This window comes from Erinaceus europaeus, chromosome 10 (genome assembly GCF_950295315.1).
Source record: "Erinaceus europaeus chromosome 10, mEriEur2.1, whole genome shotgun sequence".
NCBI classification, from domain to species: Eukaryota; Metazoa; Chordata; class Mammalia; order Eulipotyphla; family Erinaceidae; genus Erinaceus; species Erinaceus europaeus.
The window spans coordinates 45,694,155-45,766,243 of NC_080171.1; positions in this window are offsets into that span (position 1 = coordinate 45,694,155).

The following is a 72,089-nucleotide window of genomic DNA, read 5'->3' on the forward strand; positions in this document are numbered from 1 at the left end:
ATAAGGAAATTAAAAAAAAATTACTAGTCTATTTCTTCCCTGAAAACTTCATTATCCTTAAACATTAGTATTTCCTTTTTTTTGTTAATGTAGTCTTAGATGCCTTAATTTAATCATTTAATGTTTACATTAAGTTTAAATAATGAATTTTCTAGAATTATTCAAAGTAGTCTAAATTTGTGTTTGAATTGATCTAATTCAAATGAAACTAATATTAATTCTAATCCATTTAACATAATTTCCTTGTGCTTGGTTTCTAACTATGTTATATTTTATTGCAGCCATAGTCATAGTGGATACAATAAAGATTTTTAAAAATTCTTTTAAACATTAAATCTATTTCTTTTATAATTACTATGGAGTGGTCACTGCATTATAGAATACTAAGATCACTACTTTTTTTTCTCAAAATCTTGTAGAAATTTTAATTTACTTTTTTTGTAATTATCATTACTAAAACAAAATTGAGGAAAAAGTTATTATATTTATTTCCTATCATGTGATGTGATTTTATGAATTTAGATTTCATACAATAATATAAAACCTAATTAAAATTATTTTCCTAAAAAACGTAGAACAAAATTTCTCATTCACAAAAGGCAAAGACTTTTTTAATTACTTATTTATTTTTCATTATTGGGGGGACTAATGGTTTACAGTCCACAGTAAAATACAGTAGTCTGTACATGTATAACATTTCTCAGTTTTCCAAGTAATAATCAACCCCTTTGTGGTCCTGCTCTGCCATCATGAGACTGGTTTATTTTTGTATAGCTTAAACAACATTAACTAAACACCATGATTAACTGTCTACTTCCCTAGTCATTTAGTGTGAGCCTTTAAAAAGTACCAGTTTTGAAACTACCCAATCAGTTACCTTTCCATGGTTCTGGAAGCCATTCAGTCACAAATAGTCTCAGTCTAATGACCACATTAGCATGTCTGAGAAGTAGGAAATCCCTAAACACTTAATGATAAAGCAACATCAAGCTTCTCCAAGTCTTAGTTAAGGCTGGTTCCCTGGTGGTTGTGCACCTGGTTAAGTTCATACATTGCAGTGCACAAGGACCTGGGTTCAAGCCCCTGGGTTGAGGATATTTCACAGACTCCTATCATAGAGAGATGACAAATTATACCCAACGTGTCAACAACTGTATTGTAAACCATTAATGCCCCCCATTAAATGAAAAAAAAAAGTACCATCAACATCAAATTTGAACATTTTTAATAATAATATTGATGATTAGTCAACTACCACTATAGTAGAGATATAGGGATATCACTGGGTTCAAGGTTTGTTTTTTTGGCTTGTTTCCTTAGGAAATTGCTAATAATGATGACAAATGATGACATTCTACTTTCTTTATTATATTTATTTATTTATTTCCTTTTGTATCTCTTGTTTTTTTTTATTGTTGTAGTTATTTTTGTTGTTACTGATGTCATTGTTGGATAGGAAAGAGAGAAATGGAGAGAGGAGGGAAGACAGAGATGGGGAGAGAAAGATAAGACACCTGCAGACCTGCTTGTAGGGAGGTTGTGGGGATGTGGTGGAGCCTGGTAGCACTTGACCTGAGAGGTGCATCTGTCCTGTTAGTCTCTCTCTCTCTACGGAGGGGGACAGATGAGTGATTAAGAAAGATATAGCTATATATTTATATCTCATATCTATATCTATCTGTCTATATTATAAAGCTGTTAATAATGATGAAGTCAGGGCCAGGTGGTAGAGCACCTAGTTAAGTGCACATACTGCAATGCATATGGACTCAGGTTTAAGTCCCTGGTCTTCACCTGCAGGGAGAAAGCTCCATGAGTGGTGAAGTAGAGCTGCAGATGTCTCTCTCTCTCTCTCCCTCTCTACCTCCCACTCCCCTCTCAATATCTCTCTACTTCTATCAACAATACATAACTAAATAAATATTTTTTTAAATGATAAAGTCTTCTCCTTTGACATCCATTATCTTGGATGCCTTGCATGGGACTCAAAGGTATCAGTGCCATGATATGAGTCAGAAAGAGAATGATGAATACCAGGTTATCTCATTCACAGGTAAAATAAAAACAGTAAGGGAAAAACATAAGGTGAAACGTGGACTAGGAGTGATATATTTCACCAAAGCAAAGGCCTTTGAAGAAGGATAGAAAGAGATGGGATGGAAAGGCTCTGGGGTTCTGCTACATGATGATGATAATGACCTAGATTGAGGAAGAGATTATCTTGCAGACACCTATTGTGAGAGATGAGATGTTGTAACTGTGTGTAAACAAGTGTGTTATAAATCTTCAACTCCCCAAATTAAAGTGAGGGGGGAATTCTTTAAGCTAACTACTTCCAAAGGGCAAAATTATTTCTCTTCTTTCCAATGTCTTCCTGCACATTCAAGTATCAAGGGAATGAATTAGTAAAGGAAGCTAGAATTATCTAGTTCCTAGTGCTATCATAATTTTCCTCTATTTCAATGAAAAACATATTGAAACATTTAATGGGAATATTAAAATAATCAGGTATATAAATACATCATAAATACATAAATACATCAGTCCTTATATTGCCACAAATCAAAAGAACATTATGAGGAAAAAAAATGTGAAAGATAAGGAAAATCATAGCTCTTATAAAGGATAAAAATAAAATATAAAAGAGCAACAGCAACAAATAAACAGCTCAGGAAGTAAAATTCATCCCCACAGTCCTCTGACAGCATCAAAATTACGTACTTGGCATATCAAGGTGGGGGTTCAGTATGGTCATGCAGGGTGAGAATAGAACACATATAAAGTCGCATCTATTCAGTGTTCATTTTTTATCTCTTATGCTTCATGTCAAAGCTCATTTGACCTCAACAGAAAAACTAAAACCCAAAGAGAAACATTTGTTCCACAAGGAACACTAGGTAAAATTCAGTCTAACAAGAAAGAAGCATATTCCTTTTGCCCTCTAAAGGGTATCTTCAACAAATAAAACATTCAAAGCTAAGCTTGACCCTTATTATGGAATATATTCGGGGAACTACTTTACTTTGCATATCCCAGTTCAATCTCACATTATCCCAACACACATAACATGTTTGGACACAATCATAAAACATTCACACCCGAAATATAATCTCTATAAAACTAGTAAATTATTTGAGGGTCTCAGACCCGTTTGAGAATCTCTGGAAGCTACGAAATTTTATATAAAAAATTCTTACCATACAGGGATTTCTAAATTCTTATGTTTTAATTTTTGTAGTAAAAAATGTCTAAAAGATACAGGTAAAAATATGTTGAGTGCCTCCGTGTTCTAATTACAATGTTCTGACTTTATTTACTTTTTTTTATTTAATAAAGGATTAATTAACAAAACCATAGGGTAGGAGGGGTACAATTCCATACAATTCCCACCACCCAATCTCCATTTCCCACCCTCTCCCCTGATAGCTTTCCCATTCTCTATCCCTCTGGGAGCATGGACCCAGGGTCATTGCGGGTTGCAGAAGGTAGAAGGTCTGGCTTCTGTAATTGCTTCCCCGCTGAACATGGGCATTGACTGGTCAGTCCATACTCCCAGTCTGCCTCTCTCTTTCCATAGTAAGGTGGGTCTCTGGGGAAGCGGAGCTTCAGGAAACATTGGTGGGGTCTTCAGTCTAGGGAAGCCTGGCCAGCATCCTGATGACATCTGGAACCTGGTGACTGAAAAGAGAGTTAACATACGAAGCCAAATAAATTGTTGAGCAATCATGGACCCAAAGCTTGGAATAGTGGAGAGGAAGTGTTAGGGGGGTACTCACTGCAAACTCTAGTGCACTTCTGCTTTCAGGCATATATTTTGCAGTAGATTACGGATACGTGTGAACATATGCTCTTTCTCACAGAAACTGGTGTATATCTAGGTTTTGGGACTTTGTTAGAAAGTGAACCACCTGAGATGAAATTAGAATATATTATGAAAGGAAAGGTCTCACCCGAGTAATGAAGCTGAAGGGTTGTCATTCCACATGTGAAGTCTCTGGACACAGTCTGAAGTGAAGCATGTTGAGGTGGCAATAGTTGTGTTGGTTAGGTTGTGATTGGCAGATGCAATATTATTTGATATGGATTGGGAGAGGCATACGGGAAAGTGGGCCCTATCTAAGGGTTCCAGGACTGGGGGAAGTAGAGGCTCTATAGTGGAGATGTGAGGTTCCTGCTGTCTTAGGGTTCAAAAAGACAATCGATAGTTAATGTTATTATCACATTATTTGGTAATTGGGTTAACTTTGAAAAGTCCTTTTGTTAGGGTTTGCTGTACAGTACCCAGTATCTTGTATATAGCTGTGCTATTGGTTGCTTCTGATCTACTTGGTCTAGGCTTTTGAGAGAGTCTGCATATCAATTACACAGCCTATATATTGAAAAGATTCAGTTTGTGTTTTGAAAAACTCTGAGAAATACAATTAATTTTCCCCCTCTCATATTAATTAGTGATTTATAAGACTACATTTTACTAGGAGGGTACATAAACACCATTCCCACCACCAAAAGACTGTGACCCATCCCTCCCACTCACTCCCACCCCCCACTGTCCCAGGAAACTGCATATGTACTCCTCACCACAGGGTTTTAACTTTGGTACCCTACTTACAATTTGGTCAGGTCCTGCTTTTAGTTTGCCTGTCAGATCTTCTTACTCGACTTCTGTTGATGAGCAGGATCATCCCATACTCATCTTTATCTTTCTGACTTAGCTCACTTAACATAATTGCTTCTAGCTCTGTCCAAGATGGGTCAGAGAAGGTGGGTTCATTGTTCTTGATAGCTGCATAGTATTCCATTGTGTATATATACCACAGCTTTCTCAGCCACTCATCTGTTTTTGGGCACCTGGGTTACTTCCAAGTTTTAGCTATTATGAATTGTGATGCTATGAATATAGATGTACACACATATTTTGGTTGGGCATTATGGAGTCCCTGGGTTATAACCCCAGGAGAGGAATTACTGGATCATATGGAAGTTCCATATCTAGCCTTCTGAGAGTTTTCCAGACTGCTCTCCACAGAGGCTGCACCAATTTACATTCCTACCAGCAGTGTAAAAGGGTTCCTCTGTTCCCACAACCTCTCCAGCATTTGTTGCTGCTGTCCTTTTTGACGTATGACATTCTTACAGGTGTGAGGTGGTATCTTAGTGTTGTCTTAATTTGCATTTCTCTGACTATCAGTGACCTAGAGCAGTTTTTCATATGTTTGTTAGCCTTTTGGATCTCCTCTGGAGTGAATGTCTTGTTCATATCCTCTGCCCATTTTTGGATGGGGTCATTTGCTTTTTTGGTGCTAAGTTTGCTGAGCTATTTATACATTTTGGTTATTAGTTTCTTATCTGATGTATGGCATGTGAAGATTTTCTCCCATTCTGTGAGGGGTCTCTCTGTTGGTTTAATAGTTTCTTTGGATGTACAGAAGCTTTTCAATTTGATGTAGTCCCATTAGTTTGTTTCTGCTTTAGTCTTCCTTGCAATTGGGTTTGATTCATCAAAGATGTCCTTGAGGTGTAGGTGGGAAACTGTTTTACCAATGTTTTCCTCTAAGTATTTGATTGTTTCTGGTCTGAAATCCAGGTATTTGATCCATTTGGAGTTGATTTTTTTTTCTGGTGAGATAAAGTGGTTCAATTTCATTCTTCTGCATGTTACAACCCAGTTTTCCCAGCACCATTTATTGAAGAGAGCCTCCTTTTTCCATTTAATCCTTTGGGCCCCCTTATCAAAGATTAGATGTCCATAGGTGTGGGGATTTATTTCTGGGCTTTCAATTCTGTTCCACTGGTCTGTGCGCCTATTTTTTTCCAGTACCATCCTGTTTTGATGATATAATTCCCAAAATAATTCCCAAATGTGTATCCGTGAATTCAAAAAAGCACACTGTTTGGTGGTTTGGGGGCTGGGGCCTGTGGATTTGGAAGCTGTAGGATTAAGGAAGAAAGGATGACAAGAATGAGAAAAAGAAGAAAGAAAAAAGAAAATAAAGAGAGAAAAAAAATAAGAAAAAGATAAGAAAAAGAACAGTCATAAAAGGTCGGTGAAAGGAAAGATTTTATTTATTTATTTATTTTTAATTATTTAATTAGATATGTGGTGTTTGGTGGGGGGGTTGGCTACTTAGAAAGAAAAAAAAGGCCAGAGGTTTCAGAAGGGTATAGACTTAGAATGAATGATACTCCCTGGTGGACAGGAATTTGGTAAAGACAGAAGCTCAGCAAGGGAACCTGCTAGGAGCTGGTCCCCAGGGACTGGTTATGGGGGGGGGGGAGGGGGAGGAGGTGTGCTTTATAATTAAACAGAAAAAAAATTTTCCCCCTTTTTTTTCTACTCTATTTCTTAACCCCAAATTAAGTTATAGTCATCTCCTTGGTGTCACCGCTAGGACCTCTTATTGACTGGCCTACTAAAGGCAGAAAATCCTACCGTTTCCAAAAGGTGTGATCAGAGCTCAAGCACTAGCAGCTTCTCAGTCCGCCATCTTCCAGGAACTCCGACTTTATTTACTTTTAACAGTAATTAATATTAATTAATAGCAATTTAACACTGGTTTATAAAATTGTATTACTACAGGGTCATAATTTCACACCCACACATGTGTGTACAAATCTCTGCATTCATTGCCAAAGCATCTATACTCTTCCCCCTTACCTCTTATGACCACCATAGTTTTCATAATATCTATGAAACAGGTGCGTTATTTCTTGGGCAACTTTGATTTAGTTATTTATATCCCACATATGTATGAATGATTCCATCGTTAGTTGTCTTTCCCCCTCTTTACTACTTGCATTCAGCAAAATGATTTCCAGTTCCATTCATTTGGTCCTGAGTTATATGTTATTTATTCATTTACAGTATGCTCTTTTTGCATTGCAGAATAGTATTTCATGGAATCCCTATCTCATAACTTTATTAAGACTTCTTTTAATAGGTGTTTAGGTGGACTCCATATTTATCTATTGTGAGTAGTGTAGCTATGGAAAATGGGGAGTGTGCATAAATTCATTTCAAGTAGTGCTGTCATACTTTTTACATATATCCCATGGAATAGCATAGCTGAATCATAAGGTATTTCCATTTGTCTAAGAGAGTCTAAGAACTCTCTTTACAGTTTTTCAAAGGTACAGTTTGCATTCCCATTAACCATATATTAGAGTTCTTTCCCCCACTGCCTTAATACTGGTTATCATTTTTTAATGTAGATCATTCCCACTAGTGTGAAGTGGTATTTCAATACATTTTTAATTTCATTTATCTAGCATTAAGCAAAATGAAATATATATTTTATTGTTTTATTTGAGGTGGCATCACTTTACAAACCACAGAGTAGTCCACAGGACACAAACAAAAACTGATACCCAGAATTCATTTTCTGTCACTGTTTACTATACTTACTAACTTCTTAAACTATAAAATTAGATAAATAGAATTTTTTTTCACATGGAAGATATTCTCCCTTTAATTTTTTAATATTTATTCTCTGCAGTAATGTTTTTTTTACTATACTTTATGTACCTAATCTATTTTTATCTGAACTAGATATTAGAAATTATAAAAGAAAAATTGAAATATCATTAAAATGTGTTTGAGGGAGTCCTGAGATTTCCAAAGAGACATGATGGGCCTAGACCTCGAATAAATCCCTCTCCCCAATGTTACCAGTCGTCTCTATCAGGAACAGCACAGTAGACCACTTTCTGGGCCCCCATAGGACCTTGCCCTCAATGTGGATCAACAACAGTAGAGAATATTCCATCCTCTGAAGGGAGGATGGACAGTATACTCTATGCTGCACCACATGAAGATGGTCCTGAAATCCGGACAGTTTGGGACTTTCCTACTCATGACCACAGAATGTGAGCTCAGATTTCAGGGATGCAGAGTTCACATAGTCTCTTAAGCTGAAAATGAACCCCAGATCACATCAAATCTATGGGGTTTACAGTCACCCAACAATATTTATATACCTTTCCTATATTTGGGAGCTACTCTCTTCCCTGATCCAGCTTTCTGGTTCTTTTTTCAGTCATGACATCATCTCCTCAGAAAATAATTTGGATCCACCTGAATATCAGATCTTAGGCTCAGGGGAAAAAAAACTAGTTATAGTCACAGGTCCTTTGGAATAGAACTAAAATAGGCCTACTAGATATCTACAAAATGGAAACACCCCAACTCTTCATCTACACTATTCCAACCTTTAGGTTCATGATTAGTCAAAAACTTGTTTGGCTTTATATGTTAACTCTCTTTTCAGCCACCAGGTTCCAGATGCTACCATGATGCTGAGCAGACTTCCTTGGACAGACAACCCCACCAATGTGTTCTGGAGACCTGCTTCCCCAGAGCCCCGCTAGTAAAAGAGAAAGACAGGCTAGAATGATGGATCGACCTGTCAATGGCCATGTTCAGTGGGGAAGCATCTTCTGTACCCCATAATGATCCTGGGTCCATACTCCCAGAGGCATAAAAAGGTGGGGGCCAAAAACATCTAAAATTGCCAAAACCATCTTGAGGAAAAGAAACAGAAATGAAGGCATGACACTCCCAGATATCAAACTATATTATAAAGCCATCATCATAAAAACAGCATGGTACTGGAACAAAAATAGGCAAACAGACCAGTGGAACAGAATTGAATGCCCAGAACTAAATTCCCACACCTATGGACATCTAATCTTTGATAAGGGGGCCCAAAGTATTAAATGAAAGAAGGATGCCTTCTTCAATAAGTGGTGCTGAGAAAACTGGGTTGAAACATGCAGAAGAATGAAATTGAACCACTTTATCTCACCAGAAACAAAAATAAACTCCAAATGCATTAAGGACATGGATGTCAGACCAGAAACAATCAAATACTTAGCAGAAAACATTGGTGGAACACTTTCCCACCTAAACCTTAAGGACATCTTTGATGAAACAAATCCAACTGCAAGGAAGACTAAAGCAAAAACAAACCAATGGGACTTCATCAAATTGAAAAGCTTCTGTACAAGCAAAGAAACTAACAAACAAAGAGATCCCTCACAGAATGGGAGAAGATCTTCACATACCATACATCAGACAAGAGACTAATCACCAAAATATAAAGAGAGCTCAGCAAACTTAGCACCAAAAAAGCAAATGACCCCATCCAAAAATGGGCAGAGGATATGAATAAAACATTCACTTCAGAGGAGATCCAAAAGGCTAACAAACATATGAAAAATTGCTCCAGGTCGCTGCTTGTCAGAGAAATGCAAATAAAGACAACATTGAGATACTACCTCACTCCTGTGAGAATGGCATACATCATAAAGGACAAATGCTAGAGAGGCTGTGGGGACAGAGGAACCCTTTTGCACTGCTGGTGGGAATGTACATTGGTCCAGCCTCTCTGGAGAGCAGTCTGGAGAACTCTCACAAGGCTAGACATGGACCTTCCATATGACCCAGCAATTCCTCTCCTGGGGATCTACCCCAAGGACTCCATAACACCCATACAAAAAGACAAGTGTACACCTATGTTCGAACAGGGATCTTTAAGCAGGTCCTTGCGCTTCACGCCATGTGCACTTAAGTTGCTGCGCTACTGTGACTCCCAGACACATTTCTATTAAAATATAATTAGTAATAACAGAATTGCCATTTTAATCCTTTATAGGATTTAAACATTTACTTTGGAAACCTTATATTGTAGACCTAAGTTTTATTTCATTATTTATTTATTTACTTTTAAATCAAGATTCTTGCTAGGTGCCTACATGATGGTTCTACTTTTCCTGACATCCATTTTCCACTCTTCATTTCTTTTTAAATTGAGGATGAGAGACACAGAGAAGTAAAGAGGGGGAAGGGGATGGGAAAAGGAGAGATACCTGCAGTAGAGTAGCTCCACCCATGAAGCTTTCTCCTGCAGTTAGAGACTGGGAATTTGAATTTGGGTCCTTATGCATGGTAATGCGTGTGTTCTACCAAGTGAGCTACCACATCCCTAAAATAAATTTAATCTTTAAGAATGATTTACTAATTTAATCCTTGTGATTTAAATTTTATCCCATTTTTGTAATAAAGTAGAATTGCTATGGACTAGAGTTAATATAATAATATTTTATAGCATATAAGTAACTGATTACTAACTGTTCTTTATTCACTTAGGTCAATGTTGAATCAAATAAATGTACAAAATATAATTTTTAAAAAGTTGAATATCTTCTTAGCTGTTAATAAATGGTGCAAGCCTTGATAGTTGACCTAGAATTCTCAAAGGGTAAACAAGAATTAATATTTAAATGAATCTTATATCCCCTCCATAGCTCAGGTCTCAATAAATAATATTTACCAAGTTGGTGAGATAGCACAATGATAATGCAAAATAATCAGAAACCAATTATCCCTAGGGGAAAAAAATTGGTAGGTCATTCCATGATATTTGCTTCAGATACACCTCTAAAGAATCAAGTGTAACAACAAAGAAAAAAAATACGACTGCATCAAATTAAACAGGTTGTACGGGGGATTCCTGGAAGATGGCGGACTGAGAAGGTGCTAGTGGCTTCAGCTCTGACCACATCTTCTGGAAATGGTAGGAATTTCTGCTTTTGGTAGGCCAATCAATAAGGGGTCCTAGCGGTTACACCAAGGAGGTGACTATAACTTAATTTGGGGTTAAGAAATAGAGTAGAAAAAAAGGGAAAATATTTTTTTACCTTTTAATTAGTAAGCACACTTCCTCCCCCTTGACCCCCCATAACCAGTCTCAGGGGACCAGCTCCTAGCAGGCTCCCCTGCTGAGCTTCTGTCTTTACCAAATTCCTATCCCACTAGGGAGTATCATTCATTCTAAGTCTATACCCTTCTGAAACCTCTGGCCTTTTTTCTTTCTAAGTAGCCACCCCCCCCACCTCACCCCGCATAGCTAATTAAATAATTAAAAATAAATAAATAATAATAATAAACTCTTTCCTTTCACCGCTCTTTTAAGACTGTTCTTTTTCTTATCTTTTTCATTTTTCTCCCTCTCTTTCTTTTTTTTTTTCTTTTTTTCATTCTTGTTATCCTTTCTTCCTTAATCCTACAGCTTCCAAATCTTCAGGCCCCAGCCCCCACCAAACAGTGTGCTTTTTTGAATTCACTGATACACATTTGGGAATTATTTTGGGGAAGAATACTGACTCAGTGTGGACTCTCACTGCGAGTGTCTCTGCTCAACATCCCTTCCTCCTTTAGCCACCCCTAGAATATACAGTGGATAGTAGATTTGCATAACTGTCTATTTCAGCTATCTTTGTCTAGCCCTGAGGTTTTTTTTTTTCTCTCATTCTTAACAATCACATGCCTGTGATCACAAGGTTTGAGGTAATCAGGGACAGGGTTTTTTTTTTTTTTTACCCTGCTCTATTTTATTATTAATATTACATAAAGGTATATATCTCCACCCCCTTTAGGTTGATCAGAATTAACTCTTAGGGTATCTTTCATTGCTAGGGTAGTGGGCATCTTACCTATTCTGGGAGGAACTTGTCTCCTTACTCCTACAGCCTCTACAGACTCTACCCTCCCTCCTCCTCCTAGCTAACTAAAAAAATTAAATTAAATTAAATTAAAAATAAAGTAATAAAAAAAACCTTTCCTTTCACTGCTCTTTAATTACAGCTCTTTTTATTATCTTTTCCATTATCTCTCACTTGTCTCTTTTTTCTTTTTTTTTCTTTTTCTTTTCTTTTTTTTATCTTGTCATACACTTCTTCCTTCCTTCTTCTTTGCCTTTCTGAATTTGTGAATTATTTTGGGGAAGAAATCTGACTCAGAGTGGACTCTCTATGTGTGTATCTGTGCTCTACTTCCCTTTCCCCTCTTGATACCCCTAGAATATACAGTGGATAGTAGATTTGCATAACTGACTATTCTTGCTATCCCTTGTTTCTTTTCTCTTTCTTCTTCAATGGGATTTGGTTACTATTTTTTCACGGACTGGAGAAACTGTTTGGCTAACTGGTAGTGATTAAACTGCTTCAATACTAGCTTCAGTTGCTACTGTAATTCCTGAGGTTGGTGAGTGCAATTGTCATAAAGGTATTTAGTACAGTGCTGTTTGTACTCAAGACACAACAGCTGAGGAACAACAGAGCATAAAAAAGAAACACATAAATCAAAAAAATGGGTAGATCAAAAACAAATAAAACTGCTACTCCAATGAATGAAGACAAGAGCCCAGAAGAAACTACAAATCAGCCAGTAGCAACCAAGATAAGAAAAGTATGCAAGCAATAATAAACTTATAATCACAGAAATGAAAACAACACTGGAGGAAAGGAATGGCAGTATTAGGGAAACAACAGTTGAAACCCCCAAGGAAAATACTGATTATCTTGAGGCAATTAGAGAACTGAGGCTGAAATAGCTGTAATGAAGAAAGAAGCTGAAGCAAGAGAAAGCAGACTAACAGAAGCAGAAAACTGAATTAGTCAGACAGAGGATGAGTTAGAGAAAATGAAGAAAGAGGTGAAAGAGCTAAAAAAGAGATTGAAAGACACTGAAAACAACAACAGAGACATATGGGATGATCTCAAAAAAAGTAACATTCGCATAATTGGCCTGCCAGAGGAAGAAAGAGAGGAAGAGGAAGCAAACATTCTAGAGGAAATAATACAAGAAAACTTCCCAGACCTGAATAAAAGAAAGGACATCAAGATTCAAGAGGCCCAGAGAGTACCAAACAGAATCAACCCAGACCTGAAGACACCAAGACACATCATAGTCACAATGAGAAGCAGTAAGGATAAAGAAAGGATCCTAAAGGCTGCAAGAGAGAAACAAAAAGTCACATACAGGGGAACACCCATAAGATTATCTGCAGACTTCTCCACTCAAAATCTAAAATGTAGAAGAGAATGTCAAGATATCTATCAAGCCCTGAATGAAAAAGGCTTTCAACCAAGGACAATATATCCTGCTAGACTTTCATTCAATCTAGATGGAGGGATCAAAACCTTCTTAGACAAACAACAGTTAAAGGAGGCAACCATCACCAAACCGGCCCTGAAAGAGGTTCTAAAAGACCTCTTATAGACAAGAACATCACTATAATACTGGCAATATATCAGAGCAAACAAAAAAAATTTTTTTGAACAATGGCACTACAATACATTAAATCCATAATATCAATAAATGTCAATGGCTTAAACTCACCCATCAAAAGGCACAGTATGGGGGAATGGATCAGAAAACATAACCCAATCATATGCTGCTTGCAAGAATCCCATCTGTCACAACAAGATAAACACAGACTTAAAGTGAGAGGATGGAAAACTATCATACAGGCTAATGGACCTCAAAAAAGGGCAGGAACAGCCATTCTCATCTCAGACATGATAGATTTTAAATTAAATAAAGTAATAAAGATAGGCAAGGATTACGTGATGATTAGAGGATCAATCAGCCAAGAAGACTTAACAATCATTAACATCTATTCACCCAATGGGGGACCATCTAAATAAGTCAAGCACTTACTGAAAGAATTTCAAAAATGTATCAGTAGTAATACAATAATAGTGGGATACTTCAATACCCCACTCTCACACTTAGACAGATCAACAAAGCAGAGAACCAACATAGATAGAAGAGAATTGAATGAAGAGATTGACAGACTAGACCTCTTGGACATTTTCAGAGTCCTTCACTCCCCCAAAACGGGAATACACCTTCTTTTCAAATCTACATAACACATACTCAAGGATAGACCACATGTTAGGCCACAAAGACAACATCAATAAATTCAAGAACATTGAAATCATCCCAAGTATCTACTCAGACCACAGTGGAGTAAAACTAAATTTAACAACAAACAGACAATTATTAAAACTCACAGAATTTGGAAACTAAACAACATACTCCTTAAGAACCACTGGGTCAGAGATTCAGTCAAGCAGGAAATTCAAATGTTCCTGGAAACAAATGAAAATGAAGACACAACCTATCAAAATATTTGGGACACCGCAAAAGCTGTACTGAGAGGGAAACTTATAGCCATACAATCACATATAAAACACCATGAAGAAGCTCAAATGAACAAACTTACTGCACACCTCAAGGACTTAGAGGAAGAGGAACAAAGGAACCCTAAGCATCCAGAAGGACAGAAATCACTAAAGTTAGAGCAGAAATAAACAACATAGAAAATAAAAGAACCATACAAAAGATCAATGAAGCCAAATGTTGGTTCTTTGAAAGATTAAACAAAATTGACAACCCCCTAGCCAGACTCACCAAACAAAAAAGAGAGAAGACTCAAATTAATAGAATTGTAAACAATGGAGGAGATATCACAACTGACACCTCAGAAATCCATAGAATCCTAAGAAACTTCTATAAAGAACTATATGCCACCAAGATAGAGAATCTGGAAGAAATGGAACAATTGCTAGAAGCATATGCCCTTCCCAAACTGAACCAAGAAGAACTACAAAATCTAAATGCACCAATCACAGACAAAGAAATTGAAACCGTTATTAAGAATCTCCCCAACAACAAAAGTCCTGGACCAGATGGCTTTACAAATGAATTATACAAAACTTTCAGAAAACAGTTAGTACCCATACTTCTTAAGCTTTTCCATAAGATTGAAGAAACAGGAATATTCCCTTCCACCTTCTATGAAGCCAACATCACCCTGATACCAAAAGCTGATAGGGACAGAACAAAAAAGGAAAACTACAGACCAATATCTCTGATGAACATAGATGCCAAAATATTAAACAAGATCTTGGTCAACTGGATACAGCAACATATCAAAAAGATTGTTCATCATGACCAAGTGGGATTCATCCCAGGAATGCAATGCTGGTTTAACATCCGTAAGTCAATCAATGTCATTCACCACATCAATAAAAGCAAAGCCAAAAAATCACATGATTATCTCAATAGATACAGAGAAAGCCTTTGACAAAATCCAACACCCATTCATGCTCAAAACTCTACAAAAAATGGGAATAGATGGGAAATTCTTCAAGATAGTGGAGTCTATATATAGCAAACCTACAGCCAACATCATACTCAATGGACAGAAGCTGAAAGCATTCCCCCTCAGATCGGGGACTAGACAGGGCTGTCCACTGTCACTGTTACTCTTCAACATAGTATTGGAAGTTCTTGCCATAGCAATCAGGCAAGAGAAAGGAATCAAAGTAATACAGATTGGAAGGAAGAAGTCAAGCTCTCACTATTTGCAGATGATATGATAGTATACATAGAAAAACATAAAGAATCCAGCAGAAAACTACTGGAAGTTATTAGGCAATATAGAAAGGTATCAGGCTACAAAATCAATGTACAAAAATCAGTGGCATTTCTTTATGAAAACAATAAATCTGAAGAAGAAGACATCCAGAAATCACTACCAACCACTGTTACAGCAAAATCAATAAAATACCTCAGAAAAAAGATCACCAAAGAAGTTAAAGACTTATATACTGAAAACTATGAGTTGTTACTCAAGAAATAGAAACTGATACCAAGAAATGGAAAGATATCCCATGCTCATGGATTGGAAGAATAAATATCATGAAAATGAATATGCTCCCCAGAGCCATATACAAATTTAATGCAATACTCATCAAAGTTTCACCAAGCTTCTTTAATAGAACAAACACTACAATCATTTATCTGGACCATGAAAACACCTAGAATTGCCAAAACAATCTTAAGGAAAAGAAACAGAAATGGAGGCATCACACTCCTAGACCTTAAACTATATTATAAAGCCATCATCATCAAAACAGGATGGTACTGGAAAAAAATAGGCACACAGACCAGTGGAACAGAATTGAAAGCCCAGAAATAAATCCCCACACCTATGGACATCTAATTTTTATAAGAGGGCCCAAAGGATTAAATGGAAAAAGGAGGCTCTCTTCAATAAATGTTGCTGGGAAAACTGGGTTGTAACATGCAGAAGAATGAAATTGAACCACTTTATCTCACCAGAAACAAAAATCAACTCCAAATGGATCAAAGACCTAAATATGTTCATAGCAGCACAAATCATAATAGCTATAACCTGGCAGCAACCCAGGTGCCCAACAACAGATGAGTAGCTGAGAAAGCTGTGGTATATATACATAATGGAATACTATGCAGCTATCAAGAACAATGAATCCACCTTCTCTCACCCATCTTGGGCAGAGCTAGAATGAATTATGTTAAGTGAGCTAAGTCAGAAAGATAAAGATGAGTATGGGATGATCCTGCTCATCAACAGAAGTTGAGTAAGTAGATCTGAAAGGGAAACTAAAAGCAGGACCTGACCAAATTGTAAGTAGGGCATCCAAGTAAAAACCCTTTGGTGAGGGGTAGACATGAAGCTTCCTGGGACAGTGGGGGGTGGGAGTTGTTGGTTGGGATGTGACACAGTCTTTTGGTGGTGGGAATGGTGTTTATGTACACTCCTAGTAAAATGTAGTCATATAAATCACTTGTTAATTAATACGAGAGGGGGAAAATTAATTGTATGTCTCGAAGTTTTTCAAAACACAAACTGAATCTTTTCAATATATAGGCTGTGTAATTGATATGCAGACTCTCTCAAAAGCCTAGACCAAGTAGATCAGAAGCAACCAATAGCACAGCTATATACAAGATACTGGGTATTGTACAACAAACCCTAACAAAAGGACTTTTCAAAGTTAACCCAATTACCAAATAATGTGATGATAACATTAAGTATTGATTGTCTTTTTGAACCCTAAGACAGCAGGAACCTCACATCTCCACTATAGAGCCTCTACTTCCCCCAGTCCTGGAACCCTTGGATAGGGCCCACTTTTCCATATGCCTCTCCCAATCCATATCAAATAATATTGCATCTGCCGATGACAGCCTAACCAATGCAACGATTGCCACCTCAACATGCTTCACTTCAGACTGTGTCCAGAGACTTCACATGTGGAATGACAACCCTTCAGCTTCATTGCTTGGGTAAGACCTTTCCTTTCATAGTATACTCTAATTCCATCTCAGGTGGTTCACTTTCTAACAAAGTCCCAAAACCTAGATATACACCACTTTCTGTGAGAGAGAGCATATCTGTAAACTACTGCAAAATATATACCAGAAAGCAGAAGTACACTAGAGTTTGTAATGAGTACCCCCCTAACACTTCCTCTCCACTATTCCAACCTTTGGGTCCATGATTGCTCAACAATTTGTTTGGCTTCGTATGTTAACTCTCTTTTCAGTCACCAGGTTCCAGATGCCATCAGGTTGCCAGCCAAGCCTCCCTGGACTAAAGACCCCACCAATGTGTCCTGGAGCTCCGCTTCTCCAGAGACCCACCCTACTAGGGAAAGAGAGAGGCAGACTGGGAGTATGGATCGACCAGTCAACGCCCTTGTTCAGCGGGGAAGCAATTATAGAAGCCAGACTTTCTACCTTCTGAAACCCACAAGGACCCTGGGTCCATGCTCCCAGAGGTATAGAGAATGGGAAAGCTATTAGGGGATGGGGTGGGATATGGAGATTGGGTGGTGGGAATTGTGTGGAATTTTACCCCTCCTACCCTATGGTTTTGTTAATTAATCCTTTCTTAAATAAAAAAGGAAAAAACAAAACAAAAAAAAAATCAGGTTGTGCACAGAAAAAGAAACCATCACCAAAAAAGAAAGATACCCTAGAGAATGGCACAATGTCCTTAAATGCTATACATCAAAGGACTAATTATCAAAATATATAAAAAATTCACAAAACTCAGCTGAAAAAGCACAAAGAAGCCAATTAAAAATAGATAATATAGACAGAATCCTTACCAAAGAAGATACTAAAATGACCAGCAGAAATATAAAAAAAAATATGCTCGAAATCACTTATCAGAGAAATGCAAATAAAGATAATAATGAGATTCTGCCTTATACCTGTGAAAATGTAATACATCAAAAAGGACATAAACAAGTGCTAGTGCAGATGGGGAAAAGGAAGAAATTTTCTATACTGCTGATGAGAATATAAATTAGTGAAAATTAACGTGTGAAAAAATATCTATAGAAACCCCAGAACATCAGAAATGAATCTACACTGTGACTGGCCCTCTTTCTTTCCTAAGCATCTGTGCAAAGTAAACAAAAACACCCATCGAAAGAGATCTATGTACTTCTATGTTTAGATCAGGACAGTTCCTAATAACCTAAACCTAAACCTTATGTTTTCCGGGAGTTGGTAGCAGAGCAGGTTAAGCACAGGTGGTGCAAAGCACAAGGACTGATGTAATGAACCTGGTTCGAGCCCCTGGCTCTCCACCTGTAGTTGAGTCGCTTCATAAGCAGTGAAGCAGGTCTGTAGGTGTCTCTCTTTCTCTCCTCCTCTCTCCATTTCTCTGTCCTATCCAACAACAATGACATTAATAACAACAATAAAATAACAAGGGCTACAAAAGGGAATAAAAAATAAAAATAAAATAAAATCTTAGGTTTCCAATAACACATTAGTGGTTAAGAAAGTTGTGATATATACACACGGTGAAATATCGTGAAATACCACTGAACTGTAAGAAATGATTAAACAATAGCAGTGCTTTGATTAAAATTAAAACAAAACAATAGTACTTATTTAAAATTGTAATGTTTTGTATGTAACTAGGCTTGATTTTCAAGTTTTCCTTTTTTGAAAACCAATTTATTATGAAAGACTATAATTGACAACAGTTGCTTTCACAAAGGTACTATAGAAGTTTGCACATCCAACTGACATTTACCTCTACCATAGTGCACTGAGTCCTCAGGTCCTTTTCAGTCACCACTGGTCGCCTTTCTTTAGAATCCTTGGATTTGCTGCTTTTCTAAATGTAAAAATAAAATAAAAATAAATAAATAAGTAAATAAATAAATAGTAGCAAAGCATCTACTACATGTTGGGTCTTCAATTATACTTGGTAAATGATAAAATAAATTGCTTTACTTCCAGAGAAAACTTTCTTTTCACAACTCCTAAATCTTTCCATAGCTAAGCTTCAGAACATTTTTCTTAGTTTATTTCTACAATAAACCTCAGTGAGTTTCTACATAATAGCATTTCTCCTACTTATTTGCTGCTGAAATATTCTTCAATATGTTGTCTTATGTTTGCAGCACTGTTGTGGTCCGGGAGGTAGGGCAGTGATAAAGCTTTGGACTCTCAAGCATGAGGTCCGGAGTTGGATCCCTGGCAGCACATGTGCCAGAGTGATGTCTGATTCTTTCTCTCTCTCCTGTCTTTCTCATAAATAAACAAAAATATTTTTAAAAATGATTGCAGTACTGTATTTGAAAGTATTTTAGTGTATCACTAATTTAATATTAAAGTAGCATAAAACAATGTGTCTCATTATAGTTTAAGATAAACTATGTCTTCATTGGTAGAAGTGACTTTTCCCACAGAATGAAATATTTATCAATGCTTGCCATCAACATTTCTTAATTTTTTAAAGACACATTTCAATGAAAGAGACCAGAGCATTGCTGGTCATAAGCTGGCCTTACAGAGATTGAATCTGAAATCTCTGAGATTCAGGCATGAAAGCTTAGTGCATTGCCATTGCTATATATTCTCATCATTCAACAGCTGTTTTTAATAATCATACTGTTGTGGCCTATCAGGAAATATGCCATTCTTAATGCAAAAGTGAGTTATTCATTCCAATAACCCTCTACATGTGATTTGAAATTTTGTAACAAGGCTTTTAATGTGTTATTTAGGTAACCTTCATCTGATTTTTTTAAATACCTATTAATGATTGGATAGAGACAGATAAATTGAGAAGGGAGGAGTAGATAAGGAGAGAGACAGAGAGACACCTACAAACCTGCTTCACTACATATGAAGTTTTCCCTCTGAAGGTAGGGACCAGTGGCTTAAACCCTTGCACACTGTAATGTGAGCACTTAACCAGGTGTGCCACTACCTGGCCACACCTGCATCTGACTTGTTAAACAGATTTGATCAGTTGTTAAAACAGCTATGATATGGATTCATAAAGATGACTACATTGCACTGAAGATTCAAGATCCTTGGGTGAAAGATCTAAAACATACACATTTGGGTACTAATATAAGAGAAGTAGAAGAAAATTTAGCTTTTAGATTTAACTTTTAGATTATAGCTTTTACGTGGTTTGTTTTAAAAATTGTTTTAACAGTTTATAGTCATGAAATAAAATGTCCTTATCTAAACCTATTCAGCCTTTATTTATTTAGTTTAAGCTAATATCTTAGAAGTACATTTTATGTTTCCAAAACATTAAATATCAATAACATACAAATTAACAAGTCAACTCAACTTCAAATGTAAATTTGTCTTCTGAAGTATATCAATGAAGATTCCAACTAAGCTCCTAAGAAAAGGAAAATTGTTAAACTGCTAGGGAATCTGCATTTCAATGGGTGCTTTCTATATTTATTGCATTAAAGAGGAGTAAAATGCTATGTTTTGTTTTTTGTTTGTTTTTTTAATATTTTTGAAAATGTTTTACTTATTAATTTGAAATATAGGGTGAGAAAGAGAAAGAACCAGACAACACATTGGTACATGTGCTGCCGGGAATTGACCTCAAGACCTCATGCTTAAGAGTCTAATGCTTTATCCATTGCGCCACCTCCCGGACCACAAATGCTATGTTTTTGCATTTTAAATTTACCAAACAGGATTTTTCCCCTCTTAATTAGAACGTACTTTAAGTAAATATAAGTTAAACATTGTATATTAAATTAATTTTTTTTCTTTACTTTCTTAGTGTAAGAAAATAGTTGGTACCTTTAGACATGCAACAAATATAAAATCCTAAAAAGCAGTTTAAATTGAAGTAAATGTATTTGATTTACATTTTACATTTAAGATTATGTTGAAATACAATATGATTTAAGAAATACAAAACTAGGTCAGTTAAGGTTTTCTGAGAGCATGGTTCTCCATGCATGCATTAGGAGAGAAAAGCATAAAAATACATTGATAGAAATTTTTCCCTCATCTGGTATCTTTCAGAGCATCAAAAAATCAGTGGTGACCAATGGTAGGAAAATGCTTTTCCAGGGCACTCAAAGATACAGTGACTTGAAGAAAATCAATAAGGTAGAAAGATGAGAGAGCCAGATGCCTTCCAGCTACAGCATAAAACTTCTTAATCTTCCCTAAAAGTCTCTTGTGGTCACCTAGTAGAACTAGAAAACCCAGAAGCCTTCCCTAGGATGCCACAGGAAAAGATGCATGCCTCTGCAAGCTAATTCTGACACAAACCTCTTGACTGGGAATACACTATAGTAAAAAGAACTGTGGAATCATAGAAATATTTATTGGAGTCCTACATTTCTAATTATTGTGGATTTACTCAGCAATTTAATTTTGAAACTCGGTTTTCTACCTAGAAAAAAAGGATGGCAATCTATACAACTACTGTGAAAAGTATAGAAGATAATATTGAATAACATTCAATGGATTATACTTTAAATATTTTTAAAAATAATCTCTAAAGCATATTGATTTTAATAGTATTTATTGATCTTTTTTAAAAAATAAATTTTACAGAAGGGCAATAGATAGTTCCTCTGGGTTTCAACCTTGAAACCACAAATGGTGGAGCAGTGGTGATACCTCTTGCTTTCTTTCTATATTGCTCTGTCTCCTTATCTTTTCCCATTTAAAGGTTTAAAAATGGAAGTTTTACCCAGGACCAGTGGAATTGCACATGCATAGACTCTAGCACTGCAAAACCAAATCTTTGCTAAGACCAGGGAGATAGAACCATTAGTAATGCAACAAATTTTCATTTCTGAGGTCCCAAAGATCCCAGGCTCAACCATAAGTGAGAATTTAGTTGAAAATTAAGCAAACAATTCCATATGGGAACTGGGAAAAATAGTCCACCCAGATAGTGTATCTACTTTACTAGGCCTGTGATCCAGCTTTGAACCTTGTCCTCATGACACTAGAAGAAGTTTAAGTACAATATTTGGTATCTTGCTCTCTCTTTCTCTCTATCACTCTCTCCTTGTCTTTCCCAAATTCTAAGTCTAGATCATTAAGGCTTGGTGAAGACAAATGACTAATAAAAATATTTTAAAAGACTTTGAAATACCTACATAGCATTATATACATTTAAGAGACATTGCAAATCTTTGGACTGGGTAAAATAATTTAAAACTTCAGAAAAAAAACTGCTGATTTAAGATTAAAAAACATGTTTAGTTATTTATATTTATGTGGGAGATAGGGAAAGAGAGGCTATAACATCATAGTTCTGGCATATGGAAATGCTAGTAATTGAACCTGGGGCCTCTTTGTCTCAGGCATGTAATTCTGTGCTCTAATCCACTGCATTTATTTATTCTTTTTTAAAAAATTTTGATAGGAACTGAGAGAAATAGGGAGATGCAAAAGATAAAGAGACAGAGAGAAAGAGAGAGAGAGAGAGAGAGAGAGAGAGACTTGCAGCACTGCTCCACCACACTTGAAGCTCCCTATTTTTCCCTCAGGTAGGGACTAGACTACTTAAGCATGGCGATGTGTGTGTTCTACTGAGTGTGCTACCACTTGGTCCTGCCACTGTGTTATATCTTTTTATTCTGATTTCAGTGTTTTAGGACAGTGATGACAATATAAATTCACTTTTTTTAATTAGTCAATTTCTTATTTATTTATTCCCCTTTTGTTGCCCTTGTTGTTTTACTGTTGTAGTTACTATCATTATTGATGCCGTTGTTGTTATTGATGCCGTTGTTGTTGCATAAGACAGAGAGAAATGGAGAGAGGAGGGGAAGACAGTGGGGGAAAAACAGGCACTTGCAGACCTGCTTCACTGCCTGCAAAGTGACTTCCCTGCAGGTGGGGAGCCGGGGGCTTGAACCCAGGTCCTTACGCCGGTCCTTACCTGCGCTGCCAGCGTTAAACCTGCTGTGCCACTGCTGGAATCCCTAATTAGTCAATTTTTTACAAATTATATAGCAAATGAACTAAGAAGAAATAATAATTCCTGTGGAGGATCACATAATAAGTATTTGACGGGAGATAGCATAATGGTTACACAAAAAGACTCTCATGCCTGATGCTCCAATGTTTCAGGTTCAGTACCTCGTACCACCATAAGCCAGAGCTGAGCAGTGCTCTGGTTAAAAAACAAGCAGAGAGTCAGTGGTAGCACAGTGGTTAGGCGTACATGGTGTGAAGCCAAGGACCTGGTATAAGGATCCCGGTTCAAGCCCTAGGCTCCCCACCTGCAGGGGCGTCCCTTCAGGTGTCTATCTTTCTCTCCCTCTTTCTATCTTCCCTTCCTCTCTCCATTTCTCTCTGTCCTATCCAACAACGATGACCTCAATAACAACAATAATAACTACAACAACAACAAAAACAAGGGCAACAAAAAGGGAAAATAAATAAATATTATAAAACAAACAAGGAAACAAACTAAAAATAAATAAATAAAAATTAAATAATCCCTGTTTTATTGGGGCCAGGTGATGGCACATCTGATTGAGCGCACGTTACAGTTTTTTTTCCTACCTGTAAGGGGAAAGCTTCAAAAGTGGTGAAGCAGGTCTACAGATGTCTCTCTGCTCTATCTTCCCCTTCCCTCTCAATATCTGGCTGTCTCTATCAAATAAATAGAGGTAATTAAAAAATAAGTACTTAACTTCTAATGTATGAACATATTATTCTAAGTTCTTATACAGGAGCAATGAAATCATTGTCATTTTTCACTGTATTTTATCAATTCATATCACTGTCCAACTGCTATTGTCCTAAGCACTTTTAAAGCCACATCTATAAACAAATCATGAATTTAAAATGTACAACTCCTTTCTGTAGAATTTTTATGCATAGTCCAGTTAGACATTTGATCTCTCTAAAAATATATATCCCCTTCATGGATGTCGATCACAACTTACACAATGGTGAATCAAATAGTGAGATTTTAAAAAAAAATGAAGGAATATAATTTTAACACATGTTACAAGTATTATATAACAATAATTAAATATTACATTAAGTGATGTAAGGCAGATTCAAAGGAACAAGTACTGCATGGTTTGCCTTACATGAGATATACAGAATAGTCACATTTATAAAAACAAAAAATTGAATGGTGATTCCCAGGGTCTGGGAGTATTTATTGCTTAACAGCACAGAATTTCAATTTGAGGTAATAAAAAGCATTCTGGAAATGAGTAATGGTGACAATTGTATAAATACTGGAATGCACTTATCAATGAATAATAAAACAGTTAAAGTGGCCCATTTTTTAATTGTAGGAGTTAATGGTTTATAGGTCACAGTAAATATAGTTGCTGGTACATGTATAAAATTTCTGTTTTCTGCAAAACACTATAACCCCTTGCAGTGTCTTCCACCACCATCATATACCAGGATCTGAAAGCACTCTTCCCCCCTCCCAGAATCATTTTCTTTGGTGCAATACATCATCAAGCCCAATCTAAGTTCTGTTTTGTGTTTCCCCATTCTGTTCTTATTTCTCAACTTCTGTCTATGAGTAAGTTCATCCCATATCCATCCTTCCCTTTCTGGCTTATCTCAATTAACATATAATTCCTTCAAGCCTCATCCAAGATGAGACGAAGAAGGTGAATTTACTATTTTTAATAGCTGAGTAGTATTCCATTGTGTGTATATACCATATTTTGGCAGCCACTCTTCTGTTGTTGGACAGATCTGAGTTGCTTCCAGGTTTTGGCTTTTACAAATTGTGCTTCTTTGAACATAGGTATACACAGATCTTTTTGGTTGAGTGTGTTTGGTTCCTAAGGATATATCCCCAGGAAAGGTATTGCCATGTCATAGGTTAGGTTCATTTCTAGCCTTCTGAGAGTTCTCCAGGCTGTTCTCCACAGAGGTTGTTATAATTTACTTCCCATTAGCAGTGCAGGAGGGTTCCTTTGGCCCCACCTCTCCAGTATTTGTTGTTGCTACCTTTTCTGATGTCTGACATTCTCACAGTGTGAGTGAAGTGGTATCTCATTGTTATCTTTATTTGCAGTTCTGACTCTGACAATCAATGACTTGGAGCATGTTTTCATATGTCTGTTGGCCTTTTGGATCTCTTTTTTGGTGAATACTATGTTTATATCTTCCCATTTTAAAATGGGGTCATTTGTTGTTGTTCTGTTTTTGTTGCTGCTGAGTTGGGTGTGTACTTTATATATTTTAGTTAGCATCTTGTCTGATATATGGCATATAAATATATTCCATTCTGTAAGGAGTCTGCTTGAGTGGAGGTGTCTTATGCAGTGCAGAAACCTTTCGACTTCATGTAGTCCCATTCTCATATTTTTGTTTTAGTCTTCCTTGCAATTAGATTTGTGTCACTGAAGATACCTATAAAATTTAGATGGAGGAGAGTTCTTCCAATATTTTCCTCTAAGTATTTGAAAGTTTCTGTTCTAATATTCAAATCCTATATTCATTTGGAGCTTACTTTTGTGTGTGGCGAAATGTAGTGGTTCAGTTTCACTTGTCTGCATGTTTCAACCCAATTTTCCCAGCATCATTTGTTGAAAAGATTCTCTTCATAAAATAGTTTGGGCCTCCTTATCAAAAATTAGATGGTCATAGATGTAGGGGCTTATTTCTGGCCTCTCACTGTTTCAGTAACAGTCTTGATTACAATAGCCCTATAATATAGCTTGCAATCTGGGAGTGTGATGTCTTTAGTTCTGTTCTTTTTTCCACAAGATTGTTTTGAAGATTCTAGTTTTCTGGTCCAGATGAACTTCTGTAGCATTTCTTCTATTCTCTTAAAAAAATAAAAGGTTGGGCCTTGATCTGAATTGCATTAAATTTGTTATGGCTCTGGGTAGAATGTTGTTTTTGATGATAACAATTTTTCCAATCCATAAACATGGGATATCTTTCCACTTTTTTGTGTCTTTTCCTGTCTCCTTGAATAGTAACTCATAATTCCTATGTTTAGGGTGTTATGACCATCAACAATGACTCAAATTTTTCAGTATACAAGTTTTTCATTTATTTTTTTAGAGGTTTAGTCCCCTTTTTGCTGCTATAATGAATGGAACTGGATTTTGGATTTCTTCTTTTCTGATTTAGTGTTTGCATAAAGGAATGCCACTGACTTTTGTATGTTAATTTTGTAACCTGACATCTTACTATATTATAGTGATTTTCAATCCCTATTTATTATTCTTGGCCACCATATAAAAATGCCTTTTTTTAAAAATTTGAAGCAGCAGCATCGTAGTTGCATAATCTACTATAACCACACTCTGGCAATGAAGTCAGCATGAATTGTAATAATTATCAACACAAATTTAGAATTCATAAAACCACAATACAACCATTACTATTGATAGAACAAAGAACCACATGATATATTTCTGATAGTACCTGAATTTTTACACAAGTCTATTATTAGTTTAACATTAAAATGATACATTCTGGGGCTGGAGAGACAGCATAATGGTTCTGCACAAAATGTTTCAGGCCTGAGGCACCAAAGGTCTTAAATTCAATCCCCAGCACCACCATAAGCCATCGCTGAGCAAAGTTCTGGTAAAATACATACATACATACATTCTAGTAGGTTTAGAATGCTCACTACAAGGTATATGGGTTTTGATATCTTCTTGAATTAAAAACCTGTCCATTGTCTACTTTGCCAAGCCCATATTTATATCTACTAGTGTTATAAATTAATCTCAAGGACATGTATGCTTTTTTCTTCAGACTCAAATTATTCAATATATACTTAGCTTTAAGAAATTTATCCAGTCCACCAGTCTAACTATATATATATCCTCCAGGGTTATTGCTGGGCTTGGAGTAGTCCACTGCTCCTGGAGACCATTTTTTCCCTTTTTGTTTCCCTTGTTGTTTTATCATTGTTGTGGTTATTATTATTATTATTGTTATTAATGTCATTGTTGTTAGATAGGACAGAGAGAAATGGAGAGAGGAGGGGAAGACAGAGAGGGGTAAGAAAGATAGACACCTGTAGACCTGTTTCACCGCAGGTGAAGCCAGGGGCTCGAACCGAGATGCTTACACCAGTGCTTGCACTTCATACCATGTGTGTTTAACCCATTGAGCTACCGCCCGATCCCCTGCCAGGCTAGCTTCACTGGAGAGAAAGAGGAGGAACTCATGGCAGCGTGGTAATACAATTCTTTATTGATGTGGACATCCCAGAGTCCTGTGTGAGCATAGCGGTTTAGGCCACGTGGAGCTAGCAAAATGGCTGCCTCCTGCTATGCACACCAGCCCTTCTCTAGGTCTTCTCCAGGTAGGGACGCAGAAGAGAAAAAAAGTGAAACCAGAACAGCAGGGGGCTTTATAGGGTAAAAACCGGAAGTGGCAAGTCAGAAATGGAAATGGCTAGGAAAGGGATGGAGAGAGGAAAAAGGCATGCTGGGATGGTGGAAGCGTCCTTAGCAACTGTTGTGATGTTTTTTTCTGAATTAGCAATACCATTAGGGGATAACGTGGTGGGGATCTTCCAGGCAAAACAATGATTATGTAAATAGACCATAGTGTCAGCAATGGAGCACGGAGCAGAGAAGGGAGGGCTGGCTTTAAGGCCCGACGATCCCCCAAAATATATTTTTGATTGTCTTTTAGTGGAGGGATTAATGGTTTATAGTCAATACAGTTTTTTGGACTTGTGTTAAATTTCTGTTTTCTGAGAATAGCTGCTTTAGAAATTCTGTATCAGATAACAACACTGCTTCATTCAATCATGCAGTATTTCCTTTGTGTATGATCAGTAAAATATTTAAAAAATAGTTGTATACATACTTAAACTACATAATTATGTTAGGGATATTTGTGATAAATGATAAATGAAAAATCTCATAAGCACAAAAACATTTCCCTAATATGAAATTCAACAGTGACAATATAACAAAAAAATAAAGAAGAAAACACATTAAATAAAAGCTTTGTTATGAAAGTGTTGAGATACTGATGAGTAGTTTATTACAAAGATATTGTTTTCACTGCATAAATTTAAACAAGTTATAACATTTTCTTTTTAAAATGCCAATAATTATACAATATGTACTTGCAGCCTCTTAGTTATAATGGAATTTAAATTAAAATGTTAATTTTGGTGCAGAAATAACTCTCCTGGTAGAGTGCATACTTCATCATGTGCAATGTTTTAAGGTTTACTATTCATTTACTACACAGGAGCACCATGCAAAAGGGAAAGTTCACAAGTGATAAAGCATTGCTAATCTAACTCTCCTTCTTTCATTAGATCTCCCCTCTCTGCCTTTCAACAAACAAACCAGTCTATCAAGAGTATTATAATTATGCAAGAATAAAGCCCTAGTGATAACTGTGATAGGAAAAATAAAATTAAATTTCAACTTAAATTACTTTTTGAAATCCATTTAGAATATGTGCAAGCAAGAGTGTTTGAAGATTATTGCTATATAGCATATTTTAATTACTAGGATTAGAAGGAACACTTAGGGACACCAAACTCACTTTGATAAATACTCTTTCAGCCTAGATAAATTTACTAAGTGGATCACATGTTCATTATCCTTTTAAAAATAACTTCAAAATTATTAATGAAAAGAATAACGTAAGTACTGGGAATAAGTTAACTATTGGGAACAAAAAGAGAAGAAAATTCTTGTGACAAATTCTGTTGGCATAAATACCATAATTCACCACTGTGAAATGCTACTCAGTTGTTAGAAACAATTAAGTTATCTCCTTTGCTTCATCTTGGATAGAACTTGAAGGGAGTATAGTAAACGAAACATGACAAAAAGAAGACAAATAACAGTCGATCTCACTGACAGGTGCAATTTAAGAAACAAAGACACAAAGGGAAAACACTAGGTGAAACTTGGACTGGGTATACTTTATTGTACCAAAGCAAAGTACCAGCCCTGTAGTGAAGGAGAGGAATTGAAGTAGTAGAGAAAGTGTTGGGGTCCTGGTACAGAATAGTGGGAATAAACCTAAGTTAGAGGTTAGAGCACTATGCAGAAATATGTCACAAGGAGATGAGAAATTGTATTTATGTGTGAACAACTGTTACACAGGCTCCTATGCTAAATGTAAATATATATATGGGCCCTGGGTCAGAACTATGTGGTAAATAATTAAGTATTTATATACTTCCTTTAAGTTGGGAACTACTTTATGCCTGAATCCAGCTTTTTAGCTCTATGTCAAGTCTGATACCATCTTCCAGACAATATTTTTAGTCAACGTGCATGTTAGCTATCAAGCTTAAGCAAATATTACTAATAATGGGTCCCTTGGAACATACCTAAAATAGACTTCCTAGCTACTTTCCACCTTAAGGTCCTCGTTACCATCATCTCTATTCCTACTTTTGGGTTCCTGTTCATTAAAAATTCTGTCCTGTTTTATATCTTACTGCGCTTCAGCCACCAAGTTGCAGATACTACTATGATTCCATCATGGCTTCCCTGGGCAGATGACCCCACCAATGTGTCCCAAAGTCTTATTTCCCCAGAGCCCTGCCCCATGAGAAGAAGATATAAATAGGCTGCAAATATGGATTGACCTACCAATGTCCATACCCAGTGGAGCAGCAATTACAGAAACTAGAACTCCCACCTTCTGTAGCCCACAAATAATGTTAGTCCATATTCTCAGAGGGGTACAAATGTTAATGGAGGATGACCAGAAGGCTCTGAAACCCAAATCCATAAAGACCCAGAGAGAGAAGAGAAAAAAAAAAGGAACAACAATCAGAAGTAGCAATAAGTTTAGGTGTGACATAGAAAGGAAAAGAAGGCAGGGCCACAGAAAAAAATGGGTAAATATATGTAAATATAGTCATAGAAATAATAACCCATGTTGACTATTCTTAATAAGTAATAATAATAGTCAATTCATTTCTGTGAATTTGTGAGAACTACTGTAGTTTTCAATTGGGGGGATGGGGACACAGACCTCAGGTGGTAGGAACATTGTGGAAGTATACACCTGTTATCTCATAATTTTGTTAATAAATATTGAATCACTAATAAAATAATGGAAAAGCTCACACTCCCCACCTGCGGGGGGTCTGCTCTAAGAGATGTAAAGCAGGTCTGCAGGTGTCGATCTTTCTCTCACTTTTTCTCTCTCTCCTTCCTTTTTCAATTTCTCTCTGTCATATCTAGTAAAAATTCAAAAAAGAAAAAGGGGGGATAAAAAGAAGAAGAATAATGGCTGCCAGGAGCAGTAGATTTATAGTGCAGTCACTAAGTCTTAGCAATAACCTTGGTGGAAATAAAAAAATAATAAATAAATAAATAAATTTGGTTCATATTTCCTGAGTTTTTTGTACTTCTTCAACAGCAGGATATTTCATTGAATTTAAACTTATGTCCATTTATATTGTCATATTCTTTAGTTATCTTATCTACTTAAAGTGGAAGGCTACATTTTGAACAACATTTAATACACTAGTTATTTTACATACTTTAAAAAATATAGTAGGGAGCCGGGTGGTGGCATACCTAGTTGAGCGCACATTTTACAATGCGCAAGTACCCAGGTTCGAGCTCCCGGTCCCCACTTGCAGGGGAAAAGCTTCACAAGTGGTGAAGCAGGGCTGCAAGTGTCTCTCTGTCTCTTTATCAACCCCTTCCCTCTCAATTTCTGACTGTCTCTATCCAATAAACAAAGACAATGTTATTTTTAAAAAAGCCAGATGAAGAAAAATTTAAAAAAATATATAATAGTGACAAAAATTATATTAAAATGTCTAAAAGCAGGCCAGAATAATTTATAAATAGACATACAAACAGAAAGTTAAAACTTATTTCTGTCTATATTGACCTGCACACCTATCTAATCTATCCATTTTTCCATCCTAATGAAATAAAACATTTACATTTAAATCTTGAATTTTAATAATAGTGTGTTTATTCAATTATCTTCATCCATTAATACTCTGAAATGGGAACAGTGCTCAACTCTGCTGATTTCAACATAACTAACCAGTGTGCTTTTGGTAGTAATTTTAGACATTAAAATTTAAGTCTAAAATTGTAAAGATAAATTTATCTGGATAACATCTAATGACTGAAAAAAGATCGGATTCAATTATATTACATTGTAGCAGTGAACATTTTATGATTGAGGTTGTTTAATTTAAGACTATATGATATTCATATTATGTACTTCAGAACAGTATTCTTTCTTGCCACATTTTGCTGTCCAATTTAATACATAGTTGTCATATACTTTACTAAAATAGCTCCAACATTCTAAAAGCCAGACTTTTATTATACAAGTTTGTGTGTATTTTATATTCATTTGAATAAATATTATTACATTACATCATTTTCTTTATTTATTACTGCCTGTACACTGAATCCATCACTTCTGGTAGACTTTTTTTTTTTTTGAAAGGGAAAAAAGAAATTGAGAGGGAAGGAAGGAGAGAAGGAGAAAGAAAGATACCTGTAGACATAATTCTCTGCTGGTAAAGCTCCACCCCACCCCCCCAAAAGGACACCAGATCTTGTACCTAAGTTCTTCCATATTGTAACATGTGCTTTCAACCAGCTAAGCCACTGTCCAGCTGCTACATTATTATTTTTCTTTAACATGGTAACAAATGAATGAACTATCAAAAAGCTATTTCTCTAAGTAAAAAAGAAATGCAAATTTCAGAAAATTGGCTTTGTGGCTAAAGGCTAAGTGATAGAAGATAATAAAAACTTCTATTTTGCTGTGACCCTATTTGGGGAGTCCTGAGATTCCCAAATAGACAAGATGGGCATAGACCTTGAATAAATCCCTCTCTCCATTGTTACCGGACATCCCTATCAGGAACAACAAAACAGACCCCTTTGTGGGCCCTCATAGGACCTTGCCCTCAACTTGGAACATCCTCCAAAAGGAAGCTGGACAACACACTCTTTGCTACACCTGAGGAAGATGGGTCATGATAATGGTGTAGCTTTGAATGTTCCTACTCATGACCACAGAATGTGAGGTCAGATCTACAGGGATGCAGAGTTCACATAGGCTCCTAAACTGAATATGGGCCCTAGATCACATCAAATCGATGGGGTTTATAGTCAACAATATTTATCACCTTTCCTATATCTGGGAGCTATTCTCTTCCCTGATCTAGTTTTCTGGTCCTTTTTTCAGCCATGACATCATTTCCCCAGACAATAACTTGGATCCACCTGTATATCTGATTTCAAGCTCAGGGAAAAAACAAACAAACAAAACTAGTATAGCCATAGGCCCTTTGGAAGATAACTAAAATATGCCTACGATCTATCTACAAAACGGAGACCCTACCAATTCTTCGTCTGCACTACTCCAGCCTTTAGGTTTGTGATCAGACAACAACTTGTTTGGCTTTATATTCTAATTCTCTTTTCAGCCACTAGGTTCCAGATGTTAGCATGATGCCAACCAGACTTCCCCAGGCAGACGACCCCACCAATGTGTCCTGGAGCTCTGATTCCCCAGAACCTCGCTCCATTAGGGAAAGAGAGAGGTAGGCTGGGAGTATGGATCAACCTGTCAACACCCATGTTCAGCAGGGAAGCAATTACTGAAGCCAGACCGTCCACCTTCTGCATCCCACAATGACCTTGGCTCCATACTCCCAGAGGTTTAAAGAATAGGAAAACTATCAAGGGAGGGGATGGGATAAGGAATTCTGGTGGTGGGAATTGTGTGGAGTTGTACCTCTCTTACCCTATGGTTTTTTCAGTGTTTCCTTTTTACAAATAAAATAAAATAAAATCTATTTTACTCATTACTAAGAGGGCTACTTAAGATAGTTACTTTCTGATTTTAAACATTATAAGATTTAAATTTAACAGTATCTCTCTCTTTCTCTCTTGCTCTCGATCTTTCTTTTACTGCAACTAGGCTTATCACAGGGACTTAATGCTGGTACAGTGAATACACCTGCAAATATGCTTCATTGCTCCTGCAGCATCTCCCCTGCAGGTGAAGAGCAGGGCTCAAACCTGAGTCCTTGAGCATCATAACGTGTGGACTAAACTGCATGTGTACCATCACCAGGTCCCCTATAGTGTCTCCTATATTAAAATAATTAAAGTAGCTATTACTTCTAAGTTTAAAAGATTTAGAGCAGTTTGAGACATTTGGTTGGTAGATGGCAGACTTTGAATACATAAGGTTCTATATTCAAGCCCTGGTACTGTATATGCCAAGAGAAGAACACACGTGGATCACAAGGCTGCAAAAATTACTGCTTGTTTTATATTACTATACATTTCAGAGAGAGGTTTATGACATATACGCTTTGAAAATTAGATGTTTTTCTGAAGTTAATGCCACCTAAAATAGGAAACTAGGGGGGAAAGGATTTCTTATTTTCAGCAGAAAAACACTTAGTCTTCTATTTCTAATTTTTATGTTTCATTATACTGAGTGATGCTTATAAGTTATATACAGAAAAACTTCCTTTGGATTAAGAAACTCAGACACCACTGATGACCAACAGGTAGCTTTAGTTTGAGTAGCGAGGGACATATTAGATTTTGGTGATTAAGAAGGAAATAAAAGAAATAAAATGCTATGGAGATAACTGGAGAGAATTATTTTATGAAATTTTGCTACTAGTGATACAAGGAAATGTGGCAGTGGCTAAATGAGATAAAGAGAGATGCCTTGAATATTTGTCATATTAACTATTGTCTTTTATAAAGAAAGACCATCAGAAGCTTCTTACAACTTTCCATTTTATATTATCTGTCTCAACTACACTGATACAATGGTGATAAGAAATGCTTCATGGGAAGTTGGGCAGTAGCACAGTGGGTTAAGTGCACGTGGCGCAAAGTACAAGGACTGGCATAAGGATCCAGATTTGAGCCCCCGACTCCCCAGCTGCAGGGGAGTTGCTTCACAAGCAGTAAGGCAGGTCTGGAGGTGTCTATCTTTCGCTCCCCTCTGTCTTCCCCTCCTTTCTCCATTTCTCTAAGATGGAACATTATTGATAATGTGGATTCTGACTAAACAGAACCCAAGTGGTTTGTTGCTGCAGACAGACCAAGCTAATTAGATGCCACCTGGAAAATGGGGAGTGATTAGAAATTCTAGCATTTTTTTTTCCAGATTATTTTTTTAAACAATATTTGTCCCAGAAATATTTGTCAAGACACTCACAATATGTTCTTAACAGTTCTTTTTTCTAATTTTTTTAGTTTTATTTATATTTAAGTATTTATTGGCTAGAGACAGCCAAAAAATCTAGAGGGAATGGAGAAATAGAGAGGAAGAGAGTCAGAGAAATACCTGAAGCCCTGCTTCACCACTCACAGAGCTTTCCCCTTGCAGGTAGGAACCTGGGGGGCTTGAACTGGGGTCTTTGTGTGTTATAACATGTAAGCTTAACCAGGTTAACCACCACCCAACCCCTTTCTTCAGAATTCTCAATCAGTAGGGTGACTGACTTGATGAAAGTTAAGATGCTTGAGCACACGTGGTGCAAAGCACAAAAACTGGCATAAGGATTCTGGTTCAAGCCCTCGATTCCCCACCTGCAGGGGAGTCACTTCACAGGCAGTGAAGCAGGTCTGCAGGTGTCTATCTTACTCTCCCCCTGTCTTCCCCTCCTCTGCATTTCTCTCTGTCCTATCCAACAACAACATCAATAATAACGACAACAATAACACATGGTCAACAAAGGGAAATAAAGAAAAAAAAGGTAAGAAGCCTCAGGTATAAATTTGGTATTCTAACATAGATATTTGGAGAATAAACAAAAGAAAAATTATTTTTTAAAAGTCCAGCCTGTCATAAGATGTTCTGACTCCCAAAGGTTATCAGATATTTTTCAGAGGAAGAAGAGGACTCAGTAAGAAAACACATCATAAGATTTCTATTAGTTCTGTCCATACCCTATGAGTCTGTTAATTAATCTAGAACTCTGTAGCATAATTATATTTACTTTCTTTAGATATAACCACAGAAAAACAAATTGCCAGGTCCATTTATAGCATTCTGAGAAGTCTCCTGTTTTTCACAGGGGATGGATCAAGGTGCATTCCCATTAGTAATATAGAAGGATTCCTCCCCCTGCCCCACAACCACCCCAGCATCCTAATCCACACTTGTTGCAGTTAAGGTTATAATTATCTTTTAGAAATTGGTAGCAAAGAGAACTAAAGTGTTGCTGTTAGATATTATTCTTTCTCCACCTTTAGGTTGTGTTTTCTTCAGTGCAAACTTCACCACCAAGAGTTCTATTCATTGATGAACTCCAGCAGAAAATTTAGGGTTTTATTTTCCTTTAGTATAATAAATAAAGAATAAAAATAATTTTTTCCCAACACTGCAACATTATACAATTGATTCAATCAAATTTACCTGGATATTCTTTGCTTTATATACTACAGCTAAGGGGAATGTATATGCTGAGAACTAGAACCCCTATTTGTATATTTATTAAATTATGAGTTCTAATCTAATGTCATTAATTTTGTTACTGGCTTCAATTTAGAATCATAAAAATACATATTTTGGATTCAAATATTTTGTCATTTAAATGTATGATGAATAATGTTTCCTAGCTTGCAAGATGTCTAACTTTTTTTAAGATAGTACTTTATTAAAAATTGTTTTGAAAACTTTTGAAAATTAAATATTTCAAGGTATCTTATAATAGTTCTTCTGTATTCTCTCCAAGACATCTCTACCTGTGCCAAAATGACAAAAAAGTCCCCACTTCTTCTGCTAAAGATATCAATTAAGTCAAGTTGGTTGATTGTGTTGTTCAGGTGCACTGTATCCTTACCGATTTCCTGTCCTCTTGTTGTATTGATTAGTGAGGAAGGAATGTTAAGATTGCTGGAATAGTCTATTTCTTTTAATTCTGCACACTGTTGCTTAATAATCTGAATAAATTCTCTAGGAGTTTTTATATTTAGAAGGATCACTTGATATGAATTAGTTCACTCATTAAAAATTTGGAAGTCTATTTGAGGAAAGAAGGAGTTAATGTTTAAAGAGAAAAGCAAGGGTTAAGTTCTCAGTTAAAGAAAAATGCAGTTGGAAGGGCAGGAGGAGGGGCATACTGGGTTAAGCACAGAAAGGACAAGGATCCTGATTTTAGCCACAGGCTCCCTACCTTCAGGAAGTTCACTTCACAAGCAGTGAAACAGGTTTGCCAGTATCTATCTTTCTTTCTCACTCTCTAGCTTACCTTCTTCTCTCAATTTCTCTAAGTCCTATCCAAAAAAAAATATTTTTTTAAATGACTACAGAAATAGTGGATTCATAGTGCTGTAGGCACTGAGCCCCAGAGATAACCCTGGAGCTAAAAGAAAGAAAGAGAGAGGGGAGGGGGGACAGAGACAGAAGAAAGGAAGGAAGAAATAGAAGAAAAAACAGTTGGCAGCAATCTCCCACCTCCTTGTAGCATAAACAGGCTTTCTACTGTTGTAATCAAAGCGGCCTATATTTACTTATTTATTTTTATTTATAAAAAGGAAACATTGACAAAACCATAGGATAAGAGGGGTACAACTCCACACAATTCCTACCGCCAGATTTCCGTATCCCCTCCACTCCCCTGATCCTTTCCTATTCTTTAACCCTTTGGGAGTATGGGAGTGGAGCTCCAGGACACATTGGTGGGGTCGTCTGTCCAGGGAAGTCTGGTTGGCATCATAGTAGCATCTGGAACCTGGTGGCTGAAAAGAGAATTAACATAAAAAGCCAAACAAATTGTTGAACAATCATGAACCTAATACAAGATTTGTATTGCTTTGCTGCCATGAACTTAGTTCCTGAGTCATCTCTCCCTCTTGCAACGCTAACCCTATATCTGGCTCCCGAATGTGGGGCGACCCCCCTCTTGGTTTCACACACAAGTGGCAGACTTAGGTAAGTACATGACTGCTTGGCTCTCTGCAACCTGGTATGCACTGAGGTTCTTTTCCTCCCTCTTCTTATTTTCCTGAGACCCCTCTGTCATGGGCAACCTTCTTTCTTATCAAGAGGATCCCCAAATCCTCTACTCCTTTTTGCCAGACAGGCTCTCTGTCTCTGGGACATTTTGTTCTAGGCCACACCTTGGTTCCTCTTGACTTTGATCACAGCTCTCAGGAGATTAGCAGGGGCCCCTCCCAAAAAGACTGACCCTACCATTATGTAGATGATATTTTAATATGGCATAAACCAAACACAGATCCCTCAGTCCTGTGTGACTTTCTCATCCCTGCCTTAAAGCAGGCTGGCCTCAATATAGTCCTTGAAAATGTACAACTAGTTCCTCAAATAACCTTCTTAGGCTCAGAACTTTCTCTAACCCAGGTTCACCCCCTAAATCCCTGTATTGCATTCCCTTTTGACCTCACTCTTGCCTCTCTACAGTTTCCTTGGTAACCTTAATTGGCTCAGGCTGTGGCTGAATCTTCCCACTAGTACCCTTCAGCCATTGTTTGATTTATTAAAGGGAGACAAATGTCCAACTTCCAAATGTACAGTAACCCCCACAGCTTCCTCAGCCCTAGATAAGGTTAATCGAGCACTCTAAGATATGTGTCTTGCACAGTTCTTCCCCTCCTCCCCTGTAAACCTCTTAATCTTCAACTCTTCCCTAACATTTGTTGGGGCCCTCTATCAGAGCCATGGTGTGCTTGAGTGGCTTCACACCCCTATAGGTGGAGCCCATCACCTTCTGAAAATTGAAACTGAAATTGAAACCCTAGCATCCATGATTCATCAGGGCAGAGACAGATCTACACAGGTTTTTGGGAGATAACCAGACACCATTGTAATTCCTTTGTCCCTGTCAGATACAGAATGGCTGCTATGGCATCATTCACACTTTGCCATAAGCTTAATGGGTTTCTTATGACAATTAGATAATCATTACCCTTCTGACAAATGGGTAGTTTTGCTGCCCTTGTTGCCTCTATTGGTGCCTAGACTTTCCTCCCACACTCCCATTCCTTCTGCCCCCACAATTTTCACAGATGGTGGCAAGAAAGGAGCCACTGCCCTAATATATTATCCAGATAAACCACACCCCACACCCTTTGCTTCACCCATCACCCTTTGAAAGTATCAGGCTAGGCAAACAGTCTGCTGTCACTATTCCAGTAAAAATTCTACAGCTATAAACCCCTGCTCCATGCTATGACTGGCCAGTTATGTTTTGTAAGTGAGCGAGTTGAATGACTGAATTTTTTGTATGGCCCATTTTGCTCAGAGTACTCTGAAACTTAATTGACTTTATATAAAAATGCTGGACACAGCCATGGTTTCTGGAGACGTCCAGAAACAATCCTAAAAAAAAAATTTTTTTCCTCTTTTGATTTTTTTTAAAAAGTCTTGTTATAAATCTGAAACATTTAGTCTTAAACTGTGTGAGTAAAAATGGTTCAACTAAGACAGTACAGCTCTAAATTTGTGTTTGAAATGATATGACTTCGTAACAAAAGTTTTTCTCCTCTTGTGTGTTAAAGACTACATGTTTGTGTGTATTTTTGAAGTTTATTAAACATTAACTTTAAGATTAAAAGTGTAACTTTGAAGCTACATTCTTACCAGGAAAAGTTAAATGAAGGGTTTCTCAATAAAATTCTTATAAAAGTAAAATTAATTTGCTAAGGTAACTGAGTATTTAAGGTAAAAAAGTCTAAATATTTAACATGACAATTCATCATCTCCAAAATTAAAATACAAATTATCTATACAGGACATTTTTGGGGGCCCCACAAAATGGTTCAGTCCCAGGCAGCACATGTACCAGAGTGATGGCTGGTTCTTTCTCTCTCCTCCTATCGTTCTCATTAATAAATAAAATCATTAGAAAAAAAATCTTAAAAAAAAGAAAGAAACTAGCATCTATAAATTCAGGAAAGGTTGTATATTGTACATTGTATATCTGAAATAGAAAAGATAATCTCTCTAGGTTTTAGTTCTTGAAAATTAAAGTAATTCATATGATACAATCCACTTCTGATAACAAAATAAACATTATTCTATAAATACATATTCTATAAACTAAAACAGGAACTCTATATTACAAATAACCACACTGAAATAAATTGTATAATTAATGTGGTCATGTGGAAATTTGGGCACATTTTTATACTCTTTGGTTGTCAGAGTTGTTTCAATTGCCAAAAACAGACCAATTAAAAGTCACCTATTTCTGCAGAATTTTTTGATTTATATTTATTATTCCTCTAAAAGATATTACTTATTTTTTGTTTAGTCATCAACGTATGGACCTTTTATTTTACTTGTGTTTACTTTCATTATAAGTTGAAATAGATTTTTCCTATAGAATAAATCTTACTACATAGTGAAAAATCACAATTTTAAAATCTGACACAAAGATCAATATTGGCTTTAAAAAAACCATGTAATTCTGTAAACTAATTTCTCATGATTGAAAATATAAAAGAACATAAAAGGGTGGTCTGGGAGGTGGCGCCATGGATAGAGCATTGGGCACTCAAACATGAGGTCCTGAGTTCGATCCCCGGCAGCACATGTACCAGAGTAATGTCTGGTTCTTCCTCTCTCTCTCTCTCTCTCTCCTCCTCTTTCTCATAAATAAATAAAATCTTAAAAAAAAACATAAAAGGGTAAAACAAAAGCTTCAAATATTGGAGATTTTAAAAGAGAAAAGAAAATTTAAGCAATTGTTAATTCAATGAACAATAATCATGAATTTGCATAATCATCCTCTATGACAGTTTGTGATGTACTATTGAACATCATATACAATATGATGTACACCAAGGTACATATATTGAATATGTACCTTGGTGTATAATGCTATGTTCAAGGACCAGGGTTAAGAGTATCACTATATTCTTGGATCAAACCATATGTTAGTCATAAAAATATGTAACACATAAGATGAATAATATCTTTTTGTTCCAGAATTTTGAGGAAAAGAACTGACACTTCAGGCAAATCTCTTCTGCTTCACTCAGACTGTGCTAGGAAATGACTGTATTTTGACCAACCTGCAAAGTTTTCCATGATTCCAACTTCTGGCATCTATAAGCATTTTATAGTGGTAGTTGCTTCTGTTAATGACCTGCCTTGTGCACTCTTCTGTCAACAGTCATGGAAAATAATGGGCTTGTTTCCATGCAAGATGTGACTGTCATCACCCTGACCAAACACTTTTTATTTAATCTAAGTGGTTCATAGCTGAAACTTTTGTTGTTGTTGTTGTTTTTTTTTTTTTTAGAGACATGAGTGTCTGCATTCCAGTGATTTTGATTTCCAATTCCAGTATTTCTCATTTTATTGGAAATGGACATCTACAATGTTTTCAAGCACTTAGAGGTAACTAAAGAGAGAATAATTGGAAGTTATATTCATGTAATTAGATAGTTTCTAAAATAAACAATGCCATTATTACTGCTTTGTAGACATTATTGATAAAAATGTATACATAATTCACACTGAAAAAAATATAGATCACATCTATATCTACTGTATATGTATATATACACACTCATTGCTTGTTTAATGAATTTTCTTTGCAATATATAGTTTTATACATTTCAGGTGTACATCAATGGGAATCAGCATGTGAATTATCCTTCTAAATCTTTAGGTCCTCCAAACCCCCCAACTTTCACCTTTCAATAAGAATTTACAAAAAAATGATATTATATTCTGTAGCATACTAAATATGAGGAAAACCTCAGATAGAATTCCAGTGACTGGAAAACCAGCATGAGAAAGTTGAGCTCCCACATGAATGGAAACCCAGCATGGTGAATTACTCCCTCGAGTTACTTCTTTGGTATGCTACTCCCTTTAGGTGCTTTACAGATAAAAGAGTATTAATTTGAGGTATTCGATCATTAGGTTAATGATACATACAGAAGTACTAATCTTGATCTTTGGTGGCATACACAGATGTTGTAACTTTGATCTTTTGTTAAATAAAAGCCTAACTCAAAAACATGCTATTATGATTTCAAATGTATGTCAACATATACTCCGCTGTGATTATAAAAAGCTGACTTACATGTCTAATTAATGGACCATTCTCTGGATGATTCCAAAGGTCTCTGGTGGTAGTTTCAGTCCTTCTCTTACAGGCTACAGCATAACCAACCACACTAGTCTAAGTATATATTATTATTTTACTATTTCACATGAGTTTATGGTATCTGCCTTGCTCTATATTGCTTATTGTCATTTAGTATGACAACCTCACCTCTGTTTATATTGTTGTAAATACAGAATTTCATTTTATATGATGTCATTAGCTATCCAAGGCTTTAAAATTAGATTACAGTGGTGATCCATAATTTTGTGATCCCTAAACTCAAGTATGTTGAGTTCTGGTCTTCATGCTTTTTAATCTAATTGATCGTTTAAAGACCTACAACAAATATGTGTAAGGCATTTGTGCCTCAACTACTGATATGTAGTAGAAAAACATGGCTTGGGCTTTTAACATTCCAGATGCTACTAAATCATGGAAAGATAAGAATATAGGAATTGGAAGAAAATATCAGAATTTTATAATTTCACCACAAAAACACCAAGAAGTCTCATAAGTAGAAAGTCCCACTTAATGTAGATTAGGTACCGAGTATGATATATTTCAGTAGAAATACAATATTTGGAAGGAGTGTATACTTAAAAATGTATAATCAAAGTAAAATTCATCCAAAATTGTTGGACAGATAAGATTTTTAGATTTCTGAATCAATAAATTGATGAATTAAAATTATTATCTTTTTTATTAGACAGGGACAGCCAGAAATTGAGAGGGGTGGGATGATAGAGAGTGGGAGAGACAGAGAGACACCTGCAACACTGCTTCACCCTTGCAAACCTTTCCTCTTACAGCTGGGGGCTGGGGTCTCGAACCTGGCTCTTGGCAGCTTTTATTTTCTTTCTATTTTGTTTTATAGGACAGAGAGAAGTTGAGATGGGAGGCTAGAGAGGGAGACAAAGAGACACCTGCAGAACTGCTTCACCACTCATAAAGTGTTCCTTCTGCAGGTAGGGAACAGTGGCTTAAACTCCAGTCCTTATACATGGTAATATGTACACTGAAATAGGTATACTGCTAAGACAAGGACTGAAATATGAGATTCACTTAACCACTACATATTTTTGAAAACCTGACATATCCAGGAAAGTAGAACCTCTACCCAAGACATTTTTTTCTTTCTTTTTAAAAAATTATCATTTATTTAGGATAGAGACAGCCAGAAATAGAGGGGGGGGTGGTAGAGAGGGAGAGAGACCTGTAACACTGCTTCACCACCCACGAAGCTTTTCCCCTACAGGTGGGGACCAGGGGCTCGAACCAGAGTCTTTGCATACTGTAACATGTGCGCTCAACCAGGTTCACCACCATCTGGCCCCAACACTTTTTTTCTGGTTGTCATACATTTCAGACTATTTTTCAGTTTTCCTATGTATTATATAGATCATTGTCTTTATTTGTGTATAACTTCATTTCCTTCTAGATCTTTTTCAAATATATATACATATTTTAATTAAATGGCCTCTGCTACATATGGCTTTTGTGCCTTCCCACAGTGATAATTAGATGGTGACCACATAGAAAATAAAAAACACAGGAGGACACAGTGAAGAAGGCTGGGTGAGGACAGCATCTAGGCTGACTCTCCTTAAAAAAAAAAAAAATCTTCATAATCTGGCAATTCTAAATGGAAACAGGATTCTAAGCCAGTAGGAAACTAAACAGGAGGGTGCAAAGAGAAGCCACAATGGAAAATTATAACCCATTTATGAATTGGCAAAGGCTACTGAAAAGGACAAAGAGCTGAACAGTGAGTCTCCCATTGCACCCCACCCCCCAACCCATCCCTCAGGCCATAGGTGGCTTATTTAGGAAATGGGAGCATCCAGAGACAAGCAGAATGCTGAACCTATTGTCAGAAAGCAGGGATCCATGTGACCTTGCTTGATTGGACCTAACTACAGACAGCCCTGAGTAAATTGACAGGCTGACAGATCTGCCCACTGAAACAATCAGGAATAACTTTATTAAATCAAAACCCTCTCAAACTGTAAGCACATAATTGTTCTGTTAATTCCTTCCTTGGTTCTCTGCGTATACTCTCTTTGTTGGCTATGGTTGGTCCCCCCACCTCTTTTTTTTTTCTATTTCATTTAATTTTCTTTTGTTTGTTTGCTTGTTTTTCCTTAGCTGTTTCAGGCCTCCATTACCCTCTACAATTTGGATCTGAACTACAAGCAATCCCTTTTTTAGACTGATAGGTCTGCCCACTGAAACAATCACACACACACACACACACACACACACACACACACACACACACACACACACACACACACACACACACTTTCTGTTATTCTGTTAATTCCTTCCCTGGCTCTCACTGTATATGTCTTCAGTGTGTGTGTGTGTGTGAGTGTGTGTGTGTGTGTGTGTGTGTGTGTGTGTGTGTGTGTGTGTGTGGTGTGTGTGTGTGTGTGTGTGTGTGTGTGTGTGTGTGTGGTTTTTTTGGGAGGAGTTTGGTTTGCTGTTGCCTTTGTTTATTTGTTTTGTATCTGTTTTAGTCATCTTTCCTCCACTTCAATTTGAACAGGAGACCCTTCCTCTCATCTTCCAAAGGCAGTGGTAGTGGTGTCACATTAGCTCCACTCCTCAGACCACAAGACTGGCTTCAGGAGTCTCTGCACCAGTAAACCTGAGGTCACCCCACACCATACCTGAATAACAACAGTAAGGACACAAATTACAAAAAGCTCCAAATATAATAATCAAATACAAAGAAACCTCTGCAGCAATAAACCAGGACAGGAGCCAGGAAAAAAAATCCCAATAAGTTAGAAACAACTAAGAATAAGGAAATTATCCAAACATTAATTGACACATTAATGACAGGAGTGAAGAAAGCTTTTGAGGGAAATATTATCAGAAATGGGAAAATAACAAATGAGACCCTGAAAGAAAACCCAAACTATGAAAAAAATGTCTCCTGCATGTGTTTTCTAATCTTAATTTTCTGCCTGTGTCTGCCTCCTAAAATTCTAATCTCTTTAATTTCTCTAATGTTTCTAATGTCTCTAATGGTTCTAGTGTCTCACTTGGGTTCACTCTCTATATATTGGGTATGTGTGAATACAGCAGTGGCATGCATAATTGAATGATCTCTCTCCTAGTATGTAAGCCACTCTATATCTGACTTGTTACCTCCATTTTAGTGATTACATCAAATTCTATACGTTTCAAATGTTTTGTGTATATTCATAAGATGTTTATACTGCCACTGTTGTATTCACACATACCCAATTCTATGTTTACTCTGTAAATCCTGACCTTACCTACAAGGATGTAGACATAATTTGGGAATATCATTTAAGGAAAACTTCATCTTAGTCTGAAGGTTTGTTGATGACTTATAATATGGCCAAACATTCCCTAGAAGCTGCAGACAAAACTACAGTCAATAATTTCTAACATATCTGGCATAATACTTAGCTGTTAGTAATTAAAAAATATATCTCAGTAGAGACTTAATAATCATTATAATAAGGGGTTCTGGAAGATCTAATCATATTGTCTTTCTCAAAATTACTATACACAAATATTGCCACAAATTCTGACCCTTTTAGCCAGCTTCTTTCTCCCATGTATTTTCACATTATTTACCTATACGCTTTTTCATATTTTTCTTTTATTGTTCTATTCCTGATGATCATTCTACTTTTCTCACCTTCTGTTTTTCCTTTTATCATTATAGATTAGAAAACAACTTAGCACATACAACTCATGAAGCTAAAATTTGAGATGTTGCAATGTCAATTTATATGGATGCTGCCCTTGAGGTACTTACTGTCTGGTAAGACAGATGGTATATACATAAATTATACATATTATAACTGATAAATGTCATGAGAAAATTACTGATAAAAAATTCCCCCACATAAAATTATCATTTTCTAGCTTTATAAATCATGTTGTGAGTACATTATTTACCAAACTGTTTGATTTATTAGATTTTTTTAGAAATAATTATTCTATCAGTGTTAACTGAAATTCACTTAATGTTATTAGAAAATGGATAGAAAGAGAAGATGTAAGAGTTTGAAATACCCACATTTGATTTATGTAAGACAATACTGGCATTGTTATTTAAAAAAAAAGATTGCAGTCAGATGGAGAAAACCTAGTTAAAAAGCAATTTCAATAGTAAAGTAGAAGAAAACAAGTTTAAGTGAGTTAAAGAGGGGGCAGAATGTGGCACATCCATAGAGTTCACATGCTACCATGTGTAAGGATGTGGGTTCAATCCATTGGTTCCCACCTGCAGGAGGGAAGCATCAAAATTATCACAATTGTGGAGTAATGCTGCAAATGTTCCTCTCTCTCTCTCTCTCTCTCTCTCTCTCTCTCTCTCTCTCCTCCTTTCCTTTCCTCTCCTCTCCTCTCTTCATTCCTTCCTCCTTCTTTCACTCTCTATGTGAAAAAAAAAGGAAAGAAAAATTGACTGCATGTTATGTACCCTATGACCCAACAATTTTTCTCCTGAGGATTTATCCAAAAGAAATAAAAATGCTTCTCATAAAAGATCTATGTTTGTAGCAGCACAATTCGTAATAGCCCAAACTTGAAACTACCAAAATGCCCAAGGACAGATGAGTGGCTAGTATAATTGTGGTATATATACACAATGAAATACAACTCAGCTGTTAAAGATAGTGAAGTCAAGGCTGGGCAGTGGTCACCCAACTGAATGCATATGTTAGCATGCTCAAGGACACATGTTCAAGTCCCCAGCCTTACCTGCACAGGGGGAAGCTTCATAATCGGTGAAAAGAAAAGGACATGAAAATCTGCTATTTACTTAGAAGTGACCTGGTAGCAGGTCCTATGCTAACTAAAGCAGACTGTAAAACTGGGCCTGTGTCTACAGATCTGAGGTCACTAGGTGGGCAGGGGGGCGGGGTGGTGGTGGTGGTGTTCAGCAAGCAAGGGAGAAAGATGGTACTTTGGTATCGGATAAGATGTGTCAACACACACTTTGGAGATGTGTGAAATCTTACCTTTCAGACAACAACAGACTTAGAAACAATATTTCTCAATAAAAATTTATTTCAAGTAAATAAATAAAGGCTAGTGTGTTAACCAAGTCTTAGAATAACCACATTAACAAATAATGGCTATTGTTTATTACAGATAAGAATCCCAGAAAATTAACTCTTATTATCTCCAGGGTCCTAGAAGAAAGGTGATATTATTAACTTTCATTTCTGCTCATTAGAAAAACAGAAACTTAAGTTACTTGCCCAAGGTCATGACCTGGCTAAGGAAGAGAACCAGGATTATGAGTCCAGGCAACATGGTCCCAAAGTTCATGCTCTTAGTCACTATACAGTATCGCTTTCCAAATGCATCATGCTCCCAAGAGGAACTTTACAATAACTTTCAGTCCACCTCAAGGAATTTATTCTGAAGGTGTCCAAGTGCAGAGAACATCTAAACAGTGTTTGCAATTACAAAGTTCATTGCCCTGTATAGGCCTTTATCATAGGAAAATCAGAAATTGTGCCCATGTGCCAATAACCATCCTGTAAACCATTATCCGTCAATATAATGATTTGGAAAGGAAACCAATTGCCCATCAGTGGAAGTTAATATATAAGAAAGCATCTATACAATTGACTAAAAGAAACAATACTAAAATTTTAAAAATTTATTTCTTTATTGGGGGATTAATGTTTTACATTCAACAGTAAATACTATAGTTTGTACATGCATAACATTCCCCAGTTTCCCATTTAACAATACAACCCCCACTATGTCATTTATCATCCTTCATGGACCTGTATTCTCCCCACCCACCCACCCCAGAGTCTTTTACTTTGGTACAATATGCCAATTCCATTTCAGGTTCTACTTGTGTTTTCTTTTCTGATCTTGTTTTTCAACTTCGGCCTGAGAGTGAGATCATCCCATATTCACCCTTCTAATACTAAAATTTTTAAAGTTTCAGAATAGTTACACTGACCAATAGTTATTACCTTAATGACTCCCAAGCAAAGTTAGTCCTCCAAACTAGTATTGTTTCACTAATTTTTTTTTTTTTTTGCCTTCAGATTTATCACTAAGACTTAGTACCTGCACTACTAATCCACTGCTCCTGTGGCCATTTTTTCCTTTGTTGCTGTTGTTGTCATTGTTGTTACTATTATTCTCAGAAAGAAACTGAGAGGGGAAGAGAGAGAAGAGGAGAGAAAGACACCTGCAGACCTGCTTCACCTCTTGTGAAATGACCCCACTGCAGATGAAGAAGCCATCCTGGAGCAGTGAAGCTGGAGACAACAGAAGAGAAATAAATAGAAGAGAAATGATGACTCTCCCTTACAGAAGAATGTAAATGAATAAAGATAGAAATGAAAGAAAAAAAATTTATTTTCAACAGGAATAGTGAATATTGGAAATGCCTGACTACATTGAAGAAATTATCAAATTGGGGTCCAGGCAGTGTTACACTGGTTGAGTGCACAGGTTATAATGTGCAAGGATCAAGGCTCAAGATCTCAGGCTCCTCCTGCATGGGGGAAGCTAGCTGAGTGGTGAAACAGAACAACTACATGTGTATCTATCTCTCTCCCCTGCTATCTTCCCCTTTCCACTTGGTTTCTCTCTGTCTCTATCCAACAGATAAATAAATAAGTACATAAATAAATAAATATTTTAAAATAATATTTATAAAAAGTAAAAAAAGAAAGTTATCATGCTGGACATATTATTTTAAAATAAAATATGTCTATGTGGAAAACATACAGAACACAAAATCACAAAGATTGTGCTTGAAGATTATAAATATACCCATTTTTTTTTATTTAAGAAAGTATTAATTAACAAAACCATAGGGTAGGAGGAGTACAATTCCACACAATTCCCACCACCCATTCTCCATATCCCACCCCCTCCCCTGATAGCTTTCCCATTCTCTATCCCTCTGGGAGCATGGACCCCGGATCATTGTGGGTTGCAGAAGGTAGAAGGTCTGGCTTCTGTAATTGCTTCCCTGCTGAACATGGGTGTTGACTGGTCGGTCCATTTTTTTCAGTATCAAATGAGGTTTTAAGGAGATTAATCTACTATGAACCTAGAAAGATCACACACACTTTTGGCAACTTTCCCTTTTTCTGAACTATAATTATGCTTAGACAAATGAAGTTAACTAGACGTATCAATAAAAAAGTTCATGTGAGAAATATAACTAAATTGATATGAAAGTCTTAATCACAGAAGTCCACAATTTTCATGAGCCAGTATATAATACATATATACTCATTATTTTCAATCTCCACTATTGCTTTAAAATCTCAACTCAAGTCTAACATACTGCAAAATCCTCAATGCTCATATACAATTCAGTTATGTTCAATAGGACATGTTTGTCAAACGATTTATCAATTTAATTGAAGAAATACAGTATTCCTCAGAAGGGATATTACCATGAAGTAATTATGTTATGATCACACAAAATACATTTGATTTTCTTTATTCAGGAACTATCTATGTGTTATAAGTATATTTTGAGACCGGAGAGATAGCATAATTATTATGCAAAAAGCCTTTCATGCCTGAGACATAAAATGTCCTAAATTTAATCCCTAGCTCCCCAGCACCACCATAAGCCAGAGTTAAGCAGTGCTCTGGGGAAAAAAAATGTATATTAAATAACAGAGAGAATAAAAAGAATATCATATTTTGTTAAAATAGTGTGATCTTAGAATTCATTTAAATTATTCTATATTAATCAAGAGTTTTATGTGTTTTGACTTTTACTCACAGTATCCATTTGCATAAAATTTTGAAGAACACATAATGAATCAAAGCAAATTTTACTTAATCCTAGATTTCCAAGCAAATATTCAGAAAGTGAAAGTGTAAACAAGAGGGAGAACATGATGAGTGATAAGAAACTGTATTTATTGTTTGTTTCTTTGTTATTATATATAGGACAAAGGTGTTTGCCAGTAATGATGATGAGATAAAGATCTTTCAACGAGGAGATTATTCTGGAATAACCCCAATGAATCCTAATTACGAAAAGTATCTTTATAAAAGAGGTAGAGGGAGATTACATTGGCACAGGGAGATAGATGTCCTTGTGATGATTAAGAGGCAGGGAATGAAGTGAAGAATGCTTCACATGGACTTGGAGAAAATAAGGAACAGTATCTGATCTAGAAACAGAAAATAAAAGACTGTTGTCATAAAGTAAGTTTGCAGGCTCAATTCTACCAGTCATTTACGCATGAAGTAAATTGGCAGCCTGCTTATCCTTCCATTTATTCAGAATTCTAAGCACATAATTTAAACATTTTAAGGTTTATATTTGGGGACTGTAAATAGAGAAAATAATCAGAGTATATGAACACATGACAGAAAGTAGACATAAAGAAAAAGTAGAAACATCACTACTTTTCATTTTAATATTGAAGTAAATACCACCTGTGCAGTCAGAAATGTCCACATTAACAGACTGGGAACAGGAAGAAGTTAGGCAGGTGCAGAGGAGAAAATAGTAAAGAAATACCATGTAATTTATTTTTAAAAAATATTTTCAAGTTTTTGATATCCTGTTTATTTTTCAACCTATAAAGTTATAACAAGTATAGCATACATTGTTGTGTAATGTTTTTCAGAAAGAATAAGAAATATACACTTATACCCTAAAGAAAAAAGAAACCTCATCAGATTGGATACTTGCCTTGCCATGCACTCAAGCCAGGGTAAAGTCTGGGTACCAGAAGAGAATACTACTGCAAAAAGGGAAGATATTAGTGTTGTGGTATCTCTCTGTTTCTCACTCTGAAAAATTATAAAATACTTCTGAAATTCCTTCTGTTCATGATTTCAAAAAGTGTCTATAAAATGTCAAAATAATCCCTAGTGTAGCCTGGCAGTGAAAGAGGTACTGTGATTTTAATCACATGTTGTGGTTTTAAGTAAATATTTGGTCTGCTTGATTATAAGTAAACATAATGGTTATAAATAAAATATATTTATGTTAAAATAAAGTAAAGGTGAGATATTTTAGCTAAAATACTTGATTTTGGATAGTCTCTGATTGGATACATATTAAGCAGTATGTAAACCTCTAAAGTCACCTCTAGTTAAAACTAGGAAGGCTTTATAGGAAGGATGCCAGATATAGTATTAAGAGAAATATGTCCACCCAACATCCTCCCTTGACCCTTCCCTATATCCTTGCTGAAACTGTTGGGAACTCAATGAATGGTGGTAGAACAGGACCTAAGTTGTTGGTGGCAGTGTTGTGCATACATTTACCAGGGAAGGATGGGAAGTTATATTCATGTAATTGTAACCATTTTATCAGTCAATATTTATTTAATAAAATAATTTTTTGAAAAGTCATAAAATGTCAAACACCAGGATATTTTGAATTTGAAATAAACAAGTAATGTTCTAGTATAATTATTTTCCAAATATTGAACCATTGTGCTATACTTGTATTAGAGTGTTGTGATCTGTATAAATTCCATATGTAACTTGAGTTGTAGTTGTTAAATATATCAACTCTAGTAAGAGACCTTATATTGAAGTCAAGATAGCAGGAAGAGGAGGGAAAGAATCTGGAAATCCCATCACTGAAGTTTCATATTGCCTCACTCAATGACACCAACTTCATTTATTTTCCTCTGCTACCACCTTTCTTTTCTAATTGAATTATATCCTATTTTATTTTTTTCATTTATAAAAAAATGTTCGTTCTTCTGACTAGAGACAAAATAATGTGATGCTTGCCTTCCTCCACTCCTCTCATGGCAGCAGCAGCAGCAGCAGCAGCCGCAGTAATGCAGGGAAGTGTTTTCTAGCTATGATTGTAATCGAAAGCCCTTCAGAAAGTGATGTTCTATTCTTCACCAGAAATCCCAGCTGTTTTCTAATGAAATTTGTTGAGTTATTTTGTTGTAAAATTTATTTTCTGGGAGAGAGCCAACTTTCTGTGACTAGGTATCCATAGCTCTGCCCTCAGTCCTTTTTTCCTTAACTAATCAGGGCAAACTGATGTCACCTTGGGAGTAATTATTAGCAAAATATTACAGATAATATTTGAAAGATTCATATTAGATACCTGTAAATAACCCGAGAATGGAAAGAACAAAATTCTTGGAATCTTAATTTCAAAGGATAGAAATTGTGAAATTGGAGGTCAGGCAGTGGCGCAGTGGGTTAAGCACTGTGGCGCAAAGCGCAGGGACTGGCCTAAGGGTCCCGGTTCAAGCCCGCTGATCCCCCCTTGCAGGGGAGACACTTCACAGGCGGTGAAGCAGGTCTGCAGGTGTCTGTCTTTCTCTCCCCCTCTCTGTTTTCCCCTCCTCTCTCCATTTCTCTCTGTCCTATCCAACAACGAACAACATCAACAATGGCAATAATAATGTCCACAACGAGGCTACAACAACAAGGGCAACAAAAAGGGGGAAAAAATGTCCTCCAGGAGTGGTGGATTCATGGTGCAGGCGGCGAGCCCAGCAATAACCCTGGAGGAAAAAAAAAATTTAAAAAAAAAGAAATTGTGAAATTAAGAATAATATTTATTATGAGATGCTAACTGTGAAATACTATTTTAAAAATAATACACTTCTATAAGATAAATCTAAATAAACGCTGAAAAGTTTTGAGATAATGAAAATTATATATTTATATATAGTAGAATCTTAGTTTTATAAAGGTTCATTTTGTGTGTGTGTGTGCTACTAGTCTGGATCTTTCTAAGTAAAATGAGGAAAGAACAGTTGGTCACATTGACTGATTATTCTTCTGTATTTTTCTTACTTGGTCTAATTGAGGTTTGTAGTAAGAGATGAGTATGCATTTTAGATTAAACCTTGGCACACTGAGTTTATGAATTGGCAGATATTTCTACTACAGCAGCATAAACACATAATGGATGGAACTAGTAAGAGCCTGCATATGGAGATGTAGGACACTTAGTCTTTTCTTAATTTTTTTTTTTTTGGATGCCAAAAGAGACAAAAAGTGATATTGAAAGTAAAGAGGGGCACAGCACTTAAATTCCTTTCAGTTTGGTGGGGAGTTGAGCTTGAATCTGGGTTGTTAGCATAACCAAACAGCACACTGAACTATTTTGTTGGCCCAGTAGACTGCATCTTTTATTTATTTTTTTTATTTGTCTTATTTAGAGTGATATAAAGAGAAAGATACAAAAAGAGAGAAGTAAAGACACCAGTGTAATGTTAAGCTCTGGGTTTGGGTTATAGTGGTGTCAGGGACTGAAACTGGGACCTTAGAAACTCAGGCATGAAATGTTTTTGCATCACCACAATGCTACCTGCCCAGCCTAGAAAACTACATCTTGAGGGGAAAAGAATGACATGCTAACAAGCTGGAACTTCAGTCTAGAAGTTCCTCAAGGGTTTTGAACAGGCTGGTGATCTAACTTTGCTGTGTGTACCCACAGAGAATGTACGTATGTATGTATGTATGTATGTATTTTTTCCATCAGTCTTATAGCTGAAGTTTGGTGCCTGCATCGTAAATCCACTGCTTCTGGCTGCTCCTTTCTTCCATTCCCTTCTTCATTCTCTCTCTTCTCGCTCCCTCCCTCTTTTATTTGATAGGATAGAGAGAAAGAGAGAATTCTACAGCACTGCTTTATGATTCATGAAGTTTCCTCCCTGCAGGAGGGGCCTGGGGACATGAGCCCAGGACCTTGCACACAGTAATGTGTACACTTAACCAGGTGCACCACTGCCCTGGCCCCTCACAGAGAATGTTAAAGGTGATCCTTACACCAAGCAAGCCTTGTTTTCCTTTATAATGGCCACTACTACCTATAAGGGTCATCCTTTGTCCTTTCTGTTGTCAAGCTTTTTCAGAACATATGGATTGTCACATTCAACTATGTCATTCTTTAAATAATTTTTTTCCCACAAAGTGGTATATAGAGGAATTCTTATAATGGGAAAGGCAAATATACTAAAATGCTACAATATGTAAATTGACATTATAAAATACATTGAAGCTTTTAAATTTCATTAAGAAAAGCATTCCATACAGAAATAGTTCAAAGCTATCAGGGGAAGGGATGGGATATGGAGTTCTGGTGGTGAGAACTGTGTGGGATTTATCCCTCTTATCCCATGGTTTTTGTCAGTGTTTCCTTTTTATAAATAAAAACTAAAAACAGAAATAGTCCAGTTTGTCAAAATATGTTTCATATGGCTTTCTTTTGTTGAAATGATACAAGGAAATTCATAATCAGTCAATAATTCATCAGGATAATATTAAGTTGAAGGAGACTATAAATTGCTTTGACCGCTTTTTTCCTCTTCCTATGCTGATTTAGCTACTCAGTTTGATTTATATACCTTTGTAAATAATCCCTTTAAAGAGAAGAGATACAAGACTCACATATTCTACTCACTGTTGTTATATCCTACTCTGACTAAAAGTACCATGGAAGAAAAAAAAAAAAAAAGAATCAGTTAAAATAAATATCTAGAATTTTTTTTTCCTGTCTTTCATAATATTATGTAATTCTGGAAAAATGAGAATTCATGCCATACATTCCTGGGGATAGGTACTGCAAACAAACAAAAAAGAACTAAGTATATATTTAAAGTACTGAAAGCTATCCAGTATGGATATACTGTATTTTTTTAACTGAAACAACATAAAAAACAATGCAGAACATCTATTTCTCATAAATGGCAAATAAAATTATATTTTAAAATAATCATTTAGGCATAAAATGACTAAAAATATGGGTAAAACTTGGATATATCACTCTGCCTCAAAATTAAATATCAGTTGATCACATAAACATTACTCTTCTTTCTAGTCTAATACAAAATTAAAGATATCAGCACCTACCAAAATATGTTATTGTTAGAAAACTATGTAAGGAATGCATCTATTATATCATTACCCTATTAAAGTAAAAAAAAAAGTCCATAAACATAATACATGCAGTGGAATTATATCCATAGCACAGTAAAATGTTTATACAAGATACTGAATTTCAAAATTTGCTGACATTACCAGGGAATAGTAGGATCATTAGAAGTTAATGAGACTGAGATTCAGACCAATGTGGTTTCAACACTTGCTTGCAAATTATATAATACTCAGCAAATTGTTTAACCTCTCTGATCACTCATTTCCTCATTATTGGGGATTCAAATTGTAAGGTTCTTTGATCCTTGGATTCCATAATGTCTAAAAATGACATAATAGAAACATTATTTCCTTTACTTTCTCAAAAAATTAAATATTTTGTGGCTTTTTTTATAGGGTGCATATATATGCAATATTTGGAAAACAGTCTATGAAAACATTATTGTATTAATTTCCTCATTGCAATAAAAATAATGTGCATTAATTTTTTTTAAAAAAGGATCAACTTACATCTATTCACTCAAATTCTACTTTTTTTCAATATACATAACCAAAGGGAAATATATTCACAGGTTGAACACAGCATCATAAAAAATAAAAGATGACAAACATGTTCAAAATGAACTACTGAAGACCTATATTCCCACTGCTAGTATCAGCCTATAAATGTGGAACGTATTCTCTTCTGACATATTTTGTGTCTGCCACATAAGTATACTATTTAGTATAATATATATTTATAATATGTATTATAACATATAAATATATTTATATAACATACATAAGTTTGCTTCCTATTATATCACAATGTATCTGAAAGTTTTCTCAGGGATCCAAACTGCTTCTTTCTTATATTATCTACATTCCATGATTTTGGAATTTTACATGACAGAATGAGAGAGTATCAAGTAGCAAGGAAAGTTTTCACAGAGGTACTTGAATGTGGTATATAATATTTTAGCTATTAAGACTTTGATTAGACCTCATCAGATGAATCAAACTATCTACAAAGAAGGGTTATAGTTCTGGTCTTCATCTGTGCCTTGGGAGGAAATTATAGAATTGGTGGAAATATAACACTCCTGTGTCTAAGGTTAGAATATACTTCATGAAGTTTGAGATTATGTAGTTATTGGTGATCACTGTGTCTTCAGTGTCTAAAAAAGGACTAAAAGACATACAGTTACCAGTCAACCATACATATACTCATGAAGTAGCCAAAGAAAGCACTGAATTTTGTTCATAATAAATGCAATTACATGAACATTAAACTTAAAAAATGCCATGTATTGGGGACCTGTCAGTAGCGCAGTTACTGTCCTATTCAACAACAACAACAGCAATAAGAACAAGGACAACAAAATGGAAAAAAATGGCCTCCAGGAACAGTGGATTCATAGTGCAGGCAATGAGCCCCAGTGATAACCCTAGAGGCAAAAGAAAAAGAAAAAAAAAGTCCTGCATCAGAATAATATACAACATATTGAATGAATGGATGAACAATGTTAAAATGAGGCACTGTGGTCCAAATAAAGTGTTTATGTCTCTGAGATGTATCCATTATTATTTTTTTCAGATAGTTAGAGAAACAAAGAAGCAAAGACAAAAAAGAAAGTAAATCACAGCACCAAAATTCCCTTTAATGTGTCAGGGGTCAGACTCAAACTTGGGTCATGAACACAGAAAAGCAAGGCACTATCCAAGTGAGCTATTGGTCAGTCTGAGACATACCACTTCTTATATGAAATTTTAAGTTGAAGTTAACATAATATTTTTCTTATAAACTTCTATATCTTTGACATATGTCAAGAAAAATTAAGAAAAAGCTTAAGTAAAATCTGAGAGTAAGTTGGACATTCCTAGAGTCAAAAAGAATATGACTATAAGCATCTAAAATTGATTTTTAAAGATTCCTCCATAAACAGTTAAATACTTCAAAAATTAGTAACAGAATTACATTAAGGGACTAATAACCAAAATCTAAGAGTTTAGTAAACTTAACACCATAAAAGCAAACAACCCTATCAGAAAATGGGGTGAGGACATGAACAGAAACTTTATAGATGGAGAGATCCACAGGGTCAACAGAAACTGCTCAAAGTCATTGATTATCAGAGAAATATAAATAAAGTTGAGATACCACTTACATCTGTGAGAATGTCATACATTAGAAAAGACAATAAAAATAAATGTTGGATATGGGAAATGTGTATAAATATTGTTGACTGTAAGCACCATCAATTTGATATGATCTCGGGCCCATATTCACTGCATCCCTCTACTGCATCCCTCTACATCTGACCTCACATTCTGGGGTCATCAGTAGGAACATTTCAAGCTGCCCCAATATCAGGACCCATCTTCTTCAGGTGTAGCATAAAGTATGATGTCCAGCCTTCCTTCAGAGGATGGAACATTCTCTACCGTTGTTGATCCAAGTTGAGGGCAAGGTCCTGTGGGGTTCCACAAAGGGGTCTGTTTTGTTGATTTATTCGAGGTCTAGGCCCATCATGTCTGTTTGGGAGTCTCAGGACTCCCTGAATAGGGCCCCAGCTGATGGGGTGGCCTGATAGTGACTAAATAGTCATCCTTAAAGTATGCCAGTCTCTTGCCCTTATTCAGCTTTTATAGTCCTTGCTTTGATAAGGATAGCTTTGGAGTGAGGGAGGCAGCTACTCTCTTCCCATATCCAGCTTTCTGGTCCTTTTTACAGCCATGACATCATCTCCCTAGACAATAAGTAGAATCACCTGCATATCAGATTTCAGGCTCAGAGAAAAAAAATAAAACTAGTATAGCCACAGGCCCTTTTATGCCTACTAGCTATCTACAGAACCGAGACCCCCCTCCCCAACTCTTCATTTGCACTACTCCAACCTTTATGTTCATGATTAGTCAACAAATTGCTTGGCTTTATATGTTAACTCTCTTTTCAGCCACCAGGTTCCAGATGTTAGCATGATGACAATCAGACTTTCCTGGACAGACAATCCCACCAATGTGTCCTAGAGCTCCAATTCCCCAGAATCCCACCCCACTAGGGAAAGAAAGAGGCAGGCTGGGAGTATGAATTGATTTATCAACACTCATGTTCAGCGGGGAAACAATTAGAGAAGCCGGACATTCCACCTTCTGCATCCCACAATGACCTTGGGTTCATACTCCCAGAGGGTTAAAGAATAGGAAAGCTATCAAGAAGGGGATAGCATATGGAATTCTGGTGGTGGGAACTGTGTGGAGTTGTACCCCTCTTATCCTATGGTTTTGTCAGTGTTTCCTTTTTATAAATAAATAATAAGAATAATAAAGAATAAATGTTGGAGAGGAAATGGTGGGGAGGGACACTCCAGCACTGCTTGTGGGAATATAAATTAGCCCAACTCTTGTTGAAAACAGTCTATAGATATTTCAGAACACTAGAAACTGGCCTACCCTATGTTCCTGAAATTTATCTCTTGGAGATTTATCAATGAAAAAAAAACACCCATCAGAATAAATTTATGTATACCAATGTTCATAAGCAGCACAATTTGTAGTCACCAAAACTTGGAAGCAACCCAAATGTCCAATGACAGAGGAGTAGCTAAAAAAAAAAAAAAAAAAAGGTGCTATGTATGCCTAGTTGAATACTATTTGACCATTAAAAATGATGATTTCTAATTCCACCTTGGATGGAATTAGAAGACATTATGTAAAATGTAATGAACCAAAAAGATAATGTAGAAATAAAGAAAATTAAATACACATGAAAAAATAAATTTTGGCAGAGTTGATAACATATGTCTACTTATCAATAATTTTCCAAATATGAATTTCAAGAAAGTTATGTGGGCAGGTGGATTCCTTGGTCAAGAAGAGCGTGTTTATGAGCTCCCAAGTACATGTTACTTCATTGAGTTTGCATGAGGATATCCTAGTATTTAGCTTTCTCTAAAGAATCTGTGGAAGTGTGAACATAGGAAGTAGAAAAATCATTATGCACTTCTCTGGTTACTGGAATTTTGGATAAGTGAGCAAATAAATAAGAGCAAAGGTAAAGAAATATTTATTTATTGAAAACTTGTACACACAAGAGAGACCTAGGTGGTCATCAGACACCAACTAAAACACAACTGTTCAACACAGGAAAAGTTGGAAGGAGGCTCAGTCAAAGTGACTTATAATTCTGCTTCTTCAGGGTGAAAGGGAGGGTCAGTTATGAGTAATGTTACACTACCCAGTCCAAGTTACCACCTTATGTTTTCTCTTATTGTCCTTTTATCTTAAGTTCTACCTATGGGTGATATCTTTCCTTACTGATCCTTCTCTTTCTGGCTTATCTCACACAACATGATACCTTCAAGTTCTGACCAAGATATTGCAAAGAAGATGCATAAAAGCCCATTGTGTATATGTACCACAACTTTCTAAGTCACTTACCTGTCACGGGGCATAATAGTTGGTCTATTAAAAACTGTGCTGCTATGAATATAGACATGCATAAGCCTCTTCAGTTAAGTGTCTATGATTCCCTGGATATGTATCTAAGAGAGGGACTGTCAGGGACATTTGGGTCCTTGTGTATGATAGAGGAGGGGGATCTAGGTAGGTTGGGAGAGTGTTTCCCAAACACCTTGACACATATCATGAGGAGATGATTGGTTGTTTCTATGTGCCAATGATTATACTGCAAACCATTAACCTCCTGACAAAAAATTAAAATATTTAAAACTTAAATGCTAAAGAAAAATAAAATACAACAAATATATAAATTTTACAAATAAAAATCAAAAATATTATAGATATCAAAGAAGATAAAATATGTAAGCCTGGGTATCAGGCTGTAGCGCAGTGGGTTAAGCACAGGTGGCGCAAAGCACAAGGACTGGCATAAGGATCCCGGTTCGAACCCCGGCTCCCCACCTGCAGAGGAGTCGCTTCACAGGCGGTGAAGCAGTCTGCAGGTGTCTATCTTTCTCTCCTTCTCTCTGTCTTCCCCTCCTCTCTCCATTTCTCTCTGTCCTATCCAACAACGACAACAACAATAAAATAATAAGGGCAACAAAAGGGAATAAATAAATAAAATAAATATTAAAAAAATATGTAAGCCTATATTTTTTTCATGTCTGTTTAGCTTCATATTATTAAGAAATAAATTTGGGTAGGAGTAGATAGTATAACGGTTATGCAATGAAACTCTCATGCCTGAGGCTCTGAAGTCCGAGGTTCAGTCCCCTGCACCACCATAAGCCAGAGTTGAGCAGTGCTCTGGCTTTAAAAAAAAAAAAAGAAAGAAAGAAAAGAAAAGAAATAAATTTGATTCATTTCTAGTTATAATCATAGCAGTGAGATTTTTGGAGTGGAAAATGACAGCCAAGTTCTAGCCTCCCTTTGGAAAAGTGAAGAACTTAGACTAGAACACTATTAATTATAGAACACTATAATTAAAAATAGTAGAATTAATTTTAAAAGGAGTTAACATTACCAAAAAGTGCACTGGAGAAAATCAGAGGCATATACATTAAATTTCCATTCCGAAGGAAAGACCAAAACATCCCCAGGAAGAGTAACTCAAATGTATTTTTATTCTGCCTCCAGGAAAGGCACCTCTCATGAAGTTAACCCTTTTACCAAAGACATTATTTGGGTGAGACAGATTTTTGATCCCCTAAAATTTTTGCACAATTAAGTCATTCTCTCACTACTTTGACATAAAACCCAGAGGTATAGCATTTTGTGGAAGAAAAGTGAATCTGTCTAGTCAATAATTATACAGAATTTACATAACTTAACTGTTAAGCACATTTTAAAATTAATTTGATAATTTACTTGAAAATATAGAGACTTGATTATAAAAAAATATAATATTTCCTAAGAGTTTTTGCTAGGTCAAATTTCATGCAGATTATTGTGGACTTTCTAAAATATATCTCTTGGACAGGTTAAAATATGTCAGGTATACATAATTATTTTGTTTTTTTATTACTGGCTTAATACTATAGATTTTTATTTTGAAATAAATTCTGAGTTTAATTGAACTTATTTTTTATGCCTCTAAGCACATACTTTTAGATACTTATAATTCTAGAATTCCATTTCTCCACTGAGAAAAATGGATGGACTTGATTCCTTATATACCTAAATATATGCTCATTTTATTATACTATATAGACACAGAGTTATACATAGACTCACACATTTCAGTATACAAGTCAGATTTAAAAAGACATTAAGCTAGGTTGTTTCCTTTAGATTTTCAGAGCAACTATTTCAATATACAGAACTATTCACTAATAAAACTTTTCACCCTGATTACAAAAAATGCATCTTTTTACTTAATGATATCATAAAAGTGCTTGCAAACAAATGCTTAATTCACCATTCTCAGTTAAATATAGAAGACTGGATTCTAAAGAGAAAGTGATAATTTATATTTACTGTCTACAGTACAGAAAAGCAAAATTAAGCACTAGTAATAGAGGAGGGGGAAAAAGGGTAAGAGGGCTGGTAGAGTAAAAAAAAAAATTGCTGGGCTAGCCTGAAGGTGTTTCTTCCTGGGCACGTGCTCTCTGCCTTGTAGAGAACTCTGCAGGAGCCAGCCTAGGCTGCTGCTTACTCAGGGACTCCGGAGAGGAACCAGGAACTCTCATGGCTGAGGGAGAATGCAATGGAATACTTTTATTGATCAGAAAAGAAATTGCCTTTATACCTTCCATGATGTAAGTAGCAGGTTGGAAAAAAGGAAATGACTAGGAGAGGGGGCGGAGTGGAAAAAGAGCTTGAAGGTAGCAATGCTTTCGTCTAACCAGTGGGGATTAAACCAATGCCCTGCAGGCAGGGCGGGTCTCAGACAAAACAATGATTATGTAAATAGACCACAGCATTATGCAATGCAGGGAGTCTGGCTTAATAATCAACATCAAAGGAGTTTTGAAATATACTTGCTGGACTATGCAATAAAAATGGAGGAGAAGTAAGTTCTGTAATTGCCAAGACAACAGTAATCATGCAGTATTGAAGAAAACATTACCTGACTAGGTCTTAGACTCTCCTTCCTAACTGTATCATATAATAAATCCTATAAATTTATAGAATCAAATGTTACTTTTATATTAACCAATGTTTTACATAACTTAAGCCCTAATTAGCACATTGTTAGGAATCTGATTCTTTTTTCATTCTGAAAGCAGATGGCTTTTCTTTTTTTTAATATATTATTTTAATTGACTGTTAAGGCTAAGGAGGGCACATAGCCTGATAAGCTGAATTAGCAAGAAAATGCAGCTGGTCTTTGTCTTACAAACAGCAGTGGTCCTAATAATGATATGGAGAAATGCTGCTCACTACATCTTGTCATAGTTTATACCCAGAGTGTACTATTGTTAAAAACAAAGATCAACAAAGTTATAAGGATTTAAATCATATCAAATAACATTGCTGATCACAATGGTACAAAGCTAGTTCAATAAGACATGCACTGGAAAAGTCCTGTATATATGAGAAATATATTCATAAATATGTATACTGTGAACAACCAAAGAACCAAACAAGTTAAAAAGGAATTAAAGCTATTCTCGAAGGAAATGAAACTGTAATACAATGCATTGATAGTTAAAGAATGCAGTGGTGCAGAGAGATCACTGGGTTGGACAAATGCCTTGCTATGTGTGCTGCCCACCAGAACCACATGAGATGTGCCATGGTACTAGAGGACACTCTGGTATTGTTCTCTCTCTCTCTCTCTCTCTCTGTCTCTGTCTCTCACCCTAGACCAGTGAAATCCTGCCTATATAAGGCCTCAATTCAACAAAAAGAAAAAGATAATGCAGTAAGACCAATTTATATATGGAAGTTTACAACGATAAATGCACTCATTAAGAGTACCTTTGATAAGGTTAGCTTTGGAGTGACTGAAGGAAATAGGTGAGGAAGCTATCTAGGTCTAAGTAGAAACTATTTCATTAGAAACTTTATGGTGCCTTTTTAGGTATTTCTACTTCTTGCTTCATTTATTGACTCACTGCAGGCTATTGTACACTTTTGCTTTCAGGTATTTATTTTGTCCTAATTTATGAATAAATGTGTACATATGCCCTATCGTATGGGACCTGGTCTATATCTAGGTTTGGGGGCTTTGTTAGGAAGTGGAATTAGGGAATCCTATTAGAAAGGAAAGGCCTCACTCCAGTAATGAGGCTGAAGAGTTGACATTCCACTCCTGATGTCTCTGGACATAGTCCAAAGTGAAGCATGTCGAGGTGGTACTCCTTGCATTGACTAGATAGGGATCAGCAGATACAGTATCAGTTGATATGAATTGAGAATCATTACAAAGCTAACTTTATCAAAGTAAGGACTACAAAAGCTGAATAAGGGCAAGAAACTGGCATACTTTAATGATGACTCTTTAGTCCTTATCAGACCACCCCATCATCTGGGGTCTTAGTTGGGGTGTCCTGGGATTCCTATACAGACATGATTGGCTTAGACCTCAAATAGATCCCTCTTTCCATTGTCACTGGTTATCTCCATCAGGATCAACATAATGTACCCAAAAGACCTTGCCGTCAATGTGCATCAACAATGGTAGAGAATGTTCCATCCTCCAAAGGGAGGCTGGAAAACATATTCTATCTACCACCTGAGGAAGATGGGTCCTGAAATTGGGGCAGCTTGGAACGTTCCTACTCATGACCACAGAATGTGAGGTTGTATCTACAGGGATGCAGAGGTCACATGGGCTCCGAAGCTGAATATGGGCACCAGATCAAATCGATAGGGTTTACAGTCAACAATATTTATATACTTTTACCATATTTTGGAGCTACTCTTTTCCCTTATCCAGATTTCTAGATCTTTATCCAGCCATGATATCATCTCCCCAGACAATAACTTGGATCCACCTGCACATCAGATGTCAGACTCAGGCAAAAACTAATAAAGTCATGGGCCCTTTGGAATATACCTAAAATAAACCTACTAGCTATTTCCAACATGGAGACCCTAAATCTCCACCTGCAATAGTCCAGCTTTTAGTTTCATGATTAATCAACAATTTGTTTGGCTTTATATGTTAACTCTTCTTTCAGCCACCAGGTTGCAGACGTTAACATGATGCCAGTCGTACTTACATGGGCAGACAACTACACCAATGTGTCCTGGAGTCCCCAGTTCCCCAAGCTCTGCCCCACTAGGGAAACAGACAGGCTGGGAGTATAGGTCAACCTGTCAATGACCTTGATCAGTGGGGAAGCAATTACAGAAGCCAGACCTTCCACTTTCTGAACCTCATAATGACCCTGGGTACATACTTCCAGAGGGTTAAAGAATAGGAAAGCTATCAGGGGAGGGGATGGGATATGAAGTTCTTGTGGTGGGAATTGTGTGGAGTTGTACTCTTCTTATACTATAGTCTTGTCTGAGTTTCCATTTTATAAAATAAATAGATAAATAAATAAATAAATAAATAAATAACAAAAAGAAAAGAGTACCATGGCCTTAGCAAAACTATAGAGACCATCAGCTTCTGGAAATGATATTATCTACAAATTTGTCGGGTTGGCTTCGTGGGCGGAGACAGACGACCAGGGACTCATGGTTGGGTTGTATGCAGTATATCTTTATTCATGCAGAACTCAGCGCAATCTAAGCAAAGCTAAGCTAAACTAAAACTAATATACTTACCAAGTAGGGTGTAAACAGGATGTGATGTAGAGAGGGTGGAGAGAAAAGTGACTGGTGAAAATCAGGGTGTGACAAGGAGAGGGGGCGGAGCAAGCGAGAATTCTACCACTGAACCACCAATGCCCTGGAGGGAGGGTAGTGCTTAGTTAACAGTGGTTATGTAAATAGAATACAGTGTTAAGCAGGGGAGATTAAACCAAATGAAACAAAAAGGGTTTTTAGAAGCAGAATTATAAGCATACCAACACAAATTCAATGTTATTCAAATGTGAGCAAGTTGACTACAAGCACTATTATTTTAAACTTAGAAGGAAACAGTATATGAGGCAAGTAGAATGAAACAAATCTGTCAACAATAGAAAGGTTTAAATAACATTTAAATATATTTTCTATTTTTTATTGGGACAAAAAAGAAAGAAAAGAGTAATAATTTGACATGACACTGTACTTTATACAATAGAACTAAATGGCTAAGGGCTTAGAGTTGCCAGGTTCAAATTCTGTCACCATCATAAACCCAGACAGAGCAGTGCTCATTGTACTGGCAAGAAAGAAAGAAAAGAGGAAGGAAGGAAGGAAAGAAAAGAAAGAAAGAAAGAGGAAAAAAGAAATGGAGGAGGGACAGTAGGAGTAAGGAAGGAAGGGAAGAAGGGAGAGAGAGAGAAGAAGGGAGTAAGGAAGAAAGGAGGAGGGAGGGAGATAGGGAGCAAAGAAGGGAAGGAGGAAAGTATGGTAAGGAGAGAAAGAGAAAAGAAAAGAAATGTAAAGAAAAAAGAGAGGCCTAGTGGTGATATACTCCATTAAGCCTGGAAATTACCATGTGCAAAGACATACATTGGAGCCCATGCTCTCCACCTACAGGGGGTCACTTCAGGAGCAGTGAAGCAACTCTGCAGGTGTACATCTATCTGTCTCCCTCTTTATCTCTCCAACATCCTTCAATTTCTCTCTGTCCTATATAATAAAAAAAGAAAGAAAGAAAGACAGACAGACATAAAGAGAGGAAGAAAGAAAGACAGACAGACATAAAGAGAGGAAGAAAGAAAGAAAGAAAGAAAGAAAGAAAGAAAGAAAGGAAGAAAAAGAAAGAAAAAAAGGGAAAAATGGCCATTTGGAGCAGAGGATTTGTGATGCCCTCACAGGCCCTGGTGATAAGCCTGGTGGGAAGGAAGGAAGGAAGGAAGGAAGGAAGGAAGGAAGGAAGGAAGGAAAGAAGGAAGGAAGAAAATTAAATCTCAAGGTAATTATACCTCAGCAAATTCAGTATACAGGAAATGTAACTCAATATCATGAAGACCTCATAAAAGTTGATAGCTAATATCACAGAGGTATGGTACTGAAAAATTTTTCTTTAATATCACAAATAAGAGGATTCCTATAGGATTTTTTCTTTGTCATTTTCTTCTTCTTTTAAATTATTATATTTATTTATTTATTTATTGGATATAGTCATAAATTGAGAGGGAAGAGGGAGATAGAGAAGAAGAAAGAGAGACAACTGCAGCACTGCTTCACCACTCATAAAGCTTTCCCCCTGCAGGTGGGTACTGGGGAGCCCAAACTGGGGTCCTTGTGTATTGTAACATGTGAGCTCAATCAGGTGTGTCACTACCCGGCCCCCTTTGTCATGCTTTCTTTTGTTTTTAATTTTATTGGAAGGTTAATGGTTTACAGTACAGTTGCTGACACACAGGTACAATTTTTTATTTCCTCATGATAGGTGTCTGCAAAATATTCTCACTTTCAGTTTATGTCATAGTCCACCATCATGTACCAGGACCCCATAGCTCTCTCCATGTGTGACCACACGCGCACACACACATACACACACACACACACACACACACACACACACACGTGTCTATATTTCTCTTCCCCTCTCTGTCTTCCCCTCCTCGCTCTATTTCTCTGTCCTATCCAACGAGGACATCAATAACAACAACAATAACTACAGCAACAGTAAAAAACAAGGGCAACAAAAGGGAAAATAAATAAATATAATAACAAAATTTTAAAAAAGGACAGAGAGAAATGGAGAGAGGAGGGGAAGACAGAGAGGGGGAGAGAAAGACAGATATCTACATACCTGCAGGTGCGTCACTTTACAGGCTGTGAAGCAGGTCTGCAGGTGTCTGTCTTTCTCTCCCCCTCTCTGTCTTCCCCTCCTCTTTCCATTTTCTCTCTTCACAGCCTGTAAAGTGACGCTCCTGGGGAGCCGGGGGCTCGAACCAGGATACTTACGCTGGTCCTTGTGCTTCGCGCCGCCTGCGCTTAACCTGCTGCACCACCATCTGACTCCCCATTTCTCTCTGTCCTATCCAACAATGATGACATCAATAACAATAACAATAGTAACTACTACAACAATAAAACAAAGCAATAAATAAATAAATCTTAAAAAAAAAGTTTTTTTTAAAAAGAAAGAAATGCAAAAGACCTGATAGTCCTAACAAAATTTGTCACGCTACATCTTTGGGTAAGAGTTATTAAGAAAGTTTATAGATCCTAATTTATCTACTACATTAGTGCTCAAAGCACTCAAATATTCCTTTCCTCTAGTAGACTATATCCATGGATAGAAACATAAATCAAGAGGGAAGGAGGAGACAAAGAAGGAGAGTGAAAGAAAGACACTCGCACCACTCTCTCACTGCCTGTAAATATTTCCCCATGATGGGGAAGACTGGGAGTCTGAATCAGGGTCCCTGTAAATTGCAACAGTTAACTAACATAGATGCTCTACCAGGTGTGCCATTGTCCCACCCAAATAAAATGAATCATAAAATAAGACAGATCCTCCATTCTAATGTCTAATCATGATTGTGTATGTGTTAATCTTCCTTGATTTCAACTCAACTGTAGTCTCATCTAGGATATTTCCTTGCCAAATCTTCCATTCTCCCAGGCAGACTTAGAGACAATTTCATTTCTTTTTTATATTAATAATTTACTGTATATAAAATATATGTGATGTATATATGTTTGATATGCCATATAACCATTATTTGGTTTGTTTCTATCTTACTGTATGAGTTTTACACCCATTATAAATTTATATATTAAGCATCAAGCCCAGGATCTGAACCATATTAAGCACTTAATAAATACTTGTTGAATGTTTTCATAATTGGATTTCTTCTTTATATCTCATATGAATTGGTTATAAAAAGATTATTGTTCTTAAATAATTTTACTATGTTTTAACTGGAGATATCCTTCATATTTTCAAACAAGATATATATAATACTTACTGTATTTTTGAAAATTGAAGTTTAATTAACAATGGATATTCTGTGGTACCTCTTATTCACTCTCTGCTATTTGAAATTTATCTTTGTCTTATTACTCAATCTAAATTGTTTTCTTTCCCCTATTTTACTTGATAGGACAAAGAGAAATTGAGAGGGGAGAAGGAGGTAGAAAGTGTGAAAGACACCAGCAGACCTTTATCACCACTTGTGAAGAGTTCCCACTGCAGGTGTGGATCAGGGGCTTGAACCTGGGTCCTTGTGCATAGTACTATGCACTTAACCAGGTGTGCCAAAGCCTGGCTCACTTAAGTCTGAATTTTCTAAGAATTACTAGTGACTCCTCGAATGCAAAAAATAATTTCATATCTCTCCCCTTGCTATAATATAATGTAATTCTGTACATGTTACCTTTTTCCTCTTGAACTTTCATCTTGCATCTTACACATTTCATGCTATTATGGTTTTCTGTTTGTGTGGCATCTGGGTCCCTCCTTCATTTCTTTATCACCATTGGAGTATTTTCCACATTATGCCTTCTTTATGTTTTATCTCAATATTCTCAATAACAATTTACTAATGGATCACATTATAAATTCAGTGCTATATTCTAAGTGAAAATATTCTTATATTGATTACTCATATATTTCTGGATATCTTTTTTGTATCAGACATTCAAATGAAAAATGTCTACATATACAACACTTTTCTATGTACATATCTCTTATTTATTTTCTATTTTAAAAATTGTCCTATTGATGAATGATTCTTTAATATTTATTTATTTGTTTTCTTTGATAAGGCAGAGAGAAATTGAGAGGGGGTAAAGATAGGGAGGGAAAGAGAGGCATATAAAGCACTGTTTCACCACTCATGAAGCTTCTCTCTGGCAGATAGAAACTGGGGTCCTGGTTCATAACAACCTGTGCACTCAACAGGTTGCACCATCATTTTGCTGCTGTTTGCATATTTGTCACCAGTATTAAAACTGGAGGTCAGTGACTATACTGCTCCATTGTTAATGCCCCCCCCATCTTTCATTTTGATAGAGGGTTAGAGACAGAAAGGAGAGACACCTGCAGCACTGCTCCAAAGTTTGCACAGACCCACCTCTATCCCCCGGGCATGTGGGGATCAGGGACTTGAACATGAGTCTTGGCATACAGTAACACATACACTTGACCAGTAAGGCATCATCCAGCCTTTCCATATTTCAATTATTAGTATTGAATGTTTTTCCTCACTGCAACATGGAAGTGGGAAACAGACATATACCATGATCCTTTTCTTTCATAAATTTCTATTAGAATTCTTTCTTGCTTCTATGAATTTTTTTATTTTTCAATATCTGGGAAAACTTTTCCACTTAGATAGAAAGACAGAGAAAGGAGAGACAATATAACTTCAGAGCTTCCCCCTCTGCCATAGTATTTCCCAATAATTCCAGAGCTTACATCTAAGTCAAACACATAGCCAGGCTTATTCTCTACACAGTGAGATATCTTTCCATCCATTAAAAAATAAATAAAACATTTATTTTGCCACCAAGATTTTTTTTGGGATTTTGCTCCTGCATAATTTCACTGCTCCGGGGAGATCTTTTTTTTTTTTTCCAGGTGAAGATGACAGAGTAACAGATGAGGCACTACAGAATAGCTCCACAGATGACAGCTTTCTTTTTTATGTAGTCTTCCCATGTAGTATCAGGGGCTTGAACCTGAGGCTATCTCCTGGACTCAATATGTACACATATATATGCATGTATATGTGTATAATTATTTTCTTACAGTACTACTAACCTCTGGCTTATGTTGATGTAGGATATCGAACCTGAGACTTGTAGCCTCAACAGTGAAAGTCTTTTGTATAATCATTATGATATCTCCTCCACTGCCCAACAATCATAGTCTTAATATTTAGCTTTCTACTTTTCATTTCTGTGCTACTATTCACATGCAATCTCACTATAGTCTGTATCCATTTTAATTTCTATCATCTCATTTACTGAACTGTATATAATTTCTGCTCACTCTTACTTTTTTAAATATTTATTTATTCCATTTTGTTGCCCTTGTTGTTTTATTGTTGTAGTTATTATTGTTATTGATGGCATCATTGTTGGATAGGAGAGAGAGAAATGGAGAGAGGAGGGGAAAACAGAAAGGGGGAGAGAAAGATAGACACCTGCAGACCTGCTTCACTGCCTGTGAAGTGACTCCCCTGCAGGTGGGGAGCCTGGGCTGGAACTGGGATCCTTCCTCCTGTCCTTGTGCTTTCCACCAGCGCTTAAACTGCTGCGCTACCACCCAACTCCCTATTCACTCTTACTTTATAGTTCTGCATATAAACATAAAATATTATATATCCATTCATTTTCTCATTTCTAATCAGTCTTTCCCTTATTCTTCACATTTAAAGCCTTTCTTAATTTTAAAAGGTTTATTCAAAGACCATCTTGTCTCTGATTCCTTCAGTCAGAATTTCTTCAACCTCTATACTCCTTTATTAACTTTTATCTCTAATACTTTAATGAATCTTTTATTTGACTTGTTTACAGTGACTCACCAATGTGCTTTTCTCAATGTTAATATCAGCGATATGTAAGAACTATCTTGTTCATTTTTCTCTTATCATAGCACTGATCATACTTCAATGACATAATGCAGCTAGCAACTGTACTTCAGTTATTCTAGTATTATGCTTGACAATAAATCTGCAATCTCTAAATATTTATTGAATGGATGAACTTAGGGCTGGGGAGATAGCATAATGGTTATGCAAAAGACATTCATGTGTGAGGCTCTGAGGTCCCAGGTTCAATCCCCAGCCATATCATAAACCAGAGCTGAGCAGTGCTCAGGTCATTATTTTTGTGTCTTTCTCTATCATTAAAAATAAAATAAAATAGGGGGGTCGGGCGGTGGCGCAGTGGGTTAAGCGCATGTGGCGCAAAGCGCATGTGGCGCAAAGCGCATGTGGCGCAAAGCGCATGTGGCGCAAAGCGCATGTGGCGCAAAGCGCATGTGGCGCAAAGCGCATGTGGCGCAAAGCGCATGTGGCGCAAAGCGCATGTGGCGCAAAGCGCATGTGGCGCAAAGCGCATGTGGCGCAAAGCGCATGTGGCGCAAAGCGCATGTGGCGCAAAGCGCATGTGGCGCAAAGCGCATGTGGCGCAAAGCGCATGTGGCGCAAAGCGCATGTGGCGCAAAGCGCATGTGGCGCAAAGCGCATGTGGCGCAAAGCGCATGTGGCGCAAAGCGCATGTGGCGCAAAGCGCCAAGCGCAGGGACCGGCGTAAGGATCCCGGTTCGAGCCCCTGGCTCCCCACCTGCAGGGGAGTCGCTTCACAGGCGGTGAAGCAGGTCTGCAGGTGTCTATCTTTCTCTCCCCTTCTCTGTCTTCCCCTCCTCTCTCCATTTCTCTCTGTCCTATCCAACAACGAATTGCGTCAACAAGGGCAATAATAATAGACACAACGAAGCTACAACAAGGGCAACGAAAGGGGGAAAAAAATGGCCTCCAGGAGCGGTGGATTCATGGTGCAGGCACCGAGCCCAGCAATAACCCTGGAGGAGGAAAAAAAAAATTAAAAAAAAAATATATACAAACATAAATCAATAAATAAAAAGATGAAAAAGAAAGATAAATAATGAAAAAATATACATAAGATTAGTTCATATTAATTAAAACAGACAATTATGCAATTTAAGTTAAACCTCAAATATTGCACAGGTATGTAAACATATGTGGCTATGTTATAGTAATTTAGAATTTTACAAAAGGTTTCAAGACACTTTAAATAACTAAGATAAACATCATTATTGTGAATATTATTTAAGTTACAACTGCATAATGTACTGTGTAATTATGTGTCAGCCACTATGTCAAAAATATGGTTTTGTTAATGTTTCCTTTTTAGAAATAAAAAATTAAAAAAATAGGATCCATATATTATATTTCTATTAAAAAAAACTCATGAAATAAAGACAAGTGAAAGATTGAAAAAAATGTCATTTCATTTTCACAAAAACTACAGAGTACTACTAGTGGGCATTGCTTGTTTTTTTCATATTTTGAGAACAAAACATATACAGTCATAATTAAATATTTTAATAGAAAATCAAGGATTTCTATCTGTTTTAAAACACTCAAACACTTGTCCAGTGTATGCTATTATCTTCCACATTGTGTGTTATGCTCCAAATGTGTTATTTTTCCTGATACAAAATAAATTGAACTCCTTTTTGTGAGTCATTCATTCAAGTACCATAAACTTCCATTTTCCTGATAATGGCAAGATTCAGAACTTTTAATAATGATTATAATTAAGCAATGATATCATTGCCCCTCTGTTTTATAAGACAATAATCCAATTCCTAAATGGCTAAACTAGAAGGCCAAAGGCAGAGCAGTTTATCACAACTAGAGAATTAGATTATTCTTGAGCAAAACAGACAGCCTTGATATTATTACTATATAATGCATGTTTGAGGGTTAATAGCCCTCTATCTAACTCTTTAAAATGTTATATTGGCAAGGTTAAAAGCAGAAATAAAGGATGTTGGCTCTATTGGATATGTCTTCTAAAGGCCCCCTGAAAGATGCAGAAATATTTGTATTTTCAAAAAGAGAACTTGACTTTAAGTTGACATAACTCAAATCTTTCCTATTTAATTTTTTATTTTTCCTACTTAATTTAAATATATATTTTATTTATTAATGAGAGGGATAGGAGAGAAAGAACCAGACATCACTCTGGTACATGTGCTGCTGGTGATCAAAAGCAGGAGCTCATGTTTGAGAGTCAAATGCTCTATTCACTGTGCCACCTACTGGACTACCTTCATTTTTAATTAATTAGTTAATTAATTAATCAATTAATTTGAATGAGAGAAATACAGAAAAAACAGAGTGGGGAAGGGAGAGAAAAGGAAATGAAGAGAGGTCAAAGGAATGCTCAGCTCTGGTTTATTTTGGTTCTGGATTGAACCCAGGACCTCAGGGACTCAGACATGAAAGTCTGCATAACTGTTATGCTATCTCTCCTCCCTCATTCCTACTTTTTCTTATGCAAAAAACAAAAAGTCTTACTAATTTATTGCCTCTGCTTTAAAGTAATAGGATTCCTGTTCTAATACCCTATGATTGGGTATGCCAGAAAAAGTATTTAAATTCATATTTAATGTGGGAAGTAAAATGCATATAACTATTGATCAACCTTGCTTTGCATATATATATATATATATATATAATATATACATGAACAAGTAGTACATAATACAGTTTTGATAGGATTGGGGAGATAGTGTAATTGTTATGAAAA